This window comes from Hippocampus bargibanti, linkage group LG03 (genome assembly GCF_051943395.1).
Source record: "Hippocampus bargibanti isolate YZ-2025 linkage group LG03, ASM5194339v1, whole genome shotgun sequence".
Classification (NCBI taxonomy): Eukaryota; Metazoa; Chordata; class Actinopteri; order Syngnathiformes; family Syngnathidae; genus Hippocampus; species Hippocampus bargibanti.
This window is the reverse complement of record NC_142736.1, coordinates 24301779-24373867: the sequence shown is the minus strand read 5'-3', so window position 1 is coordinate 24373867 and position 72089 is coordinate 24301779. Positions and strand designations below refer to the sequence as shown.

At 41.3% G+C, this 72089-nt stretch overlaps 4 protein-coding genes and 1 long non-coding RNA gene across 6 annotated transcripts in view; 2 read left to right on the top strand and 3 right to left on the bottom strand.

Moving 5' to 3' along the window:
• fam120b (family with sequence similarity 120 member B) overlaps nt 1-11200 on the bottom strand; it is an 18432-nt gene extending 7232 nt beyond the window's left edge. The window contains exons 1-13 of one of the 2 annotated variants that reach the window (XR_016114500.1): nt 11137-11200; nt 10768-10878; nt 9294-9484; nt 8937-9070; nt 8735-8857; nt 8054-8245; nt 7705-7969; nt 7436-7619; nt 6452-6553; nt 5812-5984; nt 4578-4670; nt 1071-1291; nt 537-678 (exon numbers count right to left, since the gene is read on the bottom strand). Coding sequence is in view for 1 of the 2 variants with exons in the window: in XM_088992720.1 (XP_088848846.1) it covers nt 537-678; nt 1085-1291; nt 4578-4670; nt 5812-5984; nt 6452-6553; nt 7436-7619; nt 7705-7969; nt 8054-8245; nt 8735-8857; nt 8937-9070; nt 9294-9484; nt 10768-10878; nt 11137-11200 (1981 nt within the window). In the remaining variant the exon portion in view is untranslated. The remainder of the gene's footprint in view (nt 1-536; nt 679-1070; nt 1292-4577; nt 4671-5811; nt 5985-6451; nt 6554-7435; nt 7620-7704; nt 7970-8053; nt 8246-8734; nt 8858-8936; nt 9071-9293; nt 9485-10767; nt 10879-11136) is intronic. The other variant, XM_088992720.1, reaches the window with a different exon arrangement.
• Nucleotides 11201-20444: 9244 nt separating this feature from the next.
• dldh (dihydrolipoamide dehydrogenase) lies at nt 20445-28000 on the top strand. Its single transcript, XM_088992718.1, is given in 13 exon segments — nt 20445-20849; nt 21013-21327; nt 21960-22020; nt 22657-22914; nt 24206-24266; nt 24371-24501; nt 24600-24769; nt 24851-25027; nt 25029-25068; nt 25175-25351; nt 25442-26180; nt 26272-26533; nt 26638-28000. Coding segments are annotated over 13 exon segments (2451 nt in total). The 5' UTR covers nt 20445-20795; the 3' UTR covers nt 26644-28000.
• LOC148900765 (uncharacterized) lies at nt 25662-41026 on the bottom strand. Its single transcript, XR_016114501.1, has 3 exons — nt 40925-41026; nt 25939-26130; nt 25662-25779 (listed from the first exon to the last, which is right to left on the bottom strand). It is a non-coding gene; the product is annotated as an uncharacterized LOC148900765 (long non-coding RNA).
• Nucleotides 41027-46716: 5690 nt separating this feature from the next.
• On the bottom strand, nt 46717-48516 carry mis12 (MIS12 kinetochore complex component). The gene is made up of 2 exons (XM_088991328.1): nt 48099-48516; nt 46717-47741 (listed from the first exon to the last, which is right to left on the bottom strand). Exons 1-2 carry the CDS (start codon nt 48489-48491, stop codon nt 47484-47486), a joined length of 651 nt encoding a protein of 216 aa, XP_088847454.1. The 5' UTR covers nt 48492-48516; the 3' UTR covers nt 46717-47483.
• Nucleotides 48517-49168: 652 nt separating this feature from the next.
• ppm1g (protein phosphatase, Mg2+/Mn2+ dependent, 1G) lies at nt 49169-58731 on the top strand. The gene is made up of 14 exons (XM_088992717.1): nt 49169-49266; nt 49554-49690; nt 50527-50596; nt 50740-50825; nt 50912-51041; nt 52110-52221; nt 52763-52968; nt 53059-53243; nt 53319-53447; nt 54388-54490; nt 54661-54792; nt 55041-55170; nt 55282-55378; nt 57452-58731. Exons 2-14 carry the CDS (start codon nt 49580-49582, stop codon nt 57683-57685), a joined length of 1725 nt encoding a protein of 574 aa, XP_088848843.1. The 5' UTR covers nt 49169-49266; nt 49554-49579; the 3' UTR covers nt 57686-58731.
• The last annotated feature ends 13358 nt before the right edge of the window (nt 58732-72089 follow it).

Sequence of the window (72089 nt, the reverse complement as noted above, 5' to 3'; positions counted from 1 at the left end):
GAGTGGGGTCTGATGGGGGGTTTTGAGACGTAACGAGAAGCCTGTAATCATTGTTGTTGTGTGTCTTAAAATAGAGTGCTCCCACCCTATAAACAGAAACATGCTATTACTAGTGTACTGACAAAAGCAAGTGTTGGATTCAGGCGTCCACATGGGCTTGCAGCCGTGTGTGTGTGTGCGCGTGTGCATGCGTGCGTGTATCAAAGACCACGGCACACATGCAGCTAGTTACAGTCGACTAAGCCAAAGTATTCGGTGTGACAGACCCCTGGGTAATGTCATTCATTGAGGGTGATCAGAGAACTACAACCATTGATCAACGGTCAGATTTAAACATTTGGCACCGCGAGTATTTTAAGGTCCGGTGTTCATTGTTCAAACAATTCTCAAATGTGAGGCCTTTTCAAGATCATAACAATTTATACGAGACCAGTGTGCTCAGTGTTTGAGCCTTAAAGGTTGGTCTTACTTTCAATTGCAAAGTAATAAAACTGAAATGAACACAGATGAAGTATGTTTCAGAGAAAATCAGTCACCTGTACGTCCATCTCTGTATCGTTGACTATGACTTTGCCCGAGCTTGTTAATTTTGGATTGAAACTGCAAGACCCTGTTTCTCTTCTTGCACACTTCTAAATGTTTCTCTTTCAGCTGGAGAAACAAGGCAAGGCTGGGCGGCTGGAAAGGGAGCAAACAATAACAAAAAAAGGTGCTGTGTATTATTATTATTAATCAGGTCTGACTTATGACATCATTTTACTGATACGTACACACACATCGGACGCATCGTTGAACACATCCAAACAATATAAATACATTTACTTATTTGAAGATCCATGTCAAGCATTTATTTGAACATGTCATTCGTGGTTTTAGTTTCAAGGGGAGACAACTGTTTCCATGAAAATGCAAGTCATGCATATTGCATTTCAAATTCACTAATTGTTGTATTTAAGACTTGGGTCATCATTAGAATGTATGCTTTCAGCAACACCACTTGCACCACAACAGGCTAAAATATGAAGTTGTCTTTCAACCATGCAGGTGTACCAATTAAGGTGTATCTATACCTGTTTCCACTCACATGATTGTCCAGCAGCCTTGCTTGCTCAGTGCGCTTATGCGCCAGCAGGTATTTTGAGTGGAAGAGCTGTCCATCAAAACTCTGCCAAGGCATGAGGGCATCGTTGGGCAGTGGGGAGCCACTAGCACAGTTGGCTCCCAGCATGTAGCTCAGTCCCCGGACGTAGAGAGAGCCCAGTTGGATTGCTCGGCTGCAGAGGAATGGCAGCTGGGGGGGGAGAGAACTTTGGAATTATATTTGCTTGGTTACAAATAGTTTGATGCTTTGTTTGATCATCTGTTGCGGCACTTGGAAAAGAAGAAGCATGAGTTTGCATCATGTCACTTTTCGTTCTTTCAGTACACAGCTCAGTCTTGGACATTTGGCTTTTTGGGATTCATGATTTTGCTTTGCTACTTTTCTTTGTGTTCTTATCAAAGAGAGATTACTGGGAAGTAGTTGGAGGAAACACTTTGAAAGGGTATCATCAATCTACTTTAAGGATTAATTTCTTCTGACCAACCTGTCTGACAGCAAGGCAGATGTTAACTGTAATTTTTCTGGTAGCAACATTAAAGCAACAGACCTCAGACAATGACCCAAACCTAATTTAGTGATCACAAAGAATTAATTTTAAGCAGTGCTACATTTCCCTAAATTGGAAAGGAAGTGTGGTTTCATCTTGCTTTGAACTGATAATCTTTTCGACAAAAGTTCATGAAAGGGGGTAGTCAGGCAACGAGATTTGACTGTTCAAAGAAGCCCAAAATCCACTGAAGATCTTACTGCATACCGTATTTTCCAGTGTATAAGGCGCACCAGCGTAGAAGGTGCACCCCCAATGAATGGTGTATTTTCAAACTTTTTCCATATATAAGGCGCACCGGACTATAAGGCACACCTTCAATGAATGAAAAAAAAATCCAAATATAATGTATAAATATAGAAATGTTTTCCTAATATAAGGCACACCATATAAGGCGCTATATTAGAGGCTGGGGTTACACACGGGGAAATGGAGTCGTGGCTGCTGACAGTAGTTGTGAGACCTTGTTGTGGCTCAATATTACTTCACATAATAGGGACACCGTCATATAAGGCGCAGGGTGATCTTTTGAAAAAAATCAAGGCTTTTGGGTGCGCCTTATACACCGGAAAATACGGTGAATTACATATTTACAAATGGAAAATCAATCTTTGTTTTTCTTTATCACTTTAAAACAAAAACACATTTTTTATAAAGAAGAATATATATATATATATATATATATATATATATATATATATATATATATATATATATATATATATATATATATATATATATATAATCTGTAAATACATAACCTTTTCAATTTTTCAATGACAGAAGTACTGTTCACAAACAATTTTGTCACATAGACTCATTTGCTCAACGTTTTTTGAGGATGGGTAACGCTTTTTTTAAACCCTGACATGGGTTGAAATACTGTATGCTGTTTCAATTAGTATGACAGACAACAATGTCACTAAATAGAATCTGAAGATACAGAATGAATATGTGCCTGTGAAGGACTTGCTACAATTTCTAATGTGGCCACAGAGTGCTTGTTGCATTATGTTGTAAAGAGTCAAAGACAGCAGGCAGATGTTCACTGTGTGCACATTTCATGCTGTCACCTGTCACTTGGCAGATAGCACTAATAGCTGTGATTATAAACACACACACACACACACACACACACACGCACACGCACACACACGCACGCACGCACGCACGCACACACACACACACACACACACACGCACACACACACACACACACACACACACACACACACACACACACACACACACACATACAGCCACATACCCAGCCCTGCCTGTCACCTGCTTCCAGTCAAACACAGCTTCACACACCGAAAACAATGAGGCAATGGACAGACGCAGAAAAAGCCTGAAGCGCACAAACAAACTGACACAAAGAAGAAAAAGAAGACGGGAGGAGGAACAAAGAATAAGAATATGAGAACACAAAGTAGGACAAAAGACAGAAAACTGTGCACATGTGTGCATGTGTATATGGGCTGTTCATTGAGGTGTGTGTTTGACGTAAATACCTCCATGTGGTGAGCGTGCCGGGACAGACGGGTGACTGTCGCCAGAACACTCTCCGTCTTTCTCACACACCACACACACGCACGCACACACAGACGCACAAGCAATTCCATAGGGAGGAATGCTGCAAGAAAACAAGGCATCCCAAAACCTAACCGCAACCTCTTTCCTTTCGAAACAAACACAAATGGCTGGTTTCATTTTACATTAATGCGAACATACACAACACGATAATGACTTCTCTAAATATACATTTCCCAAGTTGACTGTGCAAACACAGACAGACAGATATAATAATGGATACACACGTACACACACAGACACACACACACACACACACACACACACACACACACACACGCACACACACTCAAATCTGTGACAATTGTGAAACATATAGAAGCCTATTATTCTTTTTGTCTGTGACTGCTTAGTGGTGAATCTATACTGATCATTTTCAGCCCCACACCCTCCAAGAGCCTCCAACCTCTCCCAGAGATCACCTATTAAATACAAGACATTGCCCTAATTACTGTGTAGCCAAAAGACGAAGAGTCAAAACACAAAATAAGTATGGTAATTAAGCGGGGAAAATAAAAGGGTCAACAACAAGGCAGTGACTGGTTTTAGGAAAAGCTGGTAAGACACTTGAAGATCCCTCTCTGGCAAGAATCGTGACTTTTTAAAACAACAGTAAATAATTGTCATTTAAACAACGGATGCGGACCAAACCACACGTGTCATATATTGAGTGGTTTTAGATGTCAGGTTTGCTTTTTTAAGAAAGTCAACAGGCAGGTTTGCAACTCCCTGATGATAGCAATATGAAGCTTGTGAAAGGGCACACTTGGGAGGAACATGTACTGGTTTTTACAGTAGGTACAGTGGAACAATTTGTCATTCATGACAAAGTCCATATTGAAGATTTTATCTTTGCAAAATTAATTCTCAGTTTTGAGTAACAATGGAACTCAAAATATCACGTATGTAGTCGACAAACATGCAAATCAAACCGCTGGATGGAGGACACTGATTCGCTGTGGCGATCCCTCGAAGGGAATAGCAAAAAGGAAAATAAGAAAGTTGATAGTGAACAAGAACTGCAGTTTGAAAATAAGAGCTGGATGTAATAGTCTCGACAAGACAGACACAGAGACGATAAGTTGCGGGGGATGGGGGGAAGGAGAAAAACACAAAACACAAACAAAAACATTTACATAACAAGCCCACTTCTAATTGTGCTGTTTGTTTTCTCGACGAGATCCCCATTCAAGAGACTATTTGGGTTTCTCTATATTCCCCCCTTTTCATTTTCTCTGACGAGAAGCATGTTTACAGTAAAGTATACAACGGCCATTGTTCTCAAACATAGGAAAAACGCATCACATATTGATCGAGTTGAAATAAACTTGCTGACCTCGATGCGTTGAAGCTCTTGCAGACATCGGAGCCTCAGACACACAGCCTGACTCAGGTAAGCATCCACATCCTCTGAACATAAAGATGGTACCTACACAGAGAAATATATGGTTACGTACAAAAAAGAAATTGCTTTCAAATTCAATCGCATCCCGGTGTGTCTTCTGAGTGAGTCGGTTTCTTTGGGTTATCCTCACAAGGGAAAGTAACAATCCTGAATGCAGCAAAGAAAGCAGCCAGTGTGTGTGTGCGCGTATGTGTATGTGTGTGTGTGTTCAAAACAAACAAACCCCGAAGCTATTCAAACAAACGAGGGGTGAGCGAATGTGAATACAGCGGGCCCGCAGACAACAACAGCCACTGTTGTCTGTTGGCCCGTTCGCTCATCTTTGCTTGTCTACCCGTCTAACAGACCCTCAAACAGGTTGCCTGTCTGTTGCGATGTTTTTTTTTTGGTGTGTGTGTGTGTGTGTGGGGGCCGGGGGGGGGGGGGGGGGGGGACTAGTTCAATCACAATCACAAAAGCAAACATCTGACAGTTGTGTCAAAAATCAACCTGGAACCCATAAAAACCGCAACAGTGACATCAGCTTTACCATGGCACATATATTTGTATGTAGTTATGTCATGAAGCCAAAAACACCCATCCATTCATTTTCCAATTTTGAGCCTCTCACTTGAGGTGACCTAAAATGTTTGAAATGACGAAATACTAAAAGCAAACATTTTCGTGAAGCCTGTAAATCACCATTTCCGGCTGAAATTCATCTTGATATCGCAGGAAAAAATCTAAACTAAAAAAACATGCAGACTACACAGCCATTTTTTAAATTAATCTGGACCAAAGTGTTCATGAAATTATGGGAAGTAAATATGATCTGGATATTCCTCTTGACAAACAAAGTATTGCTTTCTTGTTCACAAGTCATTTGTCTGAGGGCAAAGATGTAATAGATTGTCCGGCATTAAAAAGCAATTGACAATCATAATTTGGTAGCCTACTGGTTACGTCAAGCAACGCTGTATGAAAAATGGTGAGGTAAATGAAAGAATGGGTGGTTATCACAGCAGCTGCCGATGTTTCTAAATGCGAAAACTTGTCACTCTGGGTCATAATTGTGGCAAAGTCGCCGAACACACCATGAACGACAACATCACATCACTTGTTGACAAAAGAACAGATGATCATATCGCAAAGTAAAAATCTGCTCTAGTGTTCTACAAGGTAGTACCTGCAGGGCAATATAGGTGACCAGACAAAGAGCAGCCAGGAGACTGTCCTCAATGACTCCATGCAATTCGGCAAACTCCTGGCTGTCAAATATTGAAAGAAAAGTCATCAGACGCAAAGCCGAAACGTCAGGGCCAGAAGTGAACCACAGCAAGTCCAGACTGGGCTGTTCACCTACAAAACCAGACCGATAAATATTTCAAGTACTGTATTTGGTGGAGGATTCAAAAACACTGAATGAATGCGTTTGGTATGTTGGGAATGAGCAATTGGGTTTGTCGTGATTACGGTGAAATCTGACTGTTTTTCAAAGTGAATGGCTCGTTAAACAACACACAATTATTATATTATATTAGATAATATTTTGTTTTTCTTTTATCACTTTGCTGCTGTGAAATGTAAATTTCTCCACTGAAAGACTAATAAAGACAAATCCAATCCAATCCAATTCGATTTTCCATTTTAGCAAAAACGACTGTCCGTCGTCTGAGTGAAAACAGGATGTATTGTGATACCTACCACTCAATTACAGTCTGTACCTCATATATTTACAAACATATATAAGAATTGACTTTGCGGTGTCTTTACAGTGTGCATTAGATGAGGATATTAATATTTTCACAAGAAAAGCATTACTGTACCCGGGATGGAGATTGGCACTGGGGGCACCATGTCAGGCTCATTCAAAGGGTTGCCTGGATAAACAATCCACTCTCTGATGGCTGGAGGTTTTTCACTTCTGTCTGAAAACACACAAGGTTTTAAGTATGACTTTGCCCATGGGAGTCCGTGGGTGATAGGCAAAATGGCAGGGGTGCTCGCGTTCAACCAGTCGATCACCAAGGTGCTATTGGTAGATCGCATTACAAGGTGATGTGACATTGTCATGAACAGACGCTATCCAAATAAAGTAGAGTTGTTTTGAAAAAATAACAGACGTCAGCATACCAGCCATCCCTTCACTTGATTGATAAACATGACAACCAATCAGATGACATCTCATTATTAGGCACCACTGTGCGTGCTCAAACAACGCCCGTGAACGTTGCAAAGATAACAAGCTAGTCGTTGGTTACATCTTAATTTTTCTCTCGTTTTTTTCCTCTTAAATGCAAGATAGCGTATAAAAATGTTGTCGTGCTACAGTAGGTGTGAATTTATTTTATGACTGTTAGAGCGTCTGTGTTTTATAGTTCCCCGTTCAGTGTCTGACTGAAACATAGATTCCATATAAAATATAGCACTGAAGAAACTTACAAACAAATTCACCTGACGAACGACCGCTCAGAAAATATCTCGTTCGTAAGGTGGGGAGCGTCTGTTTGGAATGTCACTTTCATGTGGATTGGGAGGATTTTTTTTTTACACAATGACATTTTCAAAGTGCATTTATCTTGTCTGCCAGATATCAGAGTGAAGTCAGGTAATGGCAAAAAATGTACATCATTATGTTGTATTGTGCCACATACGTATGTGGTTATACATAAACATAAGTTGCAAGATTCCTCAATATATTTCCTAATAAATATAATGGGTAGATCATTTTGACTTGGTCATTTCAAAGATAGTTACCATGCGGAAAAAGAGTGAGCACCCCAGCTTTTTGGTATGTCTTTGGTGTGTACCATTGTGCTTGTTGAGGAGGAGTAGACCATAGATGCATTGTCTGGCGGACTTAAAAACAATAGCCTGAGGCAACAGTTCATGATCTTCTTCGTCCTCCAGACTGTTACTACATTCGATCACTCCTTCACACAGGACATTGTAAACCATGAAACCCTCTGCCGATACATGCGTTTCTCTACAAACCTGTCATGAGACAACCAAAAGGCAAAAATGGTTGAGACTCAGCAAAGTAGTTATAGATGTACATATGGCATGGTACTAGACATACCTTTAATATTTCTGGACTGACATATTTTTCAAAGGTAGAGGGAACATGAGCTGTGGCATCCTCCTGAGGAAGATCCGGTGCAGCCAGCAGATAGGAGCAAATTCCCTTTTCCAGTAGTTTTCTCTCTGCATCTAATAGTTTCAGAGTCGTCGGGATGATCCCAGTCTCTTCTTCCTCTGTGCCCCACAATGAACTGACAAACTGGGAAACAGCGAACACCATTTGACCTTGAGGAACACCAGAATCGGCTTCATCATGCGACTTCCTAGGAAAAAAGTACATTTTGTGTCTTTAATCATATTCATATTTTAATGATGACAGTCTCTGATAAAAAGGACCAGATTCGCACCGGTACGCTGCCAGTGCATTTTTCCTGATCGCATGCATGCAGTTCTCTGGCACCACATCATTTCCAAGAAGACAGGCCAGTAGCGGTAACTGAGAAACATTCAATCCAATGGCATGGTAAAGTATCTCTCGGTCGTACAGGATAGTGGTGAGGTGGTCCAAGTCCAATTTTGCCACTGATAAGTACGGAGCGCTTTAAAAAGAACAAAGATGACACATTTAAATCTGGCACTTTGTGTGCATTTTCTTAAATTTTCAACAATCATTTTGACTTGTCAACAACACCAGGGATTTCTCGGTGACAACAGACAGTGAAGATGCAAAAAGTCAAACTCAAGGCACATTGGTGCAATGTTAAAAAAAAGTCCCACTACATATTTTTTTCATTAATGTCGTAAGCAATTTTTGTGTGTTCGGGATGATGCGGTTTGATGGCTGACTTTTTTTTTAAAATTCATTCATGTCATCACACTTCATTCCTCCAAATGTTTGTAGATTTTCCCACTTCTCTAATTCTTCTGTCAGAACCTCGAATAAACAGTTTAGTCTGGTATCATGGATGAAGATGAAACAATATTTCAACAGAATAATAACCACTGTATAAATTTTCAGATTAAAACACATTTTTATGAATCCATAACATTCCAATTTAACTAAAAATAACCCCCTTAAGTTAACCAACCTGTTAAAAATGACGAAGTCTGAGTCCTGTCCCAAAATGCCCATGCAAGCATTGCGACGGGCGTAACAGGCAATCTCATAGTCAGCCTCCTGCATGGAGCAAAAAACATCCTGACCTAATGACCTGCCCCACCACATAAAAAAACAATATTATCATTATTTTTATTACTACCATTATTATATTATTATCACTCATTGCAAACCTGAGGGCAAAACGTGTGAATGTTGCCAAGCCAGATGGCAAACTGAAGAGATCTTTGCCTGGTTGCTCTCCATGTAACTTAACGTAACGGAATATTTTAGATATATTCCAATTCACTCGTCGCCGCCGATTCACCTGCAAACAGGAATCAGACAACAATTTTCAACCCAGTGTTGAACAGGGAAGATATTTCAGCCGGCACTACATCGATCAGGGGTTGTCAAACTGGGCCACAATATCATAACCGCTTGCCTTAAACTTTGCCATTATGACTGAAACTCTATGAAGAAGTCAAGAATAATGTTTTATTCAATTATTACTAAAGTAACTGTAATAAGAGTTTGTTTGTGTTACGCACCCACACGTGTCTCTTGTTCTCCTCAACCATGCCATCGAAGAAGAAGACAAGACGGATTCCTGCAGAGGTGAACGTCTCCACCCAGTTTCTCAGGATGCTCATGTACTCCTTCCACTGACCTCCGCACACCCAGTCTGTACACGTGTACCAATGGCACAGGCAGCCCATGCCATCCACAACGATTGTGGGATCTGATCCAGAAGGAAATAAAAATGAATACAATTTTCAAGGTAGAAATGCATACACTGGTATAGTAAATTCAGACAGGGGGCTTAAAATTTCAGTGAAACTGGTATTTATTTATTTGTTTGTTTGTTTGTTTGTCTTCAAAGTGAAGAAACTGGAAAACAGTAGTAGGTACACGGCTGTCATCGAATCCATCCTGTGTTCTCCCATCACCGTTTGGTTCGGGGCCGCCACACAAATAGACAAAGTCTGACATCAGACAGTCAGGACGGCGGAAAAAAATCATTGGCACCGCCCTCCCCACTCTCGAGGCGCGGAAAATCCGACTGGACCATCCGCACCCTGCCCACCACCTTTTCCAGCTACTCCACTTAGGCAGGCACTACCGATCCATGCGCACCAAATCCAGCAGATATTCAAACAGCTTCTTCCCCCAAGCCATTAACTCTTTACACAGTAACCCAAATAGAACTGTATAGTGCCTCTTTGCAATTTTTTGATGATGATACTAGTGCAGCGTGTTCTACCGGAAACAAATTCCTTGTGTGTGTACATACTTAATAATAATAACAATAAAGATGATTCTGATTCTGAGAAACGGCAAAAATATGATGATCAGCAAAGAAATGGAACAGAAAAGTGGTCAACACAACTTTATATTGTTTGCCCAGCACATTCCTATATGATTGAGTGCCAATAAATCAGTATCGCTAATTTTGTTGTACCATGAAATTACTCACTTTCCACACAAAGTACAGTCTGTGCATAAAGCGGAAATAGAAACAATATATAACATGTTTTTCTGACATTAAAAAAGTACAATAAATACAATTTCCACCTTTAAGATTACATTTAATCTGTATTACTCGATTTCTGTAATTTCATTTGAAAGAAATGTGGAATTTGACATCAAATGCACCTGAATTTGGCAAATTACGTCAACATTATTTCGTGTCAAAAATATTGTGAATAAGACTGGGTGATTTGTTAATGCTGTATTCCAAATGAACTTCTTCTTTTCCTTTCGGCTTTTCCCTTTAAGGGGTCGCCACAGCAAATCAGTGTCCTCAATCTTGAGAGGTTTGATCCGCGTGTTTGTTTTGGCCAAGCTTTTACGTCGGATGCCCTTCCTGACACAACCCTCTGTATTTATCCGGGGGTTGTGTCAGGAACAAAATGTTGAAAATGTCTTAAACATTTCGTGATCATGCACATTTTTTTCCCGGGTGTAGTGACTTTAACAACACAATTTAAGACAAATATACATGAGGCTTATAGATATACGCACTGTCGGTTGTTTTGGAAACATGTTGTTTGGCCATCTCTCTCAGATTGACTGTCACGCAAGATTCTGGACAGCAGCGCTCCATGAAATATTGGAGACATTTAACTCCCATTTCTACAGAAAGGGAGCACACAAAAACATTCATTCGGTGGCATCGACCAAGCGTTTACTTGATATATGTTGACGTAGTCACGTCCGAATGAGCTACAGATGCTACTTTTAAAAATTCGTCTCTTCTTGATGCTAACGATTAGCTTAGCTTCCATTTTCAAGTTTCATTAGTTACGGTACAGCCGCTGTCCGTGCATTTCTAAAGAAACTTAAGATCTACTATTTGTTGTTGTTTTAGAACTCATTTGTCGTGCGACTTACTTGAAATATTTCGCGTGATACAGCAAAGCGCCCTGTTTTGGTTTGCTGTGACTTCCGGAGTCATGTGACGTCACGGCGTTCCAAAACAAAACGTGTTCGATGAGCGCATGCGGCCAACACGGCTCGGTTTAAAATGGGGTTCTGAATCTTTTGTGGTCAACCACAAATAAAAACATGCACGTGTAAACATACAGACATAATGGAAATAATAATAATAATAATAATAATAATAATAATAATAATAATAATAATAATAATAATAATAATAATAATAATAATAATAATAATAATAATAATACATTTAATTTCAAGCGCCTTTCAACAGACCCAAGGACACTTTACAATAAAAACAATAAAACAAGAAAGTAACCGTTATGGATTTAATTTGAAAAGGATGAACATCTCAATGTAGTATGAATATAAATGGACCACTGGTGTCTGTGGCCTCAGTCCACCCATAAACTCAACAGGACTAATTGCTCTCCAGGAGAATAGAGACTCTTCTAAAGTCACAAGCTATTAGGTCTACCCTCCATACAATAAACCCCCGCCTTCTCAGCTCTATTGTCTGAGTTTAGCAGAAATAAAGAAAGCGGCATATGCTAGCTGTCAGTCCAGCTGTCAGCATCTGTCGTTCCCCAGCCAGATGCTCAGTGGGGTAGGAGGGCAATTCACCTCTCACAGTCAAGTGATCTTCAAGGAAAGGGGAACTCAGCTGTAACTTTTCCCTCAGTGAGGTTTCAATTCATCCATCAGTCCTAAAATTTCAGTTATTTGTACTAGTCAAACTTTTATATCAAGTGAAAAATAAAAATCTGGTCTTCAGAGTTATGTTGAGATGTTTGTCCCACTTCCGTCATCTTCAAGAGCTCTGCTTTTATTTTGTATTTGTCTTTTGTTTTGTCATATGTTTTTTTTTTTTCTTTCATGTTGGCCCACTGTGGACTTCTTGAATATTTTGGCCATGGCGCTCATCAAAGGAGAAGAATTTGTGTATGCTTTAGGCAGCACGCGTGTACCAGCACTTATTTTGAAGAGCCTTATTATGGAGAGATGTCAGCGCTACTTGACTGTTGCCGCTCGACACACCGGGATGCATGTGTTTTTTTCAGATGTAAATTTGGAACTGAGAATCGGCGCTTGGAATTGAAGCGGATTTATATGGCACAAGAGAAATTAACATGTTTATTTATAAATGTAAACACCTCCAAAAGTAGCAAAGCTTCACAGGTGCTTAAAGTTTCACATTTTCTCCCTCGGCATCTGGATCTTACTCAAGTGTGTGAAACTAATGTTTTGCCGCGGGCTACATTGTAGTTACGGTTTCCTCTCGAGGGCCATTATGAATTTGGGGAAGCCATTAGAATGTTGAATCTCCTCAACACATTATATACAGAGCGCACAACAAATTAATGAATACAGTGACCCTCGCTATTTCGCAGTTCACTTATCGCGGCTTCAGTGCATCGCGGATTTTTTTTTCATGGGAAAAAACTTTTTTTTTATTAATGGCATGCAAATGTGCAAACAAACAAAGTAAAAGAAACAACACTGCAAACAAAGCAGAATAAAATCAAACACACTGGCTTTGAACAGCTCATGGAGCATTCTGCTTCTAGAAATCGGGCAATGTCGGTTTATCAAAATCTTCTTGCAAAAAAAAAAAAAAGAAAGTGTGCCAACAACTACCGATAACAATGTTCTTCTCTCGGTGAAAGACTACTTCAGTAGAAAAATACACTACAGCGCAGCGGAGTCAGGATGAATAGACGCAGCAGCAAAATATTGTTATACAACACCATTCTTTAAACTATTAAAAAAAGCGGTTTTATTTTTTGTTTCATTCTGCAGTATTTACAGTTTTGCATTGTGTAAAAAAAAAGCTGACTACATTGTACTTCGCGGATTTCACCTATCGCGGGCTATTTTTGGAACGCATGTCCCGCGATAAACAAGGGTTCACTGTAACTAGTTTTTAAATCTGAAGTCAATAATAAGGACTGTTATTGTGGTTCACATGGGACAATTTGAAATTTTGGTTCAGACTTTGGAATTTCACAAGTTTGATTTGCTTTCGCGGGCCGAATAAAATGAGGTTGTGGGACAGATTTGGCCCCAGGGCCTTAACTTTGACACCTATGATCTTACCTGTCTGGAGCACAGATATGGGACTATTGGATTAGATTGGATTGGATTGGATTTGCCTTTATTAGTCTCACAGTGGAGAAATTTACATTTCACAGCAGCAAAGTGATGAAAGGAATGAAAGTAGAAAAACAAAATACATGAGCTGCTGGAAAGGCAGCTATGCTATAGATGCCCTGTCTTGTCCTTGTTGCTGCATTGTCCTCATCTTTCCGTCTCATCCGAAATGCTGTGCATTCTGTGTTAGCCTGAAATGTTTCAAAAGGTTTGTGGCATTGCCACAACGCCTTACATTTTTTTCACTAATTTCACCAACTGCATTTTGGCTTGCTTGTTGAAATGAAATAACAACACGCATGACTCTGATTACGCTCTGCCAATGTGTTTATAAACTAAAACTGAGGGGCAAAGTGACTATGTAGCATTCCACGTCACCTTTTTTGTATCAAAGTATAGTACTGATATTTCAGGAACAATCTCCACATCAACATCACCAATGAATATCGTTTCATAATTTGCACCCGTGGGTCAAAATGTCAAAAGGTTAATTGTGTTATTATCACACGATCTCAAGGTCTCTCGTTCACGTTTAAGTTGTAATAGCTTTAAAAAGATACTAATCGTTTATTTTTGGGTTGCTACACAACAATTACTAAAACATTTCCAGAAAGATTTATTTAGCACAAAATACTCCATTACAATATCTGAAAAAGAATGAAACTTGTCAGATGAGAAAATACAGGTGGGTGGACATTAATGTGTAAAGTTTGTTGATTGTTTCTTTCACTTTTCTGTTCATCTGGAGTTCATAGCTACATGCCGTCGTGTGTAGGTGAACACAAGTAGCGGAAGGGGTTATGTACGTCGACAGCCAGATCTCATTGGGTATTGTCGTCTTCCTCCTACAACTTCTACAGACTCTTCCTTTTCTCCTCTTCCATTACCGCCCCTCAATTCGCCCCCCTCTGTGTGCCCCCGCGCCCCACCCTCCTCTCCTGACCATAGCTTGACTCAGAAGAAACAGAGGCAGATGTTCCAGGAACACACGACAGCTCACCCGCCCCCCACACCTCCATCTTCCACCATTTGTACTGGATCAGCAGTTAACCCCCGGAAAGAATTGACCATACAAGCACGCACACACATACAAAGACCACCGCTGCCCAAATCTGCGCTGGCTCAACAGTTGTCCAACTCAATGAACAACACACATACATACACACCGAGAGCTGTCCAAATCCCCCTCAGGGACCCTGATAGTAGCCACCCTGGGGTCAGGCCTTGTGTCAGCGTCCGAGGCCCGGGGTCTCTGTGGGCAGCTGGCCTGGCTAATCCTGCTGCTGGAGGCCACTGCTTCTCAAACTATAGGCCAAGGACCCCCAGGGGGCCGCAGAGCAGGGTTCTCAGGGAGCAATGGAGTGTGCGATTTGTTCCCAATGCAGGGGGCTTTGTTTGTTTTTGGCTTGTTTTGGGATTCAAATAAAACATCATAACCAAGGCTATACAGTACAATACCATGACACAATATCTCCAGGCAGCGGTAAATTCACTCATTGAGTTTTAAACCTTCGTTAAAAGCAGATTCGTTTACACACTCGAAAACATGTACTGTATTTTCCGGTGTATAAGGCACACCCCAAATCCTTCATTTTCTTCAAAAGATGACCCTGCGCCTTATATGCAGGTGCACCTTATATATAAATAAATATTGAACCACAACAGGTCTCTCAACAACTGTCAGCGGCCCCTGAGTCCATTTCCTCCTGTAGAAAAAGTTATGCGTTAACCCAGCCTCTACTGTAGTGCCTCGTAATGTTGTGTGCCTTATATTTGGAAATATTATATAGAGTTACATGTTATATTTGCCAAACCTTTTTCATTCATTGAAGGTGCATCTTAAAAAGTTTGAAAATACACCATTCATTGAGGGTGCGCCTTATATTCCGGTACGCCTCATACACCAGAAAATACAGTACTCCAAACTTAAGGAACGATACAACTTATTTTAAGAAGAAACGGAGACAAATGCTGGCATTTAATTCAATATTTCACCTTCAGCTATTTAACATAAATGAGGCAAAAAAACATAATTGATAAATTCCAAAACTAAAGTCCAAACCTGATTGTGCAATCCTCACACTACTGCCAGACATTAAGTTAACAAGGAGAGTTGGAACATTTGTTGAGGGCAGCTCTGGAGGTCTTTGCGTCTTACAAAATTAAGGGAAATGGAGTGGGGGTTTAGATCACTGTTTCACACCAGGGGTCAAAAACGGTTTTAAAACTGAGTGCTCCTCCTTGGGTACTGATTAATGTGAAAGATTGACGGTTCTAGACATATTTCTCACAATAATTAGGACTTAAATAACTATCCATATACAACACTGAATTTGTAGAAATATCTTCTAGTGTCGATATTTCAGAGAAAACCACCATTGTGTCCCATCATTGATAAGCTATTGAGAGAACAGTTCCGTGGACTTCTCAGGATCTTTGGGATCTACCTGCTGGCCATTTTACACAGTATGTACATTTTTCTATCAATGTATCTCATAGGACTGTTGGCAACTTCAAAAATCAAAATATTTTCCATTTTTACAAATAATGCACAGTCCGGCTACAGGTGTGCAGATGACAATCCAATACAAGAGCTGACTCTGAAACCGTTATATCATGGCCAGTCACTGATTGCTAGATTAGGTACAACTGTATGAATCCAATTAATCATTTGCTCAAATAATTCTGCTCCTTTTTGACAGTTATTGTCAGGGAAGCACTGCAGACATCATTCAATATATTACAACATCACTCCAAACAATATTGCAGCAAATAGCATAATACCTCTTCAAACATGTCATTCAAAAGTTTTGAATGACACGCCTTGTTTTTGAATCAAAACCAAGCATTATTATCTTTGGAAGGATTGCTTTCAATCTCATAAAATTGTGCTGGTATGCCCAAATCGTATTTCCTGTGAGCATATCCAGCCCACCCATTCAAAAGTAAGTTTCAGAACAATTGGAGTGTGTCACACTCCATCATCGCCATGGTCGTTCCACAATGGCCTGACTTTGATTTCTGCAGGCTGTCATGCGAAGTGCAATAATGTGTGTGATGAGGATGATGCACGGTTTCCCACGACAGCCATCCATCCATTTCTTGGCCCGCACATACACACATGTTGACACACACATGAGCCATATGGCCACCCCATTGCCACTGCATGCCTCCACTGCGATTTGCCCAAACGTGCAGCCCGGTAGCTTCCTGTGCCGAATGCATTCATCAAAGTGGAGTAAAATAAAACAGACAAGACAGTAAACACCGATTCTGAGAGGTGAGTTGAAAGAGATTGAATTATTTGTACAGGGATAAGGGGAGTAAGGGGTTGAGTGAGTGGAGTGGGCGTGGGGGGGGTACCATTTGGTAGTTGGTGTTGTGGTGTTTGGAGGAGCAGATGGCCAGGCTTGAGGAGGGGCGTGTCTTGTCCTTGCGACCCTTCACAAATCACACAGTTCTCCCCCGAGGGGCTCGCGACTCGTCCTTCAATAAGAATCAATGAGAATTACTTGGCCAGAGAAAGGGATGAATGGGCGGCGGGGCGCGAGACCTCTTCCTTTGTTGTAGTGGTGCGTGTCACAGAGCCTCTTACGCCACGTACACACACACACACACACACACACACACACACACACACACACACACACACACACACACACACACACACACACACACACACACACGCATGTACACGAACACAAGTACACTAACACGCACGCACACCCGTGCACAAGCATTAACGCACGCCACATGCGCGCGCACAGCAACACGCGCATACAAATGACAAAGTGAGGAGCACTCCAGTTAAACAATCGCCGGCCAGTTAAACAATTTCTCTAAATCGAGCACGTGTATGTGCGAAATAGAGAGAAAGTGGGTGGAGCTTCGAGTACACAATTCCAGAATCTCTCGGAGTGAATTGAGGGTGGAGAAACGTGGTCATGTAAGAGCAGGAGTTGAGTTGGGGGGGGGTAGTACTTTGCAATTCGCCATACGTCCCAGTCACGCTTTGCTGGAGTAATTGCAAAATGCGTGCCACGTCATGGTGATGAATGACTGATGGTATATGGAGGCACCGGGAGAGGTGCATAGGGCACCTCCGATATTCGGGATGAGGTTAAATAATAAAAGGCCTAAAAGAGAGATTTGACGACATGCCACATCGGAGCTTTGTAACCCTTTGAGATGCCCCACAATGCCTAAGGCCCAAATCAACTGGTTAAATGAAATCAGTGTCCTATATGGCTAAACACACACTGGTATCTGCATGGAAGGACCGTGTCAGGCAAGGATAATAGTGTGAAAGCTCAAGGTTAAAGGCCCCTGAAGTCGCATGAAAGGGCACATTACAAGGAGATTGTTGCTTATTTGCCTTGAGCAATGGAAAGAACTAAGAAAAGGAACTGTTTTGGGTTATTTTACTGGGGTTTGAAATTGATCGCAAATGCCTCACTGTGTGGCAGGAAAAAAACAAAACCTCTTTTCTACTAATCAATCCTACTTTTATGAGGCAGTGGCGAGCCACCCGGGGCCAGCTATATCTTCTCTGATGCCGGATACACCAAGCACTGTCTTATATTTACATGCTATATTATATTTTTCCCCATTATATTATGTCAATACAGTCAAACCTCGGTTTTCGAATGTCTCGGTTCTCATCCCATTCGGTTTTCAACCAAAAATGTCATATTTTTTATGCCCCGGTATACAACCGAAATTTGGGTCGCAACCAAACTGAGTGCATCTGAATGCATCACTCGACTACAATGTGCTTCCTCATATGTCACTTCCTTATATGTCACGTCTTCCTCATTGTCTCATTGTGACCGACGCATTAATATTGTTCTATTTTTGCGAAAATGCTGACATATTTGGTTAAGATCTCCTGAATAGTATGATTTTAAAGCAAGCAGAGGATGGTTTGAAAAGTTAGTGTGCCCTGTGTTTGCCCAAAGACAGCTGGGATAGGTGCCAACACGCGCCGTGGCAGAAAGATAGAGAGATTTTTATGTACAGATGTTAATGTTGATGTTAAAAATTGGTGAAAATAAGTTTGTTTTTATAGAATTTTACACACAACCTGCTCTATTATTAAGTTTTTATCCGGTTTATGCGATGAAATTGTTAAAAAAGTTGTTTTCTAGACTTTGAACATATTAAGATTTTTTACATTGATTTTAATGGAAAGTGCTGTTTCGGTTTTTGAACAAATCGGTTTTCAAACAGGTTTCTGAAACGGATTATGGTCGAAAACCGAGGTATCGCTGTATATTACCAACAACATCCAGTCCTGTTTATGGATGTCACACTTTTTGGATAAACTGACTGATCAGCCTTCCTGTGTGGAGTTTGCATGTTCTCCCCATGCCTGGGTGCCCTTGTACTACAGTTTCCTGCCACATTCAATAAACATGGTGTCACAATTTGCAAGTTGTGGTGGTGGTGGACCCAAAAAATGGAGGCAGGAAGGAGGAGCAGGGTGTATTTGACAAATTGTATGAAATAAAGTCAGCAGGAACAACATCTCAAATCACAAAGTAATCAGAACAGAAAGGTCCAAAGTAGCAAACAAAACCACAATATTTTGTCAAAAAGTGCAACATCCAAAAATTCAATGGTAAAATGACACATTTTTGCAGTTTAAATAAACTTCTGCTTTGTGTTCATTGTGTTGTTTAAAAGGCGTAATTTATGATACAGCTTTTTAATGCATACATCAAAAGTAATTGTATTTGTTGATAGTGACTATAGAAATACAAGACTGTAAAAGCTTGTTGATATTTAATAGTTGATCATTTGACGATCCATAAAGTAGGACAGCTCATGTTGAAATGAGGTTTTTGGTGAAAATGGCTGCCGTAAGCTCTTCATCAACATCATGCAAACGTGTGAAAAGTCTCTGAGGAAACATGCACATGCACATCCAAATGCAATGTAGGGATTTGCATTGGGTCCTGTAATGTGATTGCATGCAGAACGATGAATGATCAAACCTGATCAGACTCTCTCTCTCTCTCTCTCTCTCTCTCTCTCTCTCTCTCTCTCTCTCTCTCTCTCTCTCTCTCTCTCTCTCTCTCTCTCTCTCTCTCTCTCTCTCTCTCTCTCTCTCTCTCTCTCTCTCTCTCTCTCTCTCTCTCTCTCTCTCTCTCTCTGGTGTTGTATTATTGTGGGAGAGCAGGTGCTGCCGGCCCAATTACCATACAGCTGAAAGCACAAAGAGAAAAACTTTACTCCCTGTATGTGCCCCCTCTACATACGCACACGCACGCACGCACGCACGCACACACACACACGCTCCTCTTTCTCCCCCTCAAAGTCCCTTAATGACAGCCACGCGAGTGACACACCACCGAGTCTCTTTTTTTACTGCCTGCACCAAAAGATAATCAATCCTACACAGAAGAAGACTTGCTTGGATGATTTTTTTTGCACTTTTGGGGAGAGCGTGTTTTTTCATTGGTTATCGTCATTTTTTAAAATCGATGACGTCATCGGTCACTGGCACGAATGCGCTTGACGAGGTGTAAAGTTGCGGCCACAAATGAATGATAAGCTCATTAGAAGAGGCCATGTGGAGTGTGAACATGTGAAAGCCTCGCCAGGTTTTCCACTATAGGAATGTGTCCCGGCAGATGGTCCGAGGTGAACGCTTGGACCCCCTCGCTGGGGGTGTACCGGGCCGACTTCACGTGCAGTGTAACAATAATTGGAAATCCGCGATCGGCCCTTCCTGCGGTTCAGTTCAGTTCTGTGATGTTTTTGAGGGTTCCAAAAAACATTGTCGGAATGTAAAAGGAGAAGGGTTGGGATATCACGAGGGGGTTGTTGTACATTTAACAGCTCTCTATCGCCATTTGGTGTGTCCCTTTGAGAGAAAAGTAGGAGGGGTGGAACTAGAAAAAAAAGTTGTGTGGGCAGTGAACCCCCCCCCCCCCCCCCCCCCCCCCCACCACAACCCCACTTTTTTGTGTTGGCCCTGGGGCGGACTTGTGGTGTGTGGAGGGAGTGGAAGAAGAGGAGCAGAGAGGGGCTTATTTGCATCTTATTACCCTGCGAGTGCTGGTCTCATATAAAAGCTTGTACTGGAGCGTCGAGCCGCCAGACACACGCACAGTTAACCCGAATGAAACCGAGGCGAACTTGCTTTCCTCACTCGGGACCGTACTTCATTAATTAAGTGTGGGGGTTGGAAACATCAAGGACGCCCACGTTTTTATTTTGCGCAAGATTATTTGGAATTATTTCACAAGGAATTTCCTCCAAGGATCATTCTGCTGCGGATTATTTATTGACCAAAATAATTTAAAAAGAAACTTGTCTGGGGAAACAGAAGACTAAAGAAAGTTAATTCTGATTGAAGGACGAGCGCATTAAACTTTCTCCATGTTTTTTTGAGTTGAGCGGCATCAACCTGTGGAGCTTTGAGCGATTGTTTTGAACCGGCTGTCAACACAATGGGACGCATGTGTCTGACTTTGGTTGTCACTCTCACCATTTTCACCTGCCAGGTATTTTCAATTTGATTTTACGTAACCGCCGTCTTGATTTCGTTTTTACTCAATGATTATCTGTAGATTTTATTTTAATGTTAACCCACCTAAATGATAACAGCCTTCTTATGGTTTACCGACCTGTTTTAATATCAACTATGTGTGTATGCTACGACTTTAGGTTTTGTCATCGGGGGTGTTTGAGCTCAAGCTGCAGGAATTTCTAAACAAAAAAGGGGTGTCGGGAAACGCCAATTGTTGCCCCGGCGGCGGGAGCGGCGGTTCGGCTCGTCAGCTGGGCCACCAGCAGTGCGAGTGCAAGACTTTCTTCCGGATTTGTCTGAAGCACTACCAGGCCAACGTGTCCCCTGAACCCCCCTGCACGTACGGCGGCGCGGTGACCCCCGTTTTGGGCTCAAACTCCTTCCAGGTGCCCGAAACGAACGCGGACACATTCACCAACCCGATTCGCTTCAATTTTGGATTCACCTGGCCGGTGAGTGACTCAAGGAATAATTATATTTATCTTTTTTTTTGTTATTTGGCGTGGCTATCGACATTGCTCCGAATTCCAACGCGTAGTTATGAATTTAAATAGAGCGATTTACAATTGTTATGATCTGGTTCAATTTGAGCAGATTGATTAAAAAAGTTGTAAAACACAGCAGATGCTCCCCAAATTGTGAGGGTCTTTGTCAGCAGCGTGTGAGAAGCTCTATTGTAGTAGAGTGTATGTGTATGTGGGGTTAGGGGGTCTTGGGGGGTGTCGCGGGTGCATGGGGGGTTGGGATTCGATCGGGTGTTGTTTTCACCAAACCCCTCTCTCCGACCGGGCGTGGTGGGAAATTTAACATCCTCCCGAGTTGGCACATCATTGGCAGCACAGCGTGAAATTCCGTCTCGTTTGCTTCGCGACGGAGTCCTGGTGCGATAGTAGCGGGGTCGTGAAAGGGAAGCAAGTCGTCGTGAGTCTTATTAGGATCCGAATCAAGAGTGTTCAATGAGGCTATGTAGTTTATTGAGAGGCGTTGCGATTGCCACCCCCCACCACATCCACCCTTTCCTCATGTGGCTTTGCAGGCTGAGCAGCTGTTGACTCTCCGTGTCTCTCTTTCTTTTCTCCCCCAGGGGACATTTTCACTGATCATTGAGGCTCTGCACACAAACTCCCTGGACGACCTGGCAACAGGTGGGTAACAGGCAGAGCAACAGCAGTGTAACCTGAAGACACGCCAGCAGGCAAATTGTGCCAATGTTGTCCTCTTTAATGACACATTTTCCACCTCATTCAAGTGATTGAAGCCCAAAAAATATCATGAAAGTTGTTCTTCTAGATAATGACATCTGATTGAATCACTTCATTCTGAGCTCAGTTATAGGTGAAGAAATAATTAAGGGTTGGGGTTCTTATAACGGTTGTAATCTTAATGGTAGACTCATCGGGTTGCATTAGAAAAGCAAACAAAAAGGTAGCTGTAACAAGATGTGAGATAAAGGGCACATTTTAAGCAGGTGCCACCTGCAAGTCTTATCTTATCACATAATGATAACACTGATGGTGACTAACGCATCACAGCTCAGACACGTGGCGATGAAGGAAAGTGTGCTTGTCACTGTGTAAAACACAGATACGAAGCCCCGCAAAAACAATTGTTGGAATTTTCAACCCTAATGATGATTGGATTGGATTGGATTGGATTGGATATGCCTTTATTAGTCTCACATTGGAGAAATTTACATTGATGTCATGATGTCATACTCTGCAGAATCAAGTGGGTTAAATACAAATGACCAATGAGTTGCTGTATGTGGCTGACTTCCACAGACAACCCAGATCACCTCATCAGCCGCATCACCACTCAGCGTCACCTAACAGTTGGCGAGGAATGGTCCAAAGACATGCAGACATCAGGCAGGACGGAGCTACGTTATTCCTACCGCTTCCTGTGTGACGAGCATTATTATGGCGAAGGCTGCTCCGTGTTCTGTCGGCCCAGAGATGATGCCTTTGGCCACTTCACCTGCGGAGAGCGTGGCGAGATCATTTGCAACTCTGGCTGGAAGGGACAGTACTGCACTGAACGTAAGTCCCGATTTGTTTATATCCAGTCAATCCACTTGGTGCGGTGATGTCCCTCCTGTTACTAATTTACATTGTATTTAAATTCACTGATAGTTGTCTACGTAGCACAGAACAAAGTACATCATATTGGATAATGCGTCTAAACCTGACCTCTGATATTGGCTTCAAATGGCATCCAGTAGCCATTTATAAAGTTAGCAACTCCAACCGTCACTTGGCTGTCGCTGCTGTTCAAGGACCCCCAATCCCCCCCACCCCTTCCCCGTGTCCTAATGCAAGGCCCGTGTGCAACAGGCGTCAGTTAGTTATCCCCAAGCACCAGAGGCCTCCATTCTAATGAGCCGCGGTGGCTCCTCAGTAATTCACACGCCGCGTGCCTTCCATTAGACCACTGGGGCCTCCTCACCCCCAAACCTCCTCCCCGATTGGCCAAGTGGGGGTCCTGCATTGTTGTGGCCCGAGCCGGTGATTGGCCAAGCGGGGCAGTGTATTGTTGTTCAGGGGGCAGCTGCTCGCTGTAAGGAGACAATGAAGCAGCTGTCTGGTGGTTTGCGCCACACAGACCAGCTGGCCTTGGGGAGAGTGGTGGTTGGAAGTGGGGTGGAGGTGGTGTGAGGGGGCGGGTGGTGGGCTGTGTGCGAGCAGAGGTGGGAGGAGCCGAGGAGGGATGCTGAAGGCGAGAAGCAGAAACAGGACAGAATGATGGGAAAGGGAGTAGAAACAGATCAGAGAAGGCGCTCTAGGTGTACAGTTGTATAGGTGGTGGTCGTTGGGAAGGGGGTAGTGGACAAGGCTGCATTAAAAAAGACTCCAGACCCACAGTCAAGAGGGAGAAAGGCTTCTTTGTGTGGGATGCTTTTGTGTTGGTGAGTAACCGTGTTAATAGAGAGGGCCCGTTGGCTGCTAGGGTGGCTTTGGACACTAAAACCCGAATCCCCACTACCCCCATCCTTTGGTATCCAAATCCACCATAGCAGCAAAGTCTTGAAGGTAAACAGTCCAGCAAATAGTGGAGGTCAGTCAAAACTAATAGTCTGCAGTGAGTGGTCTTTATCAGGAATGGACTGCTGAACCTAATTGCTCTTTTTGACTGCTTTGCCCTTGTGGCAGCTGTGTTTTTATCGGTCTCCTATGAGTGGCTCAACATATAGGATGAAGGACTGAAAGACAGGTGAATAATAAAGGAAATTGCGGAGAAGCCACAAAACAGCCCACAGAACAATGAAACAGATCAGGCCGCCAAGTAGATTTTGCCTTATTTCCCTTTTACTTTTTTTCCCTCTCTCTGTAGCAATTTGTCTTCCTGGCTGTGATGAAGATCACGGCTTCTGTGAGAAACCCGGTGAATGCAAGTAAGTTGAGAAATGAATCGTTGTCCTCCTATTTTGAACAGTAACTCACACGCGAATTTTCCTGGCTTTGTTACTAACTGCGTTTGATTCATGATGGCTTATAGGTGCCGCGTGGGATTCAGCGGTCGTTACTGTGATGACTGTATCCGTTACCCGGGTTGCCTCCACGGTACGTGCCAACAACCCTGGCAGTGCAACTGCCAGGAGGGATGGGGCGGCCTCTTCTGCAACCAGGGTGAGTATCTTGGGTTTTTGGTTCATTGCGTGCCAAAAGATTGCAATTTCAACAAAAAAGAATACGTGTTTTGATACCTTTTTTCATGCTGTTTTCAGATCTCAACTACTGTACACACCACAAGCCATGTCTCAATGGTGCCACGTGTACCAACACCGGTCAGGGTAGCTACACATGCTCTTGTCCACCTGGCTATACAGGTGCCAGCTGTGAGATCGAGGTCAATGAATGTTCTGGAAACCCCTGTCGCAATGGTGGTAGCTGCTCCGTAAGTATAAGAGACACCTGTCAATAAAAATGTGCACTGAAACAAGAAAGCAGATAATCATTTGCCACCTTTTTAATATAGGACAAAGACGGAAACTATCAGTGCACCTGTCCACTTGGTTTCTATGGCAACAACTGTGAGTTGAGCGCCAGTAGCTGTGCGGATGGGCCTTGCTTTAATGCCGGACGATGTGTCGACAACCCAGAGGGGGGATACTTTTGTCAATGCCCCATGGGATACGCTGGATTCAATTGTGAAAAAAAAAATTGACCACTGCTCATCCAACCCCTGCTTGAATGGTAAGCATTCCCGTTTGATCGTTGGAGTAGCAACATCACGAACACTGATAAATTAAAATTTATCAGTGATTCCCAAGCTGACGTTTTACTATTTTCCCTTCTTTAGGGGCAGAATGTGTGGATTTAGTGAACTCGTACCTCTGTCAGTGCACCGAAGGGTTTTCTGGTACCAACTGTGAGGACAGTCATAGCGCCCTCACTGGACATTGTCTGTCTTTTCCTTGTCAGAATGGTGGGACATGCCAGGAGGGATTAAATGGATATACGTGCACCTGCCCACCAGGTATGTTTCATATTCAAAATGACTTAGTTGTGTTGCTTTAGAAAGAAAACATTCACACATACAGATTCCTAAGACTGTGTTCTTGTGCAGGGTATACTGGCAAAAATTGCAGTTCCCCCATCTCCCGCTGTGCTCACAATCCTTGCCACAATGGAGCCACTTGCCATGAGCGCGGTGGTCGCTATGTGTGCGCCTGCTTGCCAGACTACGGCGGGCACAACTGCCAATTCCTCTTACCAGAAGTTCCGAAGGGTCAGCCGGTGGTGGATGGACCGGATCGACGATATTCCTCACTGGAAAGCGAAAGCTTTGACAGTGACGACAACGATGACAGCGGATTTCCTTGGACCGCTGTGTGCGCTGGAATCTTCCTAGTTCTGGCGATTCTCATCGGTTGCTCGGTGTTGGTGGTCTACGCTCGGGTCAAACTACAGGATCGGTACAGTCATCGAAGTGACAGCGTTCGAAGCGACAGCCACGAAACAATGAACAACCTGACGACCACCAACAATTGCCTCCGCAGTGACAAGGAACTTGTCACTGTCCTGACAACATCCATTAAAAACACCAACAAAAAGGCAGATTACCATTCGGAGCTGGCTGGTTCACTTGGTGGTCTGAGTGGGATCGGCGGGCTCAATGGGCTTGTTGGATCAGAAAAGCAAGGCTTCAAGACTCGCTACTCCAGTGTGGAGTATAACCTTGTCCACGAACTGCGACCTGAGGAGGTGTCACTGTGCAAACAGGAGGATCCCGATGTGCCGGAGGTGAAGTGTGAGCTGCCGGGAGAGTCTGATAATGAGGAAGCGTGCAGGAAAAGACACAACAGGTACACGGCGATCAAACATATTACAAACCCATACTTAGAACTGATATTGATTGAGTTAAATTCCCAATAACCCTCTGTCTCTGTCATGCAGTGATGCATCAGAAGCGAAACAAGTGGAAGAGGCCCCAAGCTGCAGCGAAACCATGTATTCACTATCCTACGATCTGAAGCAACACACTGCCAGTGACCTTAAATACCCATCATCCAGTGATGTCAAATACCAGTCAAGCTGTGATGTCGAATATCACTGCAACGGCAGCGGTGAGAGCAAGTACCAGTGCGCCGCAGACACCAAATACCAGTCTGTGTACGTCATGTCGGACCAGAAAGACGAGTGCTTAATCGCTACAGAGGTGAGATATAATTTCTTGCATACTGAGTAGACAGAACTTCAACTCCATCAGTGGGGCATTGTTTTGTCATGAAATCGCATCTAAAGATGTAATTTGTCTTTCAGGTATGATACTAATCAGGATCAAGTTTCAACCTGGTCCCTCCGGACAATGGTGGTCCTCGCTGACCTTGAGCAGTGCAGCTCAGCTTGTCTCCGGGAGGTTTTACTCCTACGGTTTGCTGCTGTTCCCTGGAATTTACCGAAGGATCCTGGAGCCAAGGTTACACTGAACTAATGCAGTCAGTGAATTTTGGACAATGATGACCCCAAATGAGGACGTCACTTTCATACTTGATTCTCAGTCCTACAAAGTATCTTCCAAGTACCTGAAGTAGTGCATGTCTTGTTCAAATTTGAAACTATGATGGACTAAGTACGCATGCTATCCAATAACTTTTACTGAAGGTCAATGGAAGAGAATCATAATACAGTATTGGCATCGAGGTGGATTCAAGGGAGCGTTGACCTGGATGATGAAATAATAGTACCGTGGAGTACTGATTGAATGAACAAAGTGGTACCTTTGGAGTACAGAGAGCTTATGAGTTGTAATACTGTGCTATGTGCTATCGTTGTTAAATACATTGTCAAAGCTGTCATAAGTGACGATGCATGTTCTGTACAGTGCTGCAGAGGACAGAGTGTAGATATGGAAAATGGTGGAAGTCTTTCCCAGGCACAGTCGTCTCAACTGGAGCCAATTTCCAAAAAGATAATTGTTTTTTTTTTTCAAGTGGACCGAATACACATCTTTAAGTCTGCAGCACTGACAGAGTGTCAGCTGAGCTGGTTCTCAGCAGAAACGTACAGTAGTGAAGACTCCAGTAGTGACTGCAAATTGATCCAACATGGATCCTGTTAGGCCATACTGGCCCCTGACCCTGTCTTTGGATACACAGGGCAACACTTTTGGTAAAATATTCGTGAATATTACAAGCTGAATTTTACATTAAAAAATCACTGAAAATCATCAAACACATCTCATGGTATATTTTACTACCACTATATAGTTCTTTGCCCCAACATCTAAGGCTAATGTGTGTCTATGTCAAATTACGAAGGAGTCGTCAGAACTACCAAGACCTCCTTGCACTATGGGGGTGCATATGTGTATCCTGCATTAATGAGAAAGTGTGAGCACAGACAAGGTCACCTGCGTCTTACAACTGTTAGCCAGTCATCATTTAGCTATCATTGATCGCCTTTGCCTGCTCATCATTGGTTAGCCTCATACGATTCATGTTTTTAAATGTTATTTTTTATTACTGAAACAAAGATGTTCTTTTAATTTAACTATTATTTGTGTTCATATTTGGTGTGATACTTTGTGTTGTAATTTAAGTATGATTGTTTTTTTATATGACAGATAACGTATGTATGTATGTATGTATGTATGTATGTATGTATGTATGTATGTATGTATGTATGTATGTATGTATGTATGTATGTATGTATGTATGTATGTATGTATGTATGTATGTATGTATGTATGTATGTATGTATGTGTGTGTGCGTGCGTGCGTGTGTGTGTGTGTGTGTGTGTGTGCGTGCGTGCGTGCGTGTGTGTGTGTGTGTGTGTGTGCGTGCCTGCATGTATGTATGTATGTATGTATGTATGTATGTATGTATGTATGTATGTATGTATGTATGTATGTATGTATGTATGTATGTATGTATGTATGTATGTATGTATGTATGTGTTAGGCACTTGAGACCACTGTAACTGTGTTGTATTTAAAGAAAATTCATATGTATGTACAGAGACTGTCTTTTTTTGCTGGAAAAAAGCTGGAAAAAAAGCGCAATATTTTTCCAAAATAAAAGAGAAAATTTAGTACATCAGTGTTGGATTGTGTGTTTCCATGTTAGCCGAATGTTCATCACAGGACTTTATAGAGGTCGATCCCCCTGATGCATGGAGAAAAACGTATGTGAGAAATGGAAACAATTTATTTCCCATGAGATATTTTAGGCTACAGTAAAGACAATCCAACAAATAGGAGAGGTACTTCTTGTTGCCAAGTGATAGTGTCATGGTATGTGTTTGTGTGTGCCTGCGAGTATGTTTGTGTGTAAGGGTGCAGAAGACTGTCTCCTTGCGGAACCACTAAATGAGACAAAGATACACCCCATAATCATGGACCAATTTGCAAGACCAAGAGTCATCTCTTTCCATGTATGTGTGTGAATGTGCATGGGTATGACACAGACATCACTTTATAATTTTGTTAGTTATGCGTCGTGACGGATTTGTGGAAGAAAAATTTGTCTGAAGAATGTCTTGAATATCCTTGTGTGTGTGTGTGTGTGTGTGTGTGTGCGCGCGTGTGCGTGCGTGTGTGCGTGCATGTGTGCGTGTGTGTGTCTGTGTGTGTGTGTGCGTGTGTGTGTGCGTGTGTGTGTGTGTGTGTGCGTGTGTGTGTGTGTGTGATCTTGTTTAAAGTGGAGGGATATTTTTAGCTGTAGAGGGAAACCGCAGTCTGGATTTAGTGCCGGTGGCCCCTGTCTGACTATGATGTGCGTATGTGTATGCGTCTGCATATGTGTCTTAATTCGTCCATGTGCATATACATGTCATTTGGTGACCACTGGGTGTGTAGAAATGTTCATCAAAGTAAGTAATTTGACTTGAAGTGTTATAAATACGCAAAGAATTTGGATGAAAAAAATGCACGCATCGACCCACAACATTTGGGCGGTGACAAATGTTCATATGTTGCCTCCGTAAATCCCTATGATGGATTGCTTTTCTGTACGGTGGGAGTTTCACAAAACACAGCAGTGACCATTTCAAAATTACAGCCACTTCATGTAGATAATCCATCATTTGATTAAAATTGCATATTTAAAAAAAAGTGTAATCCTAAAAAAAACATTGTAATCATGCACTGCTTTTTTGAGGCTAAGCAGTTGACCAACGTGGAGCTGAGTTTTTCATTCATGAATAATCTGCTGCATTGCCATCCAAAAGTCTCGAGTTAAGGAACTTATATTGCATAGAAACTTTCCATAATATTTGCCATCACCATGTAAGACACATTATCTCATATTTTGGATCAACAGCTACTCATTTTCTTCGCCACGCTTCAGTCATTCTCTGTTAAAAAAATGATGAAAAAAAATCTTATTGCACAATTTAAAAAAGTATTTCAAACAAAGGTAACCGATTCAGAATTCATTCTGTTTTGTATTTAACAATCATCTCATGGTGAGTTTTTCCAAAAGTCAGTGTAAAACTTAATTTGCATGTAGACAATAGAATAAGGTCAAAATGCAGAGAAAACAACTTGTTTTTGCATGAAATTGGTTAAAGATGTTCTGGAGTATGACGGCCTTCACACAATGATGTGAGTCAGGCGACACATTTGGAATGACCATGTGCGGCAGCAGGCGGAAGCGGTCACTGGGCCAGCACTTAGGGGCAATCGTGGGATGTTTTGCCTCTCAAAGACTGCAACTGTGACCGCTCAAAAAGTATTTGCTTGTATTACACAAGCGGCGAGTGATTGGTAGCACATGCCATGGTGAGCTTTTTAACGTAACTTTTTTTTCCACTGTGACAAAAGCTTTTTCGCTGAGTTGGATAATCACAGGAGACAGGCTTAGGGCCTATCTTTTGTTACCACTAGGCTGTCCCGTGGCCCTGAACAGCCGCACACACTCGCATCCTCCCTCTGGTGTCAATAGTCACACAAAGCCATGGTCACTGGATGCCATATGCTTCATAGAAAAAAAAGTCCTCTTTGAACTTCTGAAGGACGGAGCCCCAGTCCTTCATCCTTAAACGTACACAGACGGGCATCGTCTATGTGTGCTTTCAAGACAGAAAGAAATGGCAAGAAGTGAGCCCAAAGTGCAATAATCGATATAAAAATAAACTGAAACTTGTGGTTGCAGAAGTATGCACACCTTATAACTGAGCTGAATTCAGAATGAACTAAATCACATTCAAGCTCATTGTTAAATGGGAGTCGGTACACACCTGCCACCATTTAAAATCAGTCTTATTCCGATCGGATACATTTCAGATGTTATTTTCATTTTTCCTGAGGTTTGTTTTTACTCATTGCATATTCTCAAAATCACGCATATGGGAAATGTGTCATCATCCAAACAATGGCCAAACAATTTGGCCATAATTCTAAAGCGTCTGTCTACGGTGAAGCATGGTCATAGCAGCATTATGCTTTGAGGTTGTTTGTCTGGAACTAGTCTTAGATCAGGTGGAATTAAGGAATTAACAACATATTGAAATAACAGTCTGTTGTAAGCACAAAACCTCCAGCCAGAAAGCAAAGCAAAAAACAATACAAAAAAGACAGGAAAAGCCAACAAAAACACACTTAACTTTAACTGGGGCTAATCACGGGAAATATAAATGTTGGCAGGTGTGTGCTGACTCACATTTAACATAAAACTAAATATGATTGACTTATGTGTTAACCCATGTTAATGCTAATACAGTGCAGTTATTGGAAGGTGTATACACATATTCAAACATGTGATTTCAGTTGCTTATTGTTCTTTTCCTCACACCATAAAAAGTACTGTACCACATTCTACAATACTAGTCATTGGCAAATTTCAATTAATTAACCCATTTATGCCCCACGTGTTCATATGATAAATTCAAATGTATTAATGTTGTTTCTTGCCACATTAATTATTGTTAATTATATAGAATGTATGATTTTATGTAGATTAAAAAAAAAATCGGTGTTTATAAGAACACGTACTGCTGACTTGCATTAAAATGCTGATTTTCTTTTCTGTGGATTTATTTTCTATTTTCACGTCATACGTGTGCCAAGATATCTATTGCATGGCAGAATTTCTGCATATGATAAAACACTTTATAAAACTTTATAAAACACTTTCTATGTATCTCTTCAACTGCTGCTGTGGACTGCAAATTTCTCCATTGCGGGACGAATAAAGGTATTCTGATTCTGATTCTGATTCTGATTCTGATGTGGCAGGGGCCACTTCGAACTGTAGGAGTCTGCGGCTCCCGCCATATTGTGTGCTGTTGCATCATTTTGGTCATAATTTAATATTCTTTATCCATGAGAAAGAAGAAGGACAAAAACTTTTGTCTCCCAATGGAGAAATTTACAATTTACAGATGCAAAAAATGATGAAAAAGAGAAAGTAGGAAAGCAAATCGAGTAGGGGCATGCGAGTACAAAAACTAATTTTGCTATGTTATAATTATCTAAATAAAACAGAATTAGAACTGCACTTTTTCTTATGACTGTTCAGTATATCTGGTTCATTAATATCCTTCAAGAGCAGTTTAGCACAAAAATTTAGCATTATAAATCAAACATGTACTGTATGGAAAAAAAAGTTGTCAACGTTTGTCCCTTTCTTGCACATTCACTCAGTCCACACATGCCTTTTGTTGTGGAAGGTAGTAGGGCAGGACCGTATCCAATCCAAAGAACAGACTGTTTAAGTGCGTCTCTGCTATAATATGATTAAACTGTCCATTCATGTGTCTCTCCTCGAAGAAAATCTTAAATGACATTTTTTTTCTGTTTGCATGACATTGTGATTCTTACTTTCAGTGAAAATGGAACTACAGAGTTTTTGCAAAAGATTTAAGAACTTCTCCCCTCACCAGTGCCACGCATTGAGCCCCACCCGGCCTCCCTTTTTTTCTGTATCTTGAAATTGTAAAAAAGTAAAGCAAAAAAGTAGAATTTTAAATGATATCAAGCAAAACAAAAACTTTATGGAAGGAAAGAAATAATACATTATGTTTTCGGTAAAAGCTGGGTCGAATAAAATGAACAAAAATGTTTTCAATTGGAAGGGAATTTACAGATGTTTTGCATAAAATGACACTTCGTTTAAATGAGTGAAATAATTCAATTGGTTTTCTGAGGAAATACAGAAATCACAGTATTAAATTATTTTCACTGAGAGCAGCCTTGTCAGTTTAGAAAAATATTTTTTTTAAATGTGTTTTAATTTGGGCTGCACATTGGATGACTCGTTAGTACATCTGTCGACAGTTAAGAGGAGGTCATGAGTTTGAATCTGCACCCAGGCCTTCCTGTGTGGAGTTTGCTTGTTTTCCCCTGCCTGTGTACAAGAGTGAGACTAATTTTCAGCCCCGGTTTCAGTGCTCAGACGGGAATGAAGACATACACCTATTAGTGAGAATCACGAAACACTGGACACGATGTTGTTCTGTCCGTTTGTGCCAATGGATGGTCCTCACATGAGATTAGCCTTGATGTTGAGAGTGGTGTGGGAGCTGTGCCTCAGGGATGGGAAGGTTGTGAATTTGGGACACATCGTCAGTAGTGCTCCAAAGAATCATTGGGTGTTTCGGCCTTTCATCACGAGACACCCTCATCGATATCAATCAAAAACAGAAAGTTACTCCATCCAACACAATTTGCATGGCATTTATCTGAAATTCTAAATAACAATTTTATATGCTTATATGCTCCCAATCTGTTTCTTTAACCAAGTCTGATAAAATAAATAGTTAAACTGGGCAAATAGACCAAAAGGCGACTGACGTTTGCATCGTATTGTCTTGTCAAGTGGGATAAGACATTTTAACAAGGCATTTTTACGGAACATTTTTACAAGTACAGCAAAGTCTCGTTATATCGATATTCAAGGGAGTCCGAAAAAATATCGATATAACCGGGACTATCGATATATCCGACCCTGTTTGCATGTAATTTTCTCCGTGCGTGCATAGAAATAGTATCGATATAACCGGGACTATCGATATATCCGATATCGATATAACGAGACTTTACTGTACTTCCTTTAAAGGACAACCGACGTCTCAGGACAAGTTGTGTCCATAATTTGTAAAATGGATTCAAATGACTTCAACTGAGCGTATTTTACAAAGATTCCACCACATATGGCTATATTTTACGTTTCAAGACTCGCGATGAATATTCCGGAAGTCTTGTTTTTTAGTTGGTGACGAGTCCTCACCCTACGTCACTGAAGGAACACCCCTGACCGAAAAAAGGACACATTGTAACAGTCCTTCATCACATCAATGCATTTTGCTGTACTTTGGTCGGAAAACTTCGTGTAGGACCAAAAAGAGGCAGCAGAGGGCTCAGCCTGTGGAAACGGGCTGATTAATTCCTTACAAGGCTTTGTCACCATTTTCTGCCTTTTTTGGGTGCGACATTTCCCACCCCTGATGCCTCAAAATGACACGGAATAAATTCTTTAATCAATTGCAAACATGTATGTTTTCTTCTTCAGAACTATTTGAATCATATTCATAACTGGATGAGCATATTCTCCGCATATCTGAAGCCATTGTTTTGATTCTCGAGCAAGGCAAGACATCTTGCCATGACACAACGAACAAGGGGGCGGGACCTTCTGAAACTGGCCAGTTCCGGTTTCAAATTGAAGTACTTTTTAGACACTTTAAGTCGTTTTTATTGGTGTTTTGCATTTGACTAAAAATATCATACTGCGTGTTTTGGGTATTTTAGATGCTATAAAACGTTTTTGTGATGTTAGTTAGGAAACAAAAAAATGACGTTGGTTGTCCTTTAAATACTCTTATATTGATACCTACGACCCTAATTTCCGGCAAATACATACCCAACGGACGCTAACTTGAAAGAATGACCGTAAATGTAGGGATTTCCCATCACTTGTTGGAAGTAACGCTTTTCACTGTATGCATCTTACATATATTTTACAAACATTTTGTAAAGAGAGTGTGAAATTTAGTCAATATGTTTTCTCTTTCTACTCTGTCTTCCTCCCATATGCCAAAACACATGGTACTTTTGTGAACTCCATACAGTATTTTCCTGGATCTATTTTCTAATTTGAGACTGGCTTGTAGTTTACTTTCAGTAAAGGTTTAACTAATAAAGTGCTTGAGCTAGTTTTTTCAATGCACAGTTAACACAGAAACCAAAAAAATATAGTTCTACCCTCAAACAATACCCCCCCCCCCCCAAAAAAAAAAAATATATTCATATTCATCATGCATTGACTGTGATGTATTATAAATAGCGGTGAAAGAGTGCATAGCCACCAGGTTTGTCCACCCAGACGCAACAGCAGGTCTCCGTACAAGCTTCAGTGGAGATGACTACATTGTTGTTGCTATTGTTAATATGTACCAGATAATTAAGACCACTGTGGATTTGATCAAAAAGAGTAAACTTGAGCCCATCTGGCTAAGGTGACCTACTTTTTCTAGACGTATCGGAGAGAAAGATAGTCCCGGAAACAACTGGCTGCTAACATGTTCTTCTACTTAACTGCGCAGAGCAGGCCAGGATCTGTTTCTGAAACCAATAACAGTTAGTTTTTCGAACGGGCTACAAACCTTTTAAAATTCTGTAAATTGCCATGTAATCAATGGTTAGGAGACAGGGCCTGCAAGGCTTTCTCTGCTGGCCTAAACACGACTAGGAGCACTGACCTACATTTACAATTTACGGGACATGAAATTGTGGGAAATTATTTTCATCAGGTTGTTATCCTCATTTCATTGCCATTCGCTCAACTGCCAAGCCTCCAGGTGTACATTTGATATTTTTCCATGAATTATTTTATGCCCAATTCAGTTTCTGTGTGTTGCCATTGCAATGTAATCTGCCCAACGCCTTCACAATCACAAGTGCTCCAAATGACACGTCATAAGTTAGCAAAAATTCATTTTCAAGATGGACTTTTCATGAAAAATTGCACGTGTGACTATAGGTCAGCAAACACAATCTTTCGCTTAAGCAGTGTCCTTGTTTGAATTGAGAAAAGATACATACACACAAACTCACTTACACCCAACATATTATATATTGTAATATATATATATAAAATATATATTGACCCTCCCTACTTTCAAATCTCACCTCAAAACCCATCTGTTTAAACTTGCTTTCATGGTCTACTTTAATCTGCTATTTTATTATTTATTGTTTTATTCATGGTTTTATTATTTTATGTATTGTTTTGTATTGTAAAGTGTCCTTGGGTGTTCAGAAAGGCACTTGGAAATTAAATGTATTATTTTTTTTTTATTACAAATCTCCCGACACAAGAAAGTAAATATAATGAAAGAATGTCATCTATTTTATTGCTGTTACGAAGAAATAATTTTTGGACCAATGACATTAAATTGGATAATTTTACGTGATTGGCAATCCATGTGCTAATGGGATGTCTGGGGAACTATTGTTGGAAATTGTGTTTAAGAGACATTTGGCATTCCTATGCCAGAGTTTAATTCAATGAACCCATTCAATGCACTTTATGTAACACGCACATTGATCCTGATTGTCTTTCTACTGATCTGATCAATATTAATTGTCAAGCGTCATCCTTCATTTTCTTTCCTAAAGACTTTTTTTGGTTTTGTTTTCATTTCCTGTTTGCTATTCAGGTCAAAAGAAAAGCTGACTTGAACGTAGAATCACATTGACCAGCCTCATCTCTCCAATATTTATTTATTATTTATTGTCTATTTTATTAGCATCACAATTTGTCACCAGGTCAAATCTCCATGCAGAGCATCAATGACTCCAGATTTTTAGTGCCGAATCTTGTGGGAAAATAGAGATTTCTCTCTCAGTCGTGCTCTATTGTTGCTCGTGAACAAACGAAGTGACCACAGCAGCCCGAGTCGCACAATGACAGACAGCTTATTCAGCGACTTCATCTGTCGCCATTCCCCAGGGACTCGACTCTGATCTTTTCCCAGAGCTCCATTTCTCTTGTTGACTTACTGATTCTGGCTGCGCCCCTCCTCCTTTACTTTTTTTGTTTGTTTCGCTCAAACGCAACTAATATCCACCCTAATCTGATCCTATGAAATGTTTTGATTCCACACTGCGCCAAAAGCTCCTGATCCTTCAAATGAATAAGTCCACCACATCACAGATGATTATATTTCATGTTTTTTTCCCAAATACTGTTTATTGTCATCTCTCCCTCGGGGATTAAAGTGGTTGTAAAGACAGAGTCATTCCTTCAGAGACACCAGCTTCCATCAGCACCTTCTGGCCATTAGTGGTGCATCGTGGGAACAGCTTGGAAGGGACAATGATTGGCTAGAACAATGAGGCCGCGCAAGGCAACACAAAGGGCACGCCCACTGCATGATGGGAACAAGTAGTGGAGGAAGCAGATGTTGCCACAGAGGACACACAGGAGGAGAGAGAGCAAAAGAGTGTGAGAGAGAGAGAGAGAGAGAGAGAGAGAGAGAGAGAGAGAGAGAGAGAGAGAGAGAGAGAGAGAGAGAGAGAGAGAGAGAGAGAGAGAGAGAGAGAGAGAGGTGAGAGAGAGAGGCGAGAGAGAGAGAGAGAGAGAGAGAGAGAGACAGAGAGAGAGAGAGGCGAGAGAGAGAGAGAGAGAGAGAGAGAGAGAGAGAGAGAGAGAGAGAGAGAGAGAGAGAGAGAGAGAGAGAGAGAGAGAGAGAGAGAGAGAGAGAGAGAGAGAGAGAGAGAGAGAGAGAGATAACAGATGTCTACCTTGTTCTTTAGATTTGTATTATTTCTTAGTAAGCAGCTGGTGAGATGAGACCTCAATACCTGACTGGTATGTCGATTGTGGGTTGGTGTGGAATATTTCCTGGCTATATTAGGCCGTCAGCCATCTTTAGGCAGATATCCATTAATTGACAAGTTCTCCAGATGAAGATTTTTTTGTCCCTTAACATCACTTAAATTGTTAAAATTGTTATATTGATGGGTTCCTGGAGTAATGACTAATCATGACAAATATCGCCTTGCTTGCATTGTACATACAGGGAATGATTTGAATTCATGCAGTAGTATTTCATTTTAGTCAAGTCTTCAAAAGTAGCCCGCAAAGTCCACAACATTATAATATCACAGTCAAATTGACCCTTGAACTTCATGGTACACAATGCTATCACCTCATCATTTTACCTTATAGATTATTAATGTCAAGTGTGGTCATAATCAGTGTATGAATTTGGCGGTTATGGCCAAAAACATGTTTTTTGGAGAGACCACAGTGACTTTGACCTTTGGACTTTGACCACTGGCCACAGTCTCACGTCTAAGAGGAGGTTAGTGTCACATCTAAAAAAAGTGCCCTCAAGGCCTGAATCTAGCCCGACGGAGTGGGTGGAGTCATTACGGAGTGGAGTGGCTGATCCGGTGCGATTTATGGCCGTGGGGTTTGCGATGGAATATATTTGCTTTTGTGAAAACATTTGCGCCAGCCAACACAGACTCTTTAGTCAAATGTCCAGAAAAGCAGACTTAGATAAAAAGTATTAGGAGACATGCACACGCACATGCACACACACACGGACACACAAACTAGCATGGTTGCAATCGGCTACATCTGACTTCGTATGTGTTTTGGTTATTAAAGCCTATGTGAAAAGACACGTACATTTTGATTGACCATTGCATTTACGTCTTTAACACATTCACTGCCATTCCCGAATTTTTTCGGGGTTTGGTTTTTCTTGCAGGGGAGTGGGTGCTGATAAAGTGCCGGTCAGACCTCAGGCAATATTTTTCCCTTTCACGAGGGGACAGCATTTGCCTTTTGAACAGCCGCCCCTAATTGCACCTCATATTACTCCAGACCCATATAACTTAGGAATGAACTATTTATTTCTGAGGAAAGAAGAGAGTCTAAGGTTTCTTACGCTGCATTGAATATTGATGTAGTCCTTAAACTCAATATTCTATGGGTCCTGGAATTTGAGTGAAAAATTAATCACAACACAATCACAATCAATGAAAACCTAGCACATAGCATGACAGTTAAATGTTTTTGGCCACATTTATGGGATACTGTTTATGTAAGCAAATTTCTCCAAGTCCTCAATTATTATTACATTTCTTCACCTCATCAAGACTTTATGAGAAATTCTTTGCCTCTCTGCTTTATGAGGGCTCAAGAAATTATACACAGCTGTGGTGAAGTATGCCTTTTGAACACACACACAAAACATTGTATTTTCTTCTGTTGTGGGCTGTTTTTTTTCTTCCGGCTGCACGAAGCCTAGTCAATACTAAACAGGTTGATTGGATTGGTATAAAAGTATGAAAAACAATTGCAATGAGCTACAACGGAGATGGGGAGCCAAGTACCTCGATTGGGTCAAGCATTTGTGACTTCTGACCTCACAAATGGATGGCTGGCTCTGCCAACATCTTGTCGAACAACTTCCCAGTGCAGGGGATGCCATGAGAATGAACACTGCAGATTTTCTTCCATTTTCACTTCCTGTAATGTTATCCCGATGCCTTTGTGCGCAATGTGTCTTTCTTTGTGTTTTATTCTGAACGGGATGTCCTCTCAATTCACTCGTTACAAATTGACCAACTGTATTTTTATGTTCTTTATTATGTACCCTAGTCTACAATGTGCTCATGTTATCGCAACCAGCCAGACACCACATTCACACAATAAAAAAACAAAACACTGAACAGCTGACGGCGACAAATCCTCTTGTGTGACAGTGCCACGAGGGAAAAGTTGTCCCTTAAGTAAGTAAGTAAATTGGGTTGCCCAGGTCGGCTCTATTGAAAGAAGAGGTGTGGTCATGATGGAGTAAAGTGTGCACTGGGATGTTTCCATGATGAGATGCTTGCATCCGTGTGTACACTCTTTGTTTTCATCTGTGTGGTGTGTATGTGTGGGAATGGATTTAGGGTCTGACTCCTTGATTAATGGCCAGTGTGTGTATGTGTGAAAATGCTCCGGGTCCTGTTTCCATGCTAATGGGTAGCAGCAGATGGGAGAGAGGTGGCCCAACCAACAATGAACAAACCCACCAGCAGCCTGACTTCAGACGCTCCTGTTGGATGATTACAGGGCTCCGCTTGACCATTCTCAACTGTAGTTGATGTGTGTGTTGGGAGATGGAAAGAGCAAACAGGCAAGGAAACCCATCTGATTTATCGGGTACTTCAAAACTTGGAGGAAAAGAAATTATTAAATGCAGTAAATGCAATGCAACTGTCTATGTCCATTACCATCAAAAGTGAGCAGGAGTCGGTCCAAATTGACGAAGAGAAAGGCAATGCAGGACCTGAATTCATCGCCAGCCAATCACAGGGCACACACAGACTAAAAAAAAACATTCACACTGATATCAAGTACAACTTTTCAGCAGTGTTGGGCCGTCAGGGACTGCAAGACCTTCTCTGCTGGACTAAAAATATCTGAATCACAGACTAATGTGAATAATTCTTTGCCCTCGAATTCTTATTAAATAATTCCAAATTGTCTTTCAGCATCCTTTCATTGCTTTTCCCCTGTTGTGCTGCTTCCCGAAGTGTGTTTTCATATTTAAATATTTAACCAATCACATTTCAGCCATCATTCATCAGGGTTAGAAATCTACCTGTATGCCTTCACAATCAGTTCTGCTGGCCCTGGAGCATAAAAATCAATGCAGATGGAACTCTTGCTTTAACCAATCAGAGCTCGAGTTGGCAACCCAACAGAGGCCTGCTCTGAGGCTTTGGCAACATCAGAGTTTTCGCAAATTGTGATTGGATAGTCACATGTGACGTGTAATAATTCACACCACACTCGCAGTTGTGGAGTGATTTAGACGTTTGGCCTCGGAGTGAAATGCACGGCCTGCCGCTGCCTTTCAGTGAATCCAACAGGCAAGTTTTCTGAAACTGAGGAAGCCAGAACAAATCCATGCAAGAACCTTCAACCGAAAGAATGATCTCACCACTCACCCACTGTGTTACTATTTAGTTTTAGACTGATAAAGATCCCCTACATTCGGGAGAACTGCCAAGTCTCATGACAACAAAAAAATGAATGAACATAAATCAATGATTTGGTGAACTCTGTCTTGCGTCTCAGTTGTGTATGTGTGAGTGTGTGTATGCGTGTGTCAGGGGTTTAGGAACCAGCCCTCTGAAAAAGCACAAATCCCGCCTTCTAAGATACCACTGATAAGAAGTGAGACGTCCGTGTGTGTGTGTGTGTGTGTGTGTGTGTGTGTGTGTGTGTGTGTGTGTGTGTGTGTGTGTGTGTGTGTGTGTGTGTGTGTGTGTGTGTGTGTGTGTGTGTGTGTGTGTGTGTGTGTGTGTGTGTGCGTGCATGCGTGCGTGTGTGTGTGTGTGTGTGTGTGTGTGTGTGTAATGTAGCCTATTAGTGTTAAAGGAATCTACCTGTTTCCTGTCAAGTTTGCTTTTTAAAAATGTTCTCTCCTTAATTTAGAATCCCAATAAATGTAGTGTTTCAGTCTTGGTTTTCTCATTTCCAATTGGTCCTTTTATTCAAATAAATTTCAGTGTAACTAAGTTTGAGATGAGAGTTAAAGGTTCACAAAGACTGGAATAAAGGTCACCACACACTAAGGAAAACACACACTCACCCGCGTCCCGAGGAATGCTGTTGGAGTAACAGCGAACAGGAAATAGATTTCCAGAGACAGGAAGTATCTTTGTGGAGAAAGGAAGTGTTTGCCGGAATCCGCCCTCTGTCGACTGGATGTGGAAGGAAGGGGGGCATGGATTGGGAGGGGGAGGGCAATTAAAAGTGAAGTCAATGAATCTGGTCATAAATAAAAGAATTTGAAACAAAAATGAACTGCATATTACATATGGGCTGCCTTTAAAGATTCTTGCATATGACAGTCACAATTTTTGGTGACTCTTGCAGATTCATAGCTCGAGGTGAAAGTTAGTATGGCAAGATACAATTTGGGCTGATTATTTCATGAAATTTTATTTCAAATCTAGCTCGATTTTGACGATTCCAAAATGTCAAAAAAAATCAAAACAAGCGAATGCTCCGCATTCTCTTCTAGCATAAAAAGGTGCTACTTGGCTTCCAAAAATTCACATAGCTTATCCACAGAATAAGAAAACAATAAACATTTTATGCTTCATATATCTGAACAATCTTCTAAATGTTAGTTTCTGAGGCAAAACATACAGTATTAAATTTGACAATGCTGCCAAAGATTCAATATTCCTTTTTTCAAAATATGACCGTGCCTACATGTTGTCTTGCAACAACACACTTCCTTGTGTACGCCGCAATAATAAATCAATGGAACGACTATTTCTAACCTGTGGTGGTGAGGAATCATTCCAGTGTGACTCAATTGATAAATTCATCCATCTTTATTTTACACCAAAAATAACTTGCAGCATACACATTGCTTTGGACGTAGTTTTTCCAGTAAAACAGCTCAACCACAACTTACTTTATTGTCAACTAAACAGCATTTAACCCCATTAAAAATTCCAAAAGTGCTCCTGGCTGACCACCCCGCAACCCTCCCCCCTCCCAACACTGTCCACGCTGCTTACACGGATGCTTGACATCCAGGCAGCGCTTGCAATCATACAAACTCCCCAGGGAGCGAGCTTAAGGTGAAATGTCAGGGGTCAACACAGTGTGTGTGTCGGTATTGGTGAGTAGTTGAGGAAGTTTGAGGAGTTCACAGCAAGAGTTGAGTGCCACACACATGCGCACATGCACGCTCACATTCCCATTCAGTACATTCAGGTACAGATTTGTTCCAGACTGGAACTTCAAGTTGCATTTTACCGCCACAGGGAAAAGGAAGGTGAACGTCTGCTTGTGTACGTGTTTATGTGCAATTGTGCGTATATAGATAGAGATGACACTCAATGGACAGATGGTCCTTTGTGACTGCTGACACCTGCCAGCTGCTCCTCTTTATCTCCTTTCTTCTTTGAACCTCTTCTCATCTCATCTTTTGCACCCACAATGTACAACTAATTCAGTGTTTTTTAACCATTCTTTTCACCACTGTTCATGACCAAAGGTATGGGGAAGATCGGCTTCAACCTGGAGGAGGGAGAATCAGTATAACTTTGAAAGAGTGAGCCAATTACTTTTTTAGTTAACTTTATAAATAATTGAGAATTGTTATTACTTGGTTCAACATTCAATTGAAATTGTATTCAACGGGGAGTGTCTTTTTCTAAATTCTTGTTGCTATGTGAGTGTTGTATTGAATAGAAAACAGCTGCCTAGAGGACTGTGTGGATGTTGGCTTTAGCTGCTGTCATGTTGTCCTTCTGGCTTTATACTAGTTGACAGTGTATACTTCATTTTCCTTCATTCTATTCCAAACACACTGTTAAATAGTAACACATATTCAATATTTTTTCCATATGATTTGTTTACTGTAAACACAGACAGATCGCTATACTCTTATTAGACTATTAGTACAATATTTTTAGCTCTCAACACGCTATACTCGTTTAGATGTGTTTATATTACTTTAAACGTACATTTTAAGACCCCCCAAAAAGTTATGTGCTGTAAATGATCCAGAGAAAAACACGACTAGGGTTTAAATAGGGCACCTCTATCTCTTTTTTTGCGCCTGTCATGGGCAGAATTTTAACCGCCCTGTTTGTTCAGCGGAAAGGTTGGTGCGGGTGGATGGAGGCATGGCTGGAGGAGCCCGCGATAAGAAGAAAGGAGCTTCAGCGCAGAACGCCGATGCACATGTGGAATTGTCGCGGCTCGGAATTGAAGCGGATTTACATGGGACAGGAAATGTGAAACAATGGATGTGTCAATGGATGCTACAGGTTTGTGTTTGCTTTCAAAATTTAGCTAATAGCAGATGTTCTCATTACACTATGACATCCCTGATCCATTGGTGAAAAGGATGCTTTGATGCTCTCCTGTTCCATCTATAAATGCTTCATCCAACAAAGAGCGTGCAGAAAGTGCTTAAGATTGAATGACTTTGTCTTGTCATATTCTTTTGTTGTTGTTCATTTACTTCAAGATGGCGCCGCGAGAGTAGATGGCCTTCCAGCAGCTCCTGTGTTTTGGTTTTCTACTTCTTACTTTCCTTTCCTCTTCCTTCCATAACTTTGCTGCTGTGAAATGTACATTTCTCCACTGAGAGACAAAGAAAAACTAATCTAATATAATGTAATCTAATCTATATCACAAATTTGACTTTTTTGCACGGTTTGTCTGGAACTGTAAACATTTGTCTCATTTAAGAAACAGATCAACAAGAATGTTCAGAAGGATCAGTTTTAGACATTGGAGTGGTACGATCCCCCTCACAGCTGCTCTAAGTGACCCTCTACTCTACCCTCCTGGGGGGAAAGCAGTTGGAAAAGATGATGGAAACAGGAAGAGAGGTCTACTGTGAACATGTCGTTTTCCCTGCTGGGTGACACGTGGGTTTTAAAAGAAACTGAGAGAATTCCAGACTCATTCACGCGGCCTGAGAAAACAATTGCGTCTGCTTTGCTGGCTGTCACTCTCGCTCCTCGCTGTCTCTATTCCGGACAGTGGCTGTGAGGGGACAGCTGGCTGGCAGTGTACATGTGTAGTTATCTAGCATTATATGTGCTTCTCTTTTTCTTTGTGTATGTGTGAGCCTATGAGGTCACGGGTCAAGCGGCAGTTCACAGACAGCGACATTGTTCCCCTCTGAACAGGAAGGGAGGGCACTGTCCATATGTTGTCTTCACTCACACGCTCACATACTCTATCTCTCTCTCTCTAACACACAATTTCCATAAGGTACACACCAACGTCCTCATTGGCTCACACAGCACACCGTCATGGCATCCAGATGTTGAATGGGATGTGAAGTTCAGCCAATGGAAAGAGCAGATGAAAGGGGTATGATTACAAAACACACTGATATTAAAATGTTTCTTTCAAATCAGATATACTACGATCACTGAAATGTGCATGCAGACAAGTACATGTCACATTGTAGGGAAACGTGACTATGTATTTTTTTTACCTTCAATACAAGAGTGATTTTTTGGCATTCTATAAGTGTGACATAATTCATTGTAGCCACGTTTCCTGGTGAATACATTAGCCTGATATGCCTTGCATTGCTTAAGAGCATGAAATGATAAAGTATTCTCTGAATATAGGCTCCGCCACTTTTATTCCCACTAGGACAACGCAGGTGCAATCAATTCAATGTGGTGAGTTTCATCATGTTTTTGGTGACCGTGGAAACACGTTAGTCCTACAATTCAAAGTCTCCACCAAAATATAAACAAAATAATGAATTACATTTTTGGACCCAAATGGTGGCAAAGCAGCATGCTGACGATTGTGAATACCCCCGCCCCCTAAAAATGAGTGTTGACAAATGCTCATTTCTTGAAAGTTTCTGAAAGATTAATTTGAGAGATTCACTGAAATGAATACAAGTTTGGCTGAGAGAGGGACTCAAACGTAACAAAAGCCAACAACAAAGGTTCAATTCTGTTGGTGGATATAGAGGAGCAACAACGTTGTGCTCAGTGTTTTGTAATTTGTCTCCACTCACCACAACAAAAAAACAGCAAACACAATATAACTACGAAAGAAGCTAACAGTTCACCAAATATTTCATTTTCTTGTCCTACGGCGCCTCTTTCATCTTTATATTTCCCGAGAGTCTAGATCAGGGGTGCTCAATATGTAGATTGAAATCTATCAATTGTTCTCCAATGTACTATTGATAGATCGCATGCCAAGGTCATGTTACATTGTCATGAATTGACACTCTACAAATAAAGTTGAGTTTAAATATAATGGTGAGATCATTTTGATCTGGTCATTTCAAAAGCAGCTCCCAAACTGAAGAAGTGTGAGCAGCCTTGGTCTAGAATAGATGATCACTTCGTCAATCTGTGTGATACGGGTCAATGTAAAACATGAAGCACATTTCATTTCAGGACAGCTTTGTGAACATTTAAAAAATGTGAAAAAGTCCCTCTTTCCAACTCTTTCGCTTTTGAACACACTGATTGATTGCTTTATTTTTGTAGTACCCGAGCATTAGCACTGGCAAGAAAACAGTTGCATACAACTCTGAGATCCTCCTATACCAACAAAATACGGTGACATAAGACATCTGTGTAACTTTTTACAATTCAAAGATGAAAAAATTTGGACTTATTTCTTCTTAAAATCTGCTCCATGACTATTCGTCCATGATGAATGGAATTTCACTCCCATAATTACAAAATCTGCTCATTAATCTAAGGAGGGGCGGTTAGGCTGAGTACCAAGTTCCAAGAGACCGACTGGTGGTTGGAGACTATTGCTCTAAATCACAATCAGTCACGTTCTAAACCATTCCTGCTGTCTGATTCTTTGGCAGATTGGTCCTCCACTTTCATGCAAGACTATGTAGCACTCTTTCTTTAATTGATCTCCTGTTTTTGGTTCTCTCAACCTTTGATCGCTCTGTCTTGCATGCCATTTAACTGGGAATCACCTCAGGCCCTTGTCCCCAACAAAAAGTTCTGCCTGGGCCCTATTTGTGCAGTGCGGTTGCAGAACATCACTGGTTTTTGTCAAGGCAATAGAACCCTTTCCAAGTCTAAAGAGATTCTTGATGTGAACTTATTGAACTGTGTTCAGAGTCCATTGTTTTTTTTCTGGAATGGCTGCTGTACTGTTTGGGTTTTGCTTTTACCCGTGACATTTTCCTGATTTTTTTTTTTGCTTTCCAGCAGACACCTGAATGTTTTGTACTTGTGTTTGTGGCAGTTTTGATTGGATATGATGAGATCAAAATGGACTTTCACTCCCATAATTACAAAACATATTTGGCTAAAAACAAATGGTTCCACGAGAGAACATAATACAGACAGTGAGAATAGTGCTTACAGCATCATACGTTAGAACTGTTTTAGACTGAATTATGAATACTGTCGTTTGAAATGGCAGTCAGTGCTAAATGGAACATTGGGGCTTCTGAAAGGAATCAAAACAAAATGTCAGGAAACACCAATTATATCACAAACGTATTTGGGGTTAATAAAAGGCCCTAGATGTGTGTTCTGATTGCTCATCCTTATTAATATGACATTGAATATGTTTACTTCGTAATATGTTTACAAATATTTGAATACGGTCATATTGGATTCTCTCTATCAAACACTTTCCAGGAAAGTAGTTGCGAAACTTTTTTTTTTTGAACGTTTGACCTGTTTATGCCCAATGAGGCTGTAAAAACACAATAAGCGGTAATGCGATTGTCATATCAAATGGTTAGGCCATACGCATCACGCTGAGAATGCCCCCTCGTGTCGTGAAGGGGAAGTCTTGTCAATTACCGTACCACATAGTAAACCAGTTAAATGTTTTTTTTAATATATTATTCATGTTTTTCTGATGTGTGTGTCATTCATTTTATTTTTGAAATGAACACGAGAACTGATAAATATAATTTACTGTTTGTGTTACTCTTCCTCTTGGAGTGCTTGCCACAAAATGTGAACATAAATCCTTTGTGTTTTTGGTAACACTGATTATAAGCGTTTATAATATGCAAAGGGAGTAAAATGGGCTTGTTAGACTGAGAAGTCACAAAATTTATAAAATTGAACCTTCATACAATTTTGTAGTACGGAGATTGTTACTTTCTTTTGTCAAGCTTGGCTACCACGAAATGTAACTTTTTCTAAATGTGTAGTAATCTTTTTTCAGGCTTGCTCCTTACATTGTCCGATATTTTGAATTTGTTCTGACAAGAAAGTAGTAATTTAGGTATCTTTGCCTCCCAAATTATGGTACTCTAAAACGGGAGTGCCTTCATAAAGAATAACAGCACAATTACGTTCAGCATAAAAGAGCGTCACATTTTTAATGGTTTGTTTTGCACATTTTTCTCAGTATGTTCATCAAAATATCACGCGAAATCTCTCCAAGGCTTAAAAAAAGATTGGGGCTCGAAGTTTGTCCTCTGGTGTGAATGATTAACTGTATGCGCCCCCTGGTGGTTATGACGGGGTCTGGGGTCTTGATTTTTTTAATGCTAATAATTCAGCAGACGTGAATTAGTCATGATAAATACACAAACGTTTTAGACAAGAGTGGACATTTTCAATATCTCTGCTCTAAGCTCAATTAAAAGGATACACAAGTCTTGGGGAAACAATAAAATTTAAGCACAGACTAAGTTAAGTTGAGCGATGATTCGGCGCCTTGTTGCACACCTCCACAATGACCTGTTGCAATGTCTTTATGGATGCCGCCATTGGATGGAAACTTTCCTGGAAGCTGCATTTTCCTTCCCTGAGCCAAGCAAAGTAGCCATCCAGCTGCATCTGTACCTCAGCTTGCTCCTCAAGTTCAGCTTGCAGTGCATTTCGAGCATACACCTCGGTCTCATAAGACTTGTGGATCTCCGTCAAGGATGACTCCAGTCGGAGCATCTCCTATAAATGGGGAAGTATATTAGAACACAATGTGAGTTCATTTTCTTCATTAAAAGTAATATTGTTCAAGATATCTATTTTGGTGTGTGCAATATGGTGGCAGTAAATAATTATTCTCCTTATTCCTGAGAGCTCTTATGTATAGTGCCTGTAAGACGCAGGAAAGAACAATATTTGTTACATTTCCCGGTGTGGTTTACTGTATTGGAAAGTTGGGTTGAAAAATCAATACACCACCAAAACGCAGTGCGTGTGCTACCTTCAATTTATGAACAAAAATTACAGTACTCACAGCGACACACTTATTTTTATTATTCAAGGGTTAATCAAGTAAAATTACTTTATTACTACACTCGCCTGTGTGTCCGGAGGATGTTTCCTGTGACACTCGTCTTCCTTCAATAGGACATTGGGCGGGACAGCGAAGCAGTGGTTGACCAGCTGCTCTTCCATCCGCTCCGACAGCTGCTTGAAATTCTCCCCCACAAACGCTTGAAGTTTTCGGCTACACTCTCTAGCTTGAACGCGGAGCTGCTCCTCGGTCGTCGCGTCCGGCTCACCTTTACTCAGTTGTCGCACGCATACTTTCTCCACCACGTTCAACATGTCGCGAAGACATTCCAAGAAGGCGCTGGAGAGACGGAACATGAACGTTTGCGGAGTGAAGCCGAAAAACTGCGTCTCGTAAAGTTCTAAAGACGAAGCGGGGAGAATGCCGGTCTCGTCGGGTGTATCTTCTCTGGCATCCATTCTTGTTGTTGCTTTTCCCGCCTCGCCTTGATCGTTTCTTCCTCTTTTAGTGGCGTCGGCAGTAGATGAACAAATATATTACGCTCTACTGCAACCAAGTGACGACAAAACGCATTGCAACCACGAGAAGTGCGCTTCTGGAGTGGGACTCAAAACTTTCCCCCCCACAAAGTACCACTATAGAATTGCAAATAGTATGGAAAAAAAATATTTAAAAACTACCAATTCATTTAAGAAATTGTTGGAATTGAAATCTCCTATCTGGTGTGCGGGCAGTGTTGGATCCACTCCCATTCAGTGATCGTGTGTATGCGGTTGTCTCTCTGAGTGCCCTGCGATCGTGTCGTGCGGCTTTCGCCTAGTCAGCTCAGATAAACTCCAGTGTTGCAAACGACAATCACGTTGTTCCATTTCATATGTAATGTACATCATATTCAAATCAAACGTGTAACTAAATAAATGTTCAAACAAACCTGTAATTAAAGATTGAATAAAAATGTTTTATCCTAACAATTTAATACAACTGAACTGCATTTGATCAAGGTTATGTGTACCACAACAGCTGGCGTCTCATCGTTTTTGCGGGCGGCATTCTAAGCATCGCACATGACGTAGGCGTCAGACACGCCTCCTGTTTGCCGGAAAAAAAGGGACATGCGCGGTGTCACTTCGTATACTTTCCGTGTTCCTGTTCTCGGCTTGTCTCCTCGTAGCGGCTTTTCGCCTCCACACGTGTAACCTTTCCTATGTGAATCTCCCTCTCCTGAATCCACGTGTAAGATCACCCTGTTGTCAGGAAAATGCGTGGGATTGTATGTCATCATCAGATCCTCCGTGCTTGCATGCATAGCCGTTTGTGTGACGGGGGGCAAATATAGCGCTGTGGAAGTTTAGCCGGCTCTTGTTAGCATTGTGATGTTAGCTAGCCGACGAGCATCCACTTTTTGTTGTTGTGTTGCTAACGTTAGCTAGCTAGCAACCGTAGAAAGAACAAGACTAAATGCGACGAGCCAAACCACTCAATATAAATGAAATGTTTATTGCTTGTCTTTCTCTCTCCAGGTGTGAAGCCACAAAAACCGGCAACCATGGGGGCTTATCTGTCGCAACCGAACACCACCAAGACCTCTTCCGATGGCGGCAACAGCACTATGAGCTACGGCTTCTCTGCTATGCAGGGCTGGCGGGTTTCTATGGAGGTGAGCCGAATGAAACTAGGACAATTTGAAGCGCTTTAATTGGGAAAACAGCTTATCCTTTGTTAATGTCAAAAAGTACTCCGAGTCCTTATCAAAATTTACTCGCATCTATCTTATCGTCCCCACTTGAAACAATGAAAATCTAAAAACAATCACCATCATGTTTTGGACTTTATAGACATTAAGCCACTCACACCATGTGTTCACTTTTGAGAAAAAAGTTTAACATCACTATCAGAAACGTACGACCAATCGTCACGAAATTCATGTGCACATTTGTACTCATGTCCACACCAATCTCTTAAAATATGGAGGCATTCGGTCCGGTAATGAATTAGATGTTCAGCGTCATTCTCTCCATAACAAAAGCTTAGAGTCCCTTAAAGTAAAAAAACTCCAATCAATGTTGACCAAAAACGTATGTCGACATATCTACCCATATGCACATCAATCTCTTACAATATCAGAATAATCGGACACATATTTGGAATTTTACTTCACTCCATTGGTGCTTAATCTATTGTAATGAGGAAAATACTGAATCAAAAAAATTTGAGCGATCATTGAAATATTTTCAGAGATTGAAGTGGGCATAGGGAGAGATGGATACATGAATTTTGATGCCACTGGGTTATTGTTTTCTAATGTTGCATAAGCAACATTAAGCTTTCTTTCTCTAATTAGTTTGTGTACAGTACCTTGTTAGTTTGTTTTTGAGAACAGTAAGGTGACTTCAGTGGCACCGATCAAATAATCTTGTTGCTATCCAATACTGTACTGTAAAGCATTCAAGTCTAGGTTAATGCTAATTTTGTATGTGTATCTGTGTGGAACAGGATGCTCACAATTGTATCCCTGAGTTTGACGAAGAGACCGCCATGTTTTCTGTGTATGATGGTCATGGAGGTAAATGTTGAACACACTGTTTATTAGTGAATGATTCATTGCCTTTGAACACCAATAATCCATATCATATTCACTTAGTATTGCGCTGTGGTTTTTGTCCCGCTTCTGTTACCTTTGCTGAGATATTATATCCTCCCATTTAGGAGAAGAGGTCGCTCTTTATTGCTCAAAGTACCTTCCTGATATCATCAAGGAGCAGAAAACCTACAAAGATGGCAAATTACAGAAGGTTGGAACATGTTGCTGGCAAGTACATATTTCAGAATGTGAGCTCTCCCTTTAGATCGACTTGGTTTTCGTGCGTGTTCTTTGTAGGCACTGGAGGATGCCTTCTTGGCCATCGACTGCAGAATCACCACAGAGGACGTCATCAAAGAACTGGTGCAGATCGCCGGCCGTCCCATCGAGGAACCCCCAATTCAAAAAGTGGCAGACGAGGACGACGGTGAGTTATTCCTTAAAGGACAACCGACGTCTCCGGACAAGTTGTGTCCATAATTTGTAAAATGGCTTCAAATGACTTTTACTGAGCGTATTTTACAAAGATTCCACCGCATATAGCTATATTTTACATTTTAAGACTCGCGCTGAATATTCAGGAAGTCTTGTTTTTGAGTTGGTGACGAGTCCGTACGTGACGTCACTAAAGAACCGCCCTTTACCGTTAAAAAGACGCATTGTAGCGGTCCTTCCATCACGTCAATGTATTTTGCTGTACTTGTTTGGTCTGGGGACCTCGTGTTGCACCCAGAAGTCCAGAAGCGGGCGTCCAAGCGCCATATAAGGAATTTATCAGCCTTTGGAAACGGAGGTAGTCACAGGAGGTCGCCATTTTGTGCCTCTTTTTTTGGGTGAGAGATTTTCCCCCAATGTTGCCTCAAAATGGCACAAATTATTTAATTGATTGCAAACATGTATGCTTTCCTCTTCAGAACTATTTGAATCATATTCATAACTAGAGGTGTAACAAGAAAGCATATTCTCCGAATGTGAAGCCATTGTTTTGAGTCACTAGCAATGCAAGACGTCTTGGTGTGACGTCACGAACTGGGGGCGGGACTTTCTGAAAATGCCCAATTCACAATTCATTTTTTGCAGATTTTGGACACTTGAAGTCATTTTTATATGTTTTGCTTTTGAATAAAAATATACTGCATGTTTTGGGTATTTTAGATGTTATAAAACGTTTTTCTGGTGTCAGTTAAACAAAAAAGTGACGTCGGTTGTCCTTTAAATAATGGGGGGTTTCAGCTCCCTAATTCTTGGTGAACGGTTTTTGCACATCTACATTTGCACAGTATACAGTTGACATTTTTATTTTGTTATGCTTAGAATATCTTGCTTTCTATCCTTTCACTCCCACCCCAACCCCATCCCTCTTCAATTGCTGCTGTGGACTGCATATTTCCCCATTGCGGGACGAATAAAGGTATTCTGATTCTGAACAATGTTCCTAATGACGATCTCTCTAACACTCTCTCGCTCTCCGCTGTTTGTTCTGCTCCCTGTCCAGTGGACACAGAGGAGGCGGCGTTACTTCATGAAGAGGCTACGATGACCATCGAGGAGCTGCTCGTGCGCTACGGACAAAATAAAAACTCTAACAAGCAAGCCACTGCCAGCTGGTAAGCTCAAAATATTTGTTTTTGAAGTATTTAATTGATCACTTTGAAACAGTCTGTATTCCTTCCAGACATTCCCACGACATTTTTAATATCCATAAAGGACCGTGGACAACCACTAAGGTTGAACACAATTTCCACCACCTGGTGTTTGACATCCAATTAAATCAGAGCATGAAGAAATATACATGTAACTAATCCCCATAAAAGTGATTCTGTTGCTGTCATTAAATCTTTATTTCCCTGTAGTGACACCTTAACATTCTTGGTACAAGTGTCAATCTAATGTTTAAACCAAAATGTAAAACTCAAGAGTCTTTCTAATTTTGACTAATCCAAAATGTTGAAAATGGCTCACTCTCACAGGCAAAGCAACAATTTTAGAATCAGAATCAAAAAACGTTTATTTGTCCCGCAATGGGGAAATTTGCAGTCCACAGCAGCAATTTGAAACGGGGTGGGGGTGGGTGAAAGGATAGAAAACAAGATATTCTAAGCATAGTAAAATAAAAATGTCAATTGTAGACTGTACTCTCATTTCCAGCGCAACCACGAAGAAGTCATCGAGTCAGTGTCCGGAGGCCTCTGGGCACAAGGGGAAAGGTGAGGAAGGACCGAAGAAGGAGGGGAGTGTCAATGGAGAGGTAGAGGAGGAGAGCAACGGAACAGAGAAAGATGGCGATGGGGCAGACTGCGGGTCCAAGTTGCGGGCATGCCGCAGAACAATTAGCGATGAAGGTTGCGGCTCGGGTAAGATCACTTGACCCTGGTCATCCTTTCAGAAGTCACCTGAATCCAGTTTCAGCCTTGAAGACTTTTGGGCTCGTGTCGCCTCCACAGAAGTTGACTGCGACGGCTCAGCTGGGGATGAAAAGGCTACTAAAACTGAGGTGGATGCAGGCCCCTCATGTTCGTCGTCCTCCAAAACTGAAGGCGATTCCAAGTCCAGATTCTTCGAAGACAGTGAAGAGTCTGAAGGGGAGGGTGAAGATGAACAGGAGAAAGATGAGGGCAGCGAAGAAGAGGTGAGCTTACAAAGTCCAATGACTGGGTCGGTTGAGACGCAAGAACAACAAGCTGATGTTCTTGTGCTCGTTCAGGATGGCAGCGAAGAAGGGGAGGAGGTTGACAGCAGTGAGTTGGAAGAGGATACTGAAGAGGGCGAGGAAGACTCTGAGGATGAAGATGAGGAGGAAATGAGTCTACCTGGAATGAATGGCAAAGAGGAGGTGTGTACCTGAAAGCAACAGTTTGACACTTTTGGTATTTTCTGTCCGTATAATTGTCTTGTTATTGCAATTGGTTTTTTTCATGAATTGTATTTCAAAATACATGACCAAAATTGTGGAGCGGTGGATCCGGTTCCTCAACTCACTGATTAGTTTGTGACCAGTAGAAAGACTCGCCAAAATGCACAAATGCTTAATCATTGGCTGCTTATTAAAAGTATCCACACATAATTGTATTTAACTCATTCACTGATGTGCAAAAATGTGTCCACTCTGGTGCCAGGGTTTTTGTCATTTTCACTCAAATTGCAAGACCCACAGAATATTGAGTTTTAGGACTGCATAAATATTCAATGCAGCATTAGAAACCGTAGACCTCTCTTATTTCATTTAAATAAATGAATTAATTCCTGAGTTTAATGAGTCTGGAGTTATCTTCTTCAAATGGGGGCGACTGTACAAAATAACATACAATACATGCATATTGATTTCGGTAGCGCTTTAACAATAGCTGTAGCTGTTACAAAGCACTTAACATGGACAAAATGCAAATGCTGCCCCCTCGTGGAAGGGAAAAATATTGCCAGAGGTCTGACCAGTGCTTTATCGGCACCCCCGCAAAGAAAACCAAAACCCAAAAAATCGGCAATGGCACTCGACGTCACACTTTTCAATTCCCAAATATATTTGCGAATGGCAGCGAATGAGTTAATTATAATTTATCAGAATCAGAAAACCTTTATTCGTCCCACAATGGGGAAATTGGCAAATTTATTGATGATTGGCCAATTCAGTCAGTTTGTCACACCTTTTTTTTGTTGAAAAAAAGGTACCATTGTGTATGACAGATTTTGAGAAGTATGAATATCCTTATAGCTTAGTGGGCTTTTTTTTCTAAATAAAACTAACCTGTTGCGTTTTGGGGTGTGCTGTATTGCAGCCTGGCTCAGACAGCGGCACCACTGCTGTCGTGGCTCTGATCCGAGGCAAACAGCTGATTGTGGCCAACGCTGGAGACTCCCGCTGTGTGGTCTCGGAACGAGGTAACAATCCCATATTTTTATTTGTGTCTGCCACAAATAGACTCTTTCCTCTTATTCAACACCGGAACGTGTGACTCTCCTGATGTGTTTCAACTGAGATTTTAATAATTTATTTTTGTGTTGCGCTGCTTCAGACTGTGAAATATAACACACGTCTGGCTTTTCCACAGGGAAAGCTGTGGACATGTCTTATGACCATAAGCCAGAGGATGAGCTGGAGCTGTCTCGTATTAAAAAGGCTGGAGGCAAAGTAACCATGGACGGACGAGTCAATGGTGGACTGAATCTCTCCAGAGCTATTGGTATGTATCCACGTCATTACCCAAGAGCCACTCAGTTTGTTACAACTTCACATCTGAAACCCATAATTTGAAGTAAAAATACGTTGCGCATGTGTGATGATTAACTCCCCATAGGTGGCTCTGTCTGTATTTGTTGCTCTTCTCAATTTCACTTCTTTAAAATGTACAACACATCACTTACACGTGCTTTCTTAAGGTTAAAAAAATAGTCAATAACTAATTTTCTGTGCTGTCGTCTGTGTTGTCAGGTGATCATTTCTACAAGAGGAACAAGGTTCTGCCCCCAGAAGAGCAGATGATATCAGCCATGCCCGACGTGAAGGTTTTGACCCTCAACGATGACCACGACTTCATGGTCATCGCCTGCGATGGCATCTGGTGGGAAGCTTTTAGCTTTGAAATCATCCCTGATACATAGTTGTTTCACGCTACCCCGGTCGATATTTTTGACATCTGACTGAGCCTCAATTTCTTACAACTTTCACGCAGGAATGTGTTGAGCAGTCAAGAGGTGGTGGACTTCATCAACGAAAGGATCAAGCCGCACCAGAGTGGAGCCAGACCGCTTTCGTCCATCGTGGAAGAGGTGACCAAAAAAAAAAAAGATACACGCAGATGATAATCCAATTAAGAAATGTTGATTGAGTCTGTCAGTTATTTATTCATGGAACAATATAGTTGTTATTTTTTTGTGGTGGTGGTTGTTGCGTTGAACTGGACTTCAAACGTTCCTTTACTTATTGGTTTAGATTAGCCTTTCCTCCCGAGGGCCGTTATGAATTTGAGGAAGCCATTAGAATGTTTCACCCCTCCCATATATGATATATAGCCTCACCCCGACCTTTTTTGCGCCACGGACCGGTTTAATGTCAGACAATATTTTCACGGACCGGTGGATAAAGCAACTTTCCAAAGACGTTTGTTTTTTTTACTCATTTTGCTAGCTTACGGTGGGCTAATTTTAGCGGTATGTATCACATGACCTAGACAAGCGTTTTGACTTGCGTCAAGAGTAAATCAGAGACGGATGTAATCTAGTAATTTTTCATTTTATGTAAATTATTTATTCTTTCTGCGTGGCCCGGTACCAAATGACCCACGAACCGGTACCGGTCCGGGGGTTGGGGACCTCTGACATATAGAATGGACAACAAATTAATGAATACGTAGTTTTCAAATCTGAAATCAAGAATAAGGACTGTTATGGTTTACATCGGTCAATTTGACACTTTAAAAAATTTAGAAAGCTTCATGAAGTTCAATTTGCTTTCGCGGGCTGAATAAAATGAAGTGGCGGGCCAGATTTTGCCCCCGGGCCTTGACTTTGACACCTGTGGTGTACGGTTTCTTACGCTGCATTGCATGTTTATGTAGTCCTAAAACTCAATATTCTGTGGGTCCTGGAATCTTGAGTGAAAATGACAAAAACCCTGGCACTGGAGTGGACACATTTGCACGTCTGTCAGTGAATGATTTAATATCTTGCTTGTTTCGCCATATGGGAAGAGGTTCTTCTTGAAAAATTCATTGTGAATTAAATCATACAGTAAAGTCTCGTTATACCGATATTCTCGGGAGTCGGAAAAAATGTCGAGATAACTGTACTGTCAATATATCCGTCCTGCGCCGAACTGCATTAAAAAGGGGGGGGGGGGCAATACGTAAATGGGAGATCTTTGATATGGCATGTAATTTTATCATTGGGTTCATGCCTTGCGTATCTAGATGCTTTTTCTACAGTAATGAAGTGAAAAATAAACTTCTGCATAAAATAAAAACGTCTTTACACATTTTTAATGACTATTTCCTTTCAAAAATGCAACCAATGCAAAATCCTCACGTTGTTCTATACACACGAAACCACGAATGCCAGCATGTACAAACATATGAAATAAGTGATTGTTGCAAGCGATAAAAATATCTGAATACAACACAATTAAATACATGGATGGAAAACAAAAACTGCAACGTTTACATTACTTACGTTGATGAAGTATTCTGCGGCACGTCAAACTCTTTCGCGATGGAGGATTTGCTCCTTGTTGGATTCTCCGCGACAGCCACTATTGCCTTGTACTTCGTTCCGAGATCACAATTCTTACGTTTACCCATGGTTTAAATTGGTGTTGAACAACAGTACTGTATATAAGCTCTGCTACGCCTTTTTTATTGTTTTCGCGTATGACAGTTCAAAACACGGAAGCTGGTAGAAAATGGCGTCTGCTACACTACGCAAGACATGGGAGCTGGTCACGTGACCAACGGCGCGACCGATACAGATTTCGATAATGGTGGTACTGTATAGAAACCTCTAAGCAAATATCGATTCACCTTAAACTGCTTTTGTATCGATATAAACATAGGAAAATGGCCGGCGGGAGATGAAGAAGAGCACCGTCGTAACCGGATTATCGTAATACCCATGAATCGTACTAAACTGAACTAGTTATACATAAAAAGACTAGAAATTCGGCCGGGAAGTGAAAATAGTATCGTAATGAGCAGTATTATCAATATAACCGATATCGATATAACGAGACATTACTTTAATTGCAAAGTTAGCGGTGAAAAATTGCAATTCAATTTCTTTTCAAAATGGTTCAACCAGCTCCAACACCACCAGCCCAACTAACTTTTTCTAATTTGTTTCCCTTCTCAGCTTTTGGACCATTGTTTGGCCCCAGACACATCTGGAGACGGGACAGGATGTGACAACATGACCTGCATGATTATCACCTTCCGACCGCACCCCTGCCTCGCTCAGACCCTGTCAGACGACACGAAGAAAAGGAAGCACCCGGAGGAGGAGCAAGAGGAAAAAGCGGCTGCGAGGGGAGCCGAGCCCGAGAACAACGGGAATGACCGCAAAAAGCCCAAAAGTGACCAAAGCTAAGGAAGAACTGTTGGGGGGGGGGGGGGGGGGGCGAGCAGCCGGTCACCAGAAATGAAGTCCTGACCTCACACAATGCTCACTTCACTGTAAAACAACATTTTCTGTTTTAGGTGGATCCTGACTTTAGACTCACAACTTCCACTTTTTTTCCTGTCCTTTGCTGACATTGGAAATGATGATCCCTGACCCCTACGGCCGCCCTTGCCATTCAGTGGCAACTCGAGCAGTTCATCGTTTCCTAGGCTAAATTTGTTACCATGCTTTGATTAATTCCCAATTTTTTCCAAAGCACCCCTACTTTCCCTTCACCTGTCTTTTGCACACTTGAATTTTCATGGGAGAGTGAGCTGACTTAGCGTTTCTGTCCCCAACTTTCATTTTGCCTAACACCTGCACGATACTCTTGGGGTGTTCTGAAATCGCCTCTCCCCAGTGCCATAAAAGTTGTGATTTGCATCTATTTGCTCATCTTTCGTTGTCTGCAGGCAGAACACAGAGGCCATGTTTGCTGTCAGGCAGCGATGAGACAGACCACGAGCGTGTTTTGTGTTTAGTGCTGCATTAGATGCCCCCAACCCCCTTTTTTGTCTTCATTCCTACATGCAATCTATGTTTAAAAAATATTCTGGAAGCAAGAAAGTATTTTTTATCCCCCAAACACCCTTAGACATCCATCCAAGAAACATTCATGATCTCCCCATTTTCAATATATTTTTTTAGATTAGGATTTATATTACGCAAAGGTAATTTGTACCTGAATAGCCCTATCTTTATTAGATCGTTGCGATCTATGGAGGCAAGCACCAAGTTTGTTTTTGAGTGGTACAATTTGAATTAAAGACTTTCAATTTCTGATGATTGTAAGTTGGGATTTCACATTCTTAATTTTCTCTCCTGTACATAGTTTTCCCACCTAATGTCCTTGTACGTGAAGATTCAAATAATTTTTTTCTTTGTAATTGTAAGTCTGTAACATTTTCAGTCCATTCTCTTTTGACACCAGTATGTAAGTACATTCAAATAAATTTTTTTTTACAAAAGCAAAAGTGTGTATCGCAACTGTCTCATTGTGATTTTCTTTTACCTTCTTACTGGATCATTTGAAGGGATTCAGAAACCCTGCAGAGGGCAGCAACGATCTTGAGTGACAGGAGGGTGAACGACTTCCTAAAGAGCTTAAGAAGGAGGAATTTCTCAAGAGGGCCCAATCGCAACTCACGGTAATAGTCAAAAATACATTTTTGCCTTCTGATAATGATGATTGTACAACAGTTCTGTGCTCATGGATTTTCATATTGTTTTTTTCAATATTCTGTTTCACTTTTGGTATTCTGGGTTTTCGAGATTTCTACCCCAGGACCCCTGTGACTCATGGAAAATACAATGAATGTTCATCAACACTTTTTTCAAGAATTTTGGAAGAGTTAAAATAGAAATGATAAAATTAATAATAAAATCACTTTTTGGGGGGTTAGGGAGGTGATCAAGGGTCCACTCAGAATGAAGTCACGGCTCACCAGTTGGCCATTCCTGATCGAGATACTTTGTCTTTGTTGTATTTATTGTAATGCTGTTAATCCATTTTGAAATTAATATGTGGCCTTTGAGTACAAAGGGTAGCCTATCCCTTTTTTTCATCCTACCCTAAGTTGCCAAGTGTTCCGGATGCTTGTTGCAGTCTTCCTATAGGCTTCTGCTCCCCCTTTAGAAAGATCATTGTTGCTGCACGAACAATAGAAAGAGTGAGAGGAAACATACTGTCCTTGGATTCTAAAAGCGTCAGCATGGGCACATACAGACGTAAGCATACTTCCGCTTGACTTAAACAGGCAGGATGTTTTTTTTTGGCCTTGCCATGTAGATTAGAAGTTTTCGTGGAGGACCCATAGAGTTTTCTTTGTTCATTGATCGCAAGGAGCTCCAAACTAAAGGATAGGCATTGAGAGGTTGTTAGAATGTAAATTATGGACAATTTAGAGTTTTCACTAAACCTCACAAACATGTTTTTGAAATGTGGGAGGAAGGCAGAGGGCCTGCATAAGAAAAACGCACTTCTATGAGAAAAACATGCAAACTCCATATTGGTAGGCCAGAATGTAGTAACCACTAATACACCGTGCTGCCATGTTACACATAGTCCAGAATAAATGTCAACTCTTGAAGTGGTCTAAAAGTATCTCGAAAACCACCAAAAATGTTGAAAATGTACTCGGCGGTAAAATACTGAAAACACTATCAACGAGTCGCCCCAATTGTGTGTGTGTGTGTGTGGTAGAGTCGAATATAGATGCTATAGACCATAATAGCAGGTTGTAGTTAGACAGTGGGAACATTCATCAAGATTCCTAGTCTTTTTTGGTCACCGGCTCTCGTTCGTCAAACTCTTGTCGGCCTTGTTGCTCTCACATTGCACACACCTCACCGCGTGTGTACACACACACACACGCATACGCACACACGCATGTGCACGCACACACACACACACACACACACACACACACACATACACACACATTCCAGCAGTCGAAGATATGTCATCAAAATACCAACTGTGAATGAAAATAGAGGACTAACCATACTGTGTGTTTTTCAAAACCTGCATTCATGCTTTGATGTACTGCATTTAATGCAGCAAACGCGGTGCTCTTTTTTTTAATATGGATTGTTCAAAGCGACATTAAATCATTCACTGCCATTCACGAATTTAAAATATGACGTAGAGCGCCATTCACGAATTTGTTCGGGTTTTGTTTTTTCATGCTTGGGTGCTGATAATGCGCTGGCCATGGCCTCTGGCATTGTTTTTTCTTTTCCACGTGGGGGCAGCATTTCCCTTTTATTCCATGTTAGCCCATTGTTTCAGCTTCAGCTGTTAAAGCGCTATATAAACCAAATGTATGTACAGTAAAGTCTCGTTATATCGATATTCAAGGGAGTCCGAAAAAATATCGATATAACCGGGACTATCGATATATCCGATCCTGCGCCGAACTGCATTAAACAAAAGCCGCCAAAAGAGGGCAGCCAAGCGCCATATAAGAAACGGAGCTGGCCATTAGCTCCCTTTTTTTTGGGTGAGAGATGTTCCTCCAATGTTGCCTCAAAATGGCACATATAATTCTTTAATGATTGTAAACATCTCATCTCATTTTCCGTACCGCTTATTCCTCATTAGGGTCGCGGGGGTTGCTGGAGCCTATCTCAGCTGTCTTCGGGCACGAGGCGGGGGACACCCTGAACACACAAAGACATACAACAGTCACTCTCACACGTAGGGACAATTTGGAGTGGTCAATCTGCCTGCCATGCATGTTTTTGGAGTGTGGGAGGAAACCGGAGGACCCGGAGAAAACCCACGCGGGTCCGGGGAGAACATGCAAACTCCACACACCGACCTCTGCACTGTGAAACCGGTGTGCTAACCACTCGGCTACCGGGCCGCCGATTGTAAACATGTATGCTTTAATCTTCAGAACTACAGTGTATTTGAAACATATTCATAACTGGATGTGTAACAAGAAAGCATATTATCCGAATCTGAAGCCATTGTTTGGATTCACAAGCAATGCAAGACGTCTTGGCGTGAAGTCATTTTTATTTGCATTTGAATAAAAAGTGACATCGGCTGTCCTTTAATACACAGTATGGAATGTTAATAATTTTCAAAATCATCGCGCTTCAGCAGACAAAACAAGAAACATTGTTGCAAAAAACGATTGCATTCATATACAGTACAGTGGGCATGTACATAACACAACAGGGAAACTGCAACGCTTACATCTTACTGTATTATGTATACAATTTAAAAAAGTCATCAATCTTCTTCTGCTTCCCATTTTTACCTTTTAACACAAACACTTCAATCTCCCGTCTGCTACACACGAGCTAGCGTCTGAAAATGAAAATGGCTCTGCTACACGGGTGCTGGGCACGTAACCAAGTCACCTGACCAAGTCGACCAATGGCGTGACTGATGGCGTGACACGTAACCAAGACACGTGACCAAGTTGACCAATGGCGCGACCGATGACGTGTCACGTGACAAAGTCACACGGCCAAGTCGACCAATAGCGCGACCGATGGCGGCTCATGTGACCAAGTCGACCAATGGCGCGACCGATGGCGGCTCACGTAACAAGACACATGACCAAGTTGACCAATGGCGCGACGGATATATCGATATAAACAACAAAAATGGCCGGCGGGGGATGAAAAGGAGCACCGTAATAACCGGATTATCATAATAACCGGGTATCGTACTAAACGGTACTAATTATACATAAAAAGACTAGAAATGCGCAAGGGAAATGAAAATAGTATCGTAATAAGCGGTACTATCGATATAACCGATATCGATATAACGAGACTTTACTGTATTTCATTGTATTTTGGACAGCACCCTCATTTCAAGCTCATAAAACTCCAGACCCATATTATTGAGGAAATAGGTTTGTAACACTTTATTGAATGTTAATGTAGTCCTTAAACTCAGTATTCTGTGGGTCCTGGAATTCAAGTGACAATGACAAAAACTCTGGCACTGGAGTGGACACATTTCTGCACGTCTGGCAGTGAACGAGTTAATATTGCTCGTCCACTGAGTGACACATGATGTATATATGCCTAGAATGGACAATGACGTAATTCAATATTTTCCATTAGGTGCGATTTGCCTTGCCCTTGTAGAATGAAATGTTACAGGAACTGTGACATCAGAAAAACGTTTGATAGCATCTAAAATACCCAAAACACGCAGTATGATATTTTTAATCAAATGCAAAACCGATAAAAATGACTAAAAGTGTCCAAAATCTACAAAAAAATTAACCCGGAAGTGGGCAGTTTCAGAAGGTCCCGCCCCCTTGTTCGTGACGTCACGCCAAGACGTCTTGCCTTGCTGGAGAATCAAAACAATGGCTTCAGATTCGGAGAATATGCTTTCTCTTTACTCATTCAGGTATGAATATGATTTAAATAGTTCTGAAGAGGAAAGCATACATGTTTGCAATCGATTAAATAATTTATTCCGTGCCATTTTGAGGCAATAGGGGGCAAAAATGTAGCACTAAAAAAGAGGCAGAAAATGGCGACAAAGCTCCGTGTAAGGAATTAATCAGCCCGTTTCCACAGGCTGATTAATTCCTTACACGGAGCTTTGTCGCCCTCTTCTGCCTCTTTTTGGTGCAACACGAAGTTTTCAGACCAAACAAGTACAGCAAAATGATTTGACGTGATGGAAGAACTGCTACAATGTGTCCTTTTTTCGGGCAGGGGCGTTCCTTCAGTGACGTCACGTACGGACTCGTCACCAACTCAAAAACAAGACTTCCGGAATATTCAGCGTGAGTCTTAAAACGTAAAATATAGCTATATGCGGTGGAATCTTTGTCAAATACGCTCAGTAGAAGTCATTTTACAAATTATGGACACAACTTGTCCGGAGACGTCGGTTGTCCTTTAAATAGCCAAATAGTACATGCCTAAATGTGTACACGCACACACACACACACACACACACACACACACACACACACACACACACACACACACACACACACACACACACACACACACACACACACACACACACACACACACACACACACACACACACTAAAATGCCAATGTCAGCTGTTGATGGCAGGATGTTGCCACATGTCAGCTCCAGATACATCCCCTGGAAAAGTGCGTGCTTGTGAGTTTGTGTGTGTGCGTGTCTTTTTCACTGATAAAAGAGGAGAATGAGCTCTTCCATTTTTCCTTTCCACTGCCTCTTTTCTTCCTCCCATTTTCAACACATTTATGTCTTCTGGTGTTTTCCATCCTGAGTGATGCTTTTGTCTGCTCTCATTGCGTCACTTCCTCTCATTCTTATGGACGGACGAGCAACTTGTAAAAGCCAGCCCACATATTTTGTCCTCTCAGTAAGTGTCAATAAACCCAGCTTCGGGAACAGCACCATTGTTTACTAAATGGCGAGGCATCACTGCAATGGTGTTTAAGAAAAAAAAACAATGACTATCATTAAAGACAATTTGTCGTGGTTTTAATAGAATGTCCGAGGTTAGATGTACATGTTTGATTTAGCATACATTTTTTTGGTCTGCTTTTCCTAAATTTGGAGTGTCTTCTAGCCTTGTCCAGTTTAGTCTAGCCTATCACAATATTTATGATATACCATAACATTTACAAAAAATTTTTTTCAGTCCACCCCAAATTACAGTGCAAATTACTCTTCTTGGCAACATTCAGTTAGATGTATCACAAGCATATGACTATGCATTTGTAAAATTCATAAAATATACAGCAGCAGTATGCTACCATTGTCAACAAATACTGCGCATGCTCCAATGTTCTGTCTAGGTCTTTTCCTCTTGTTTGGCCTTGAAGTTTTTGACTTAGAGGCAGGGGGCAGTGGAACAAAGATGTGTATGCAGGTACAAATACAAACACACATCCGCCTCACTTTCAGTCAGACATAACAAGCTGTTGTTTGATGTACTGCTATGAGATTAGATCACTTCACATTTTTTCACTGTCTAGTTCTCATGCCTTCTTTGTCACAGCAAATCACATCGGAATACATCTTGTCATCAACTTGTCATCCCCCATTAAAAAAAAAGAGTAATTTATTACATTATGCACCAAAAGCAAAATGTTTCAGCGTGAGACGCAAACAAAGGACCATCCACAACAACTATTAAATGTTCAAACAAACTCCTCAAAAATTATTGCTTTAAAATTGTCCCCCACGGTAAGAAAAAGTTGATTATGCCACATGAGGGAATATGTTCCACTGCAAGACAAGAACATTTGATTAAAAACATTTTCTCTCCCTTTACACTTGTAAACATTTGCACATGATGCCGTCACAGCCTTTTCATCTCATTTATTTACTTAGTCACGGAGGAGATTTGGAGCCTTTTTTGGGGGGAAAAAGATTCATTTGCTGACAACATGGCATCATTCAGATGGCTCTTACTCACTCCAACATGAGCTGATAAAAGAACATGACTTTCAAGTTAAATATATTGCTCCACCAGTTGCAATTTTGCATTTGTGGTAAACGAGGCAATAGATTTTACTGTTATGGGGGGGGGGATGTTTTTTCTTTATTCATCCATTCATCCTTGACCACCTGTGCTTATGAGGGTCGAGGTTGAACTCGAGCTGATGATATTGATAGTGGGCAAGATACGGGATACACCCTGGAATGGTCATATGACAAACAAGTCATATTTTGACGCGCAGTTGCGGTTCATTGATTGAAAAACGTGACATTATTTTACATTGCAAGGGTGTAGAGACTTTTTATAATCACTGTAACTTGTTGGGGGATTTAGGCTGTTTGCAGGGTAACCTGGGCTAAACAGGTTCGAAGCAAAAGAGTGGCTCAAATTCCCCCACGATTACATCAAACGGTGAATGCAGGTCACCGGGTCCTTCGCTAATGCCAGCGGCAACGCAGGTTGTAAATTTAACAGCACGGCCTGCCTAGTAGTTCCACTCATGATGTTATCTTCTCTTCCATCTTTCCTGCTGTCTACGGGCTCCTCAGTTTCTCTCACCTTCTCTCCGACATCAACTGGCACTTTTGTCATTCATCCCAATTCCGATCTTTACGGAAAGACTTGGAATATTATCTCATGGGAATCTTATTTTTATTTTGAGGTTTTCACTTTTTTTGTCAAATGGGTGAAGGATGAACACTAAGGTTACTGTAGTGAGGAAAAGCTAACAAAATAACAACCGTGAAAAAAAGGTTTCACAAAAGTGAATGAAACTGGAGAGCATTTAATAAAATGAAAAGTAACTGGAATAGTATCTTACATTCATAAAATGTACTGTAAGTAGTAATTAGGATTATCAAAGTCAAAGTCATCTTTATTGTCAAATATGCCAATATGTATGACATACAGCACAGATGAAATTACTGTCCTCTCGGACCCAGCATGCAAGGCACTTATAATGTGGAAAAGAGACTTATTTTTCATCTTTATAAAGTAATACCATGAATGAGATTTTATTTTGAAATTGCTGAATGTACAAGGGGTCGGGAACCTTTTTGACTAAGAGTGCCATAAAAGTAAAATACTGTACTGTATTTAGAATTGTTTTTCAGTGAGAGCTACACACACACACACACACACACACACACACACACACACACACACACACACACACACACACACACACACACACACACACACACACACACACACGCACACACGTGATTTCATCAAAATGTCAGAAAATATTATTTAAAATAACTGATAATACTCACCATTAATATGAATATTTTTCCGTTCCTCATGATTGTTAAAAAAAATCCAGCCAAACGATCGTAATTAAAGTCAACTTGACGGGTCCATTGGCAAAGCTACTGCTAGCTAACCTGCACACTGCTCGTTAGTTTGCACGCTTGCTTTCTGCTGTCTCTCACAGAAGTATATTGATGCGAACGTTAGCATAGGGCTGGTCAAAGTGCCACTGATATTCAACTGTTTCATTCATGGTATTGTTTCATGGCAAACTAGAATCACGGCAGAACTTTTTCTCTCCACAAAGGCGAATCATCCATTTTTTTACTCGTCAGGCTTATTTAAAAGCAGTCGTTTACCTGTTTTGACATCAACGGCCATAGGTCAATATCATCCAATCAAAATTGCGCTTTCCACCAATTGCCGCCCAAACAGGAAATGAACAGCGAAACAGCAAGAATATGTACTGTATTTAGTTTGATCGGTGAGCCAGATGCAATCATCAAAAGAGCCATATATGCGAGCCATAGCTTCCCGGTCAACTGTCAATAAGCTTATTGCTTTTTATATTGACCCATTGTCAGCGTTACTATCGGCAAACAAATTCCCCACTGGAAACCTGGGAGCTTCCACACTGGGGAACATTAATAAGAGGTTCTTAAGCAAAATGTGACCAACATGTGCATTGTACAAGTGAAAGAGCAGCTGTTCCGTAGTCACATGGAGCCATGGCACACATAATCCAGTGTTGTTTTGAAATTGAGAGTTTTCTAACACCGGGGAAAAAAAAAGTATTACATTTGGTAGTCTGTAGTCATGAATAGAAACATGCTTTGGTAATTGATTGCTGGGAAGAGATCTTGTGATTGGGGGAGGGTTGGAGGGTGTTGTCTTGTGACCTGATTGAAAAAAAAAAATGGTGGCCGCACTGATGCCACGAGTTCGTCTGACGTTAAGATGGAGCACGCAGCTCTCAGTGTACTGCAGTTTGGTTACGTGATAGATTTTAGATAGCAGATGTGCATGTCTCAACAAATCAATGAATGCAACATACTGTAAAAAAAATCCCAATTTTTGATTACAGAAGATTATTATATAATACACAAACTATAGTCCCTTCAATAATATATATTAGTCAGTTTCTGCTTATACCACAACAGAAAAAAGTTCTGAGGTTCCGGATTTGCAATACTGATCCGACCTTTGTCAGTTTCCATGTTCTTCCCCTGCTTGCATGGGTTTTCTTCCAGATCCTGAGGCTTTCTCCCGCATTCCCAAAACATGCCACGACACATTTTCCTACGTGTTTGGCAGATTTGGTTAGGATGTGATGAAGTCAGGGATGAAAAATTCCCAAAGATCTATTTGGTGCAAACACAAAATTGCGGTCTTCAAAACATCATACCTACAGTGAAGCATGCTGGTGGCAGTAACATGCTTAGTGCTATTTTTTTTCCTTCGCTGGTCTTACATAAGGTGAGAGGCCTTATGAACAGCTCTTAATAGCTACCAGTGTTCTGACAAATCCTTCAGACATCTGCTAGATGAAAGACATAGAAGAAGCCTTTAATGAAATAAAATCTTTACTTAGGGTTAGAACTGTAGATGTGCCATCTTCCATATAACACCATTCTTTACAGTAATATGATTGGTTGTTCATTTTTCACCTGTTTCATCTGATTGGTTGTTCATTTTTCACCTGTTCAAAAAGACCACCAACTCCTTATCCAAGCCGCTTGTCACATTTTTTTCATTTCAAAGGTCTATCAGGGATGTGTCGAATTTGTTACTCCGCTGTTCCGATGAATTGATGTCATTAAACGTTTGAAAAATACATGTGCTTGATTTATGCTGAGGAACCACCATTTCATCGTAGATTATGATGCTCTATTAAATACTATTTTACTCTTGGAAAAAAACCAAGCGCACAGACAGAAACATGTTTCATTTGAGCATCTGAGTGATGTAATTTACGATCTCTGTTCCCCCCCCCCCCAGTCACAGCTGGGTTCACTCGCTGAAGGCGTCTTTACTGAGAGTTATCATCTTCTCCTCTTTTCATGCATGAAAAGAAGCTCATTCAATCAGACACACCAAAGAACCTTACAGGTATTCTCTTGTCGCTCTTCAGTATTCAAGTGTTTTCCAAGCTGCCCTGTCGGTCAAAGCCTGATACATACTGTTAATGTTAGCTTTCATCTTGGGATGGGGGGTGGTGGTTGGGCGCTCACATGAAGGTCATGTGGACCAACACTAATTTGCAATCATCTGGTCCCATGTAAAGTCTTTTCCCACTTCGATAGCATTTGTAAAGATCACATATACATATATGGAGCACAGGAAGCAAGAATGAGACAAAAAAAAAATGCAACTGAATTGGCACAAGGGAATGAAATACACAGACTAAACAAGATGAGACACAGCTGAACGTGCCAAGGGAGCTAGGGGAGCTGATCGGAGATAAACGTAATCAGAATTTAAATGGCACAGTGTTCTTTTGCCCATGACCTACCAATATTGTAAATTTTGCAGTGAGCAATTTTGAGTTTTTTACAGCATACTAGCCAAACCAATTATAGAGGGGTACACTTTCAGTGTAATACGGAGTTGTGCCATAACATGTCACGCAAAAGACAAAAGCAAGAGGAAGCAGACACCTTTTCACTGTAAAACAGTAGCATTTTTCATCATTTTAATATGAGTTGTCCCAACTGACCAAAAAAAAATATCTGCCTCAGCCTATCGTTCAATGTTATGTTGGTGTGTGTTTGTGCTCTGTGTGTGTGTATGTGTGTGTGCGTGTATGGATTGGATTAGCCTTTGTCAGTCTCGTTGTGGAGAAATGTACATTTCACAGGAGCAAAGTGATGAAAAAAAAACATCAAATGGTGAGTACAGTTTTTGCTTTTTTTTAATATTGCTGCACCAATGCATTTTGTGTTTGGGAGCCTTTTACTGAGCGAGTTGCTTGTTCTGTAGCCACAAAGGGACATAAGTCTTCTTGTGCCTGTCCCAAGCCCGGATAAATACAGAGGGTTGTGTCAGGAAGGGCATCCGACATAAAACAAACATGCGGATCAAGCCTCTAAAGATGGGGGACACTGATTTGCTGTGGCGACCTCTTGAAGGGAAAAGCCGAAAGCAAAAGAAGAAGAAAGTGATGAAAAAAAAAAAAAATACGGCAGCCACTCTCATGGCGCCATCTTGTAGTCAAAATAACAACAAAAAACTAAATAACAAATAAGAACACAAAAGACACAGTCATTCAATTTTAAGCACTTTCTGCACCTTCTTTGTAGTATGAAGCAGTTCTAGATGAAACAGGAGAGGATCAAAGCGTGCTTTTCACCAGTGGATCAGTGACGTAATGTTCAAATATGCCCATCTGCTACAAGCTAAATGTTGAAAGCAAACACGCAGTTGTATCATCCATTGACGAAAAGAGAGATCTCCTGTCCCACATAAATCTGCTTCAATTTCAAGCCGCGACAGTTCCACATATGCATCAGAATCAGAATCAGAATCATCTTTATTGCCAAGTATGTAGGACACACAAGGAATTTGTTTCCGGTAGAACACGCTGCACTAGTATCGTTGTCAAAAAAACTGCTAAGTGGCACTATACAGTTCCATTTTGTCTACTGTTGAAAGAGTTCAAAGAGTTAATGGCTTGGGGGAAGAAGCTGTTTAAATGTCTGCTGGATTTGGTGCGCATGGTGCATCTGCGTCCTGTGCTGACGCTCCTTTCTTCTCCTTTCTTCTCTTTGCGAGCTCCTCAAGCCATGCATCCATCCAGCCGCAGACTGTCCAACAGTGCTGACCTTTCCGCTGATCAAAGTATAGCTGTGAAAATTCTGCCCATTACAGCTGCAAAAAAGCACAATCGCCCAGAGCTGTCCAGCGATGACAGTCAAATGGCATAGACATTCCTCACAATCAAAAACAGCACAGTCTCCTCTTCGATGTCGCGGCCAAAAATGCTGAAAAACAATCTATATCTGTTCCAAATGAGGCATAACAACACAAAGTAACAAAAGAAAACAGAAAAACAACAAAAAAGCAAGGCTTGTGAGAGCAGTTTGTGATGGCTGCCCACTCGGGCGCCATCTTGGATTTGTGTGTGTGTAAAGTAGCAAATATTTGAATATGTAATTAGCCTACCGGTAATGTTTCACATTATGTGTTAGCATTAAGCTAGCAGAATTTCACTAGTTGAAATCATCAGGTTTGGTTGAGCATTTTGGCATTCAAACACTTGTCTTAAGAGTTAAAGTTTGTTTCTTACCGGTTTCCCAATTAAATCCAACTGAGTGTGACACATAAACAGCTTGAACCATGTGCAGTGTGCTTCATGTTTGAAAAGCCGTTTGAGCTAGAGAGTGTGTTTAAGTAAGTGTGCTTTAATAAGTTTAAACTGTGCGTGTGTATGTATACACACACACACACGCACACATAAAAATCAGGTAGTCTATCCCTCACCTTTTTACTAGCTGGGTCTGGAACATATCCCTGTGATTAAAAAGGTCATATACTTACTCTTTGGTAGGAAAAATAACACTTGGGAGAAACGTTAGCTAAGTTGTGTTTATGCTTACACACAAGATTGTGGTCAGCAAAATGAAGTGGATTTTGATCCTGGAAGACATGTCTGCAGTGCTATTTGCCTCACTAATGTGCTTAAGTAAACACAGTGGTCAGCTGTTGTTAGTCGTCCTTAGGGAGGAGATGTGTCGGGAGACGAGAGAGAGGAGGTCGGGGGGGGGATGGTAAAAGTGTACGCCTTACACTGTTTCCCCACTGTGTAAATGTCACTGGGCTTGCTATGTGAACTTTGAACACGCATGCAAACATGGATGAGATCACACATGAAAGACAGACGCACATACACACGCAACGCTCAATGAATGAGTGGTGAGGTGATGGTTTGTGGAGACTCAAGGGGAGAGTTTCATGGGAACCGACTGCAATTTCAACAGTGATAAGAGAAAGACGGTTTGGAGGGTTGATGTATGTGGGATCAGGCTTTTTGATAGAGAGCTTGTGACAAATACTGTTGTTCAAACGGTATCAGGGGAGGGCAAGGGTGTACTCAGGACCATATTCTAACTTTAACTCATTCACAGCCATTCACTTGTTTATTCGGGAATTGAAAATATGACGTCAAGCGCCATTCCTGAATTTGTTTGGGTTTTGTATTTTGTTGTTTGGGTGCCGATAATGCCCTGGCCATGGCCTCCGGCAATGCTTTTCCCTTCCACAAGGGGGCAGTTTTCACCTTTGTCCATGTTAGCACTTTGTTTCCTGCTTCTGCTGTTGTTAAAGCGCTATATGTACCAATATGTATGTATTGCATTGTATTTTGGATAGTCGCCCTCATTTCAAGCTCATAGAACTCCAGACCCATACAATTTATTTTTCTTTCTTTTAATTCTTTTTTTTCGGATGAAAGAAGAGAATCCAAGGTTTCTTATTCAATGTTTATATAGTCCAAAAACTCAATATTCTGTGGCCTTTAGAATTCGAGTGACAATGACAAAAACCCTGGCACTGGAGTGGACACATTTTTGCACATCTGGCAGTGAATAAGTTAAAATATATTATTTCTATAATTACATAATAATTATAACTCTCAAATAAATCTTTTAGGTTGTTTTTTTATGTCATTACTGTATTTTATTTTGGGCCCATTGGTCAACTGGTTTGCGTGTCGACCTCATAGCGCAGCGGTGCAGGGTTCAATTGTGCCGGCGGCCTTCCTGTGCATAGTTTGTATGTTCTCCCCTTGCATTCATGGGTACTCCCCAGGTACTCCAATTTCCTCACACATTCCAAAATATGAATGGCAGGTCAATGGAAACCCTCTAAATCAGGGGTCTCAAACTCAATTTACCCGGGGGCCGCTGGAGGCAGAGTCTGAGTGAGGCTGGGCCGCATCAGGATTTTCACAAGAAAAGCACAGATATAACATTCTAATGTTCTCAAAATCTTTACTTTTTAACACACAAAAAATGAATTCAATGAATAAATGGAAAAATGAATAAAAAATAAATTAACCAGTAATAAATAAAATAATTATAATGATCATAAGGCAGATACAGACGACTGAAAAAAAAAAACACAGGGAACTAATTATTTTAATAAAG

Bases quoted from the DNA above. Each gene is read 5' to 3' on its own strand.
- mis12 (XM_088991328.1), bottom strand. From the start codon at position 48,491: ATGGATGCCAGAGAAGATACACCCGACGAGACCGGCATTCTCCCCGCT. The intron at 47,742-48,098 runs GCGAGTGTAGTA...CCCCATTTATAG, and splicing joins AACATCCTCCGGACACACAG to GAGATGCTCCGACTGGAGTC.
- ppm1g (XM_088992717.1), top strand. From the start codon at position 49,580: ATGGGGGCTTATCTGTCGCAACCGAACACCACCAAGACCTCTTCCGAT. The intron at 53,448-54,387 runs GTGTGTACCTGA...GCTGTATTGCAG, and splicing joins GAATGAATGGCAAAGAGGAG to CCTGGCTCAGACAGCGGCAC. The intron at 55,379-57,451 runs GTGACCAAAAAA...TTCCCTTCTCAG, and splicing joins TTTCGTCCATCGTGGAAGAG to CTTTTGGACCATTGTTTGGC.